This window comes from Coffea arabica, chromosome 9e, assembly GCF_036785885.1.
Source record: "Coffea arabica cultivar ET-39 chromosome 9e, Coffea Arabica ET-39 HiFi, whole genome shotgun sequence".
NCBI lineage: Eukaryota > Viridiplantae > Streptophyta > Magnoliopsida > Gentianales > Rubiaceae > Coffea > Coffea arabica.
Window position 1 is genome coordinate 16,580,889 of NC_092327.1, and position 72,089 is coordinate 16,652,977.

General features: G+C 38.7%; 3 protein-coding genes across 3 annotated transcripts; 1 reads left to right on the top strand and 2 right to left on the bottom strand.

Annotated features, from left to right (window-relative positions):
- Positions 1-13,495: 13,495 nt before the first annotated feature.
- LOC113709981 (uncharacterized) lies at positions 13,496-21,802 on the bottom strand. The gene is made up of 3 exons (XM_072065684.1): positions 21,466-21,802; positions 19,933-21,103; positions 13,496-14,141 (listed from the first exon to the last, which is right to left on the bottom strand). The coding sequence occupies exons 1-3, from the start codon at positions 21,800-21,802 to the stop codon at positions 13,496-13,498; spliced, it is 2,154 nt and encodes a 717-aa protein (XP_071921785.1).
- Positions 21,803-21,826: 24 nt separating this feature from the next.
- On the bottom strand, positions 21,827-24,153 carry LOC140014617 (uncharacterized). Its single transcript, XM_072065685.1, has 3 exons — positions 23,125-24,153; positions 22,622-22,851; positions 21,827-22,565 (listed from the first exon to the last, which is right to left on the bottom strand). Exons 1-3 carry the CDS (start codon positions 24,151-24,153, stop codon positions 21,827-21,829), a joined length of 1,998 nt encoding a protein of 665 aa, XP_071921786.1.
- A 35,404-nt stretch (positions 24,154-59,557) lies between these two features.
- On the top strand, positions 59,558-60,226 carry LOC113710585 (large ribosomal subunit protein uL23-like). Its single transcript, XM_027233680.2, has one exon. It carries the CDS (start codon positions 59,765-59,767, stop codon positions 60,224-60,226), a length of 462 nt encoding a protein of 153 aa, XP_027089481.1. The 5' UTR covers positions 59,558-59,764.
- The last annotated feature ends 11,863 nt before the right edge of the window (positions 60,227-72,089 follow it).

A 72,089-nucleotide genomic window follows, 5' to 3' on the forward strand; every position in this document is an offset into this window, starting at 1 on the left:
AAATTTCTCCATTTTGCTCTTCATTGTAGCCGGCTCTCTCTCTCCAAAAGAAAGAAAGAAACTCTTCAAGGTTTGCTTCCATTTAGCTCAAATCCATCCAACCAACCATTGAAACTTGCAATTTCTCCATAAAACCTCTTCAATTAGTGTTAGTGAGTTGATTTGTGGAGTTATTTGGAAAGCTAAGAGGACCTATTGCTCCCTCTCTCTTGTTTCTAAGGTGAGTTGTGAATAACCACCCTCCTCCCTTAATTGATGCTTAAATCATGATTAGTGGTAGTATGAGATGCAAGTTTATGGATTATTTCTTGATTTGTGGTTGAAATGATGAAGTTTTATTATTTTTGGGGATTTTTCTGTTTTACTATGAACATGATTGTGTGGCTATCTATGATGATTGGAAATGGTATATAATGACTCTAGGAGGTGGAAAAAGTGATTCATTGCAACCAATTTCTGGTTTGGAAGAAATTTCAGAAAATTAGGGTTTTAGTGGGAACATTCTGCCCGAATTTATAGCTCCTAGTTAGAGGCCGAATTGGCCTTGGATTAAAACATGAAAGTTGTAGTTAATGACATTTTAGAGGTTCCTAAAAAATTTCAGGTCAATCGGAGTAGTGTAGAATGAGAAAATCGAAATTACTATTGCTGTTCTGGTTTTACCCGAATGTAAGAATTGCGCCTGTAATTGGTTGTTTTGGCTGGAATTACTTCAGAATTGGTTGTTGAGGTATTCTGATGAAATGTAACCCTGTTCCTTAGCTTTCGGATGGCTTTGGAATTTCTGGATTTCGACTTAGGTAGCCTGTTTTATGATGTTTGCACCAGAATACGATTTGTGAATGTGTTTTTCCGGTTCTGGTGTAGTATTTTACATTTTTGACCTGGTTGCACCCGAAACTGGACAGAGTTGCCTTCTAGAACATTGTAGCCCTATTTCTTAGCTTCGAAACACTGGATTTTACACCTTCATCCGACAATCGTAGTGCCTTTGGTGCCATTACCGCAAAATGAGGTCAAAAACTGTTTTTTTCAGGGGTAAAGCTAAATCTTTCCCGGATTTTTCTGGTTTCCTATAATGCTTATGTATGCTTATGGAATCCTATTTCGGTAGTATTTGACATTGGTTTATGACTTGTATTCGAGTCTTATTGTGTTTATTGGAATCTAGTCATTTTCCGAGCTAAATCCCGTACTTGAATGACTTTAAGCCTAGTGAACGGCTTTTAGAAATGAGCTTATTTTGTGTGAGATGTTGGGACTGATTTGAGGAAATAATGAAGCCATTAATGGCTGAAAAATAGGCAATCACAAGGGATTTGCTGCCGAAATTTTACTTGAAGGCTAGTTTTGGTCCAAGTGCTTTTTGCCGCAAAATTTTATAACCCTTTTTGTTTAGTTTTGCGTTTGGTTTATGAAACCCTAGATATTTCCGTCCATCAGTCCAAATGCCCCGTTTCGCTTTAAAGTCATTTTTATGCGTTTTACTCATTCTTTATTGGGTTTCTTCGATTTCAGCTAATTGATTGTGCTATATTCTTTCTCGTTGAATCTTAGGTTTTCTCGGTGATTAAGGATACTATCCAGAAGGATATTTTGTACGTTATTTTGCATAGTTAGGTGAGTGTTCCTTGTTTGTTGTATTTTCTTGACTTCATGACTTGTATTATTGGTTGATAACGTGTTAAGTGCTTTCAATGATTAGCCAAAACGAGTTTGCTAGGCGAGTGTGTACTTTATCGCACTCTGCCTAAATGATTGTGAAATTTCAATGATTGAACGATTGAAATGTTACTTGTGCATGATGTAAGCCTTTTGGCTGAACTGGCCACTGCCCCTTGTTACCGATCGACTCGAGCCAGAAGCGGACTCGGTCGGGCGATATGGTGACCTGGGTGAACGTTTTGGTATACTCGAGTATTACCTTTGTAGGTTGGTGGAGGTTGGTGGAGCCTGGACAATGTCCAGGAGAGGGTGAATGAAATGAACGAATGAACGAACGAACGAGGGTTTATTCCCAAAATGAAATTTTCAAATGATTGGAGGAATAAGGGGAAATGTCAGGAGAACGAATGAATGATCGAATGAATTGCTCCCTGTGAGCCGTATCCTTTTCATGAATGTTTTATCGCTTTCCATTGTAAATGTTTCGTGAAGTAGTGATATGCCATGTTAGTGTATTGGATTGATTGTTTTATTATGTGTTTGGAACCTCACTGAGCTTTTAGCTCATCCCTTTAGTTTTGTTTTCCTTAACAGGGGAAGGCACGCAAGGACGAGAGATCTGTATAGACTAGCTGTTCTAGCTTTTGATTTTTTTTTCTTGTAATGGTTCTCGCCCTAGTGCTTGGCACGGGCTGGTTGTATGGTGGATTTGGAACCTTTGTATATTCGACGGTTGTACTTCTTTTGAGATGGTAATGTATATAAGTCGTTTAAGTTTTTGGATCATTGCCATATTTTCGTACGGGCTGGATCTGGTTTTTGCTCGAGGATGGAAGTGATCGACTGAGTCCCGGCGAGAGCTGGGCAAGCGGTCCGCCGAACCCTTTGGTTCGCCTTAGGGAGAGGTGGGGCTGTCACAAAAAATAAATAACCTTTGCCACACATCGATGAGTTGTTTGACCAGCTAGAAGGAGCAGTGGTTATCTCTAAGTTGGACTTGAGGCAAGGCTATTACAGCTACGAATTAGGCAGGAGGATATACCTAAGACTGCTTTTAAATCCAGATATGGACATTTTGAGTTCGCCATGATGTCTTTTGGTTTAACAAATGCTCCTGCCGCATTTATGGATTTGATGCATCGAGTCTTTAAACCCTACTTGGATCAATTTGTTGCAGTGTTTATCGATGATATTTTGGTGTATTCTAAGACTCGAGAGGATCACGAACGACATTTGAGGATAGTTTTGCAGACTTTAAGAGAACATCAGTTTTATGCCAAGTTTAGCAAGTGTGAGTTTTGGTTGGAGAAAATTTCTTTTCTGGGGCACAAAATATCTAAAAATGGCATTTCTGTGGTTCCAGTAAAAGTAGAGGCCGTATCTGAGTGGAAACGACCGGAGACCCCAACTAAAGTCCGTAGTTTCCTAGGTTTAGCTGGTTATTACCGTCGGTTCATCAAAGATTTCTCCAAGTTAGCCGGTCCTTTAACCGACCTGACCAAGAAGCATGGTCAATTTGTCTAGAATTCCAAGTGTGAAATTAGTTTTCGGAAATTAAAGAAACGGTTAACGTCGACACCTGTTTTAGCTTTACCAAATGGGAGAGATAGTTTCACTGTATATACGGATGCTTCAAAGAAAGGTTGGGATGTGTTTTAATGCAAAATGGGAGTGTAATTGCCTATGCCTCTAGGAAATCAAAACCTCATGAGCGAAATTACCCCACTCACGACTTAGAATTGGCCGCTGTGGTTTTTGCACTAAAGAAATGGAGGCATTACTTGTATGGAGTGACTTTTGAGGTGTATACCGACCATAAGAGCTTGAAATACCTATTCTCTCAAAAGGAGTTAAACTTGAGACAGCGTCGGTGGGTGGAATTTCTTGAGGATTATGACTGTACAATTAACTACTACCCGAGCAAGGCCAATGTTGTAGCGGATGCTTTAAGTCGAAAAGTGCAAGTAGCTGGATTAATGGTTAGGGAATGGAATTTGTTAGAAGAGGTGAGTGAATGGAACCCGCGATTAGACTGACAGAGGGTGATTTTCTGCAATATTACAGTAAGATCTGATTTGTTGGACCGAATTAAAGAGGCTCAAAAGAATGACCAGATGGTGCAAAAGTGGACAGAAAAAGTATAAAAAGGGGAGATACAAGACTTTAATGTGAGTTCCGAGGGTACCTTGAAATTTCGTGATCGGATAGTGGTACCGCACGATGAAGTGATAAAAAGGGATATTTTGGAAGAGGCACAAACATCGATCCAAGTATACAGTACATCTTGGAAGTAGTAAAATGTACCAAGATTTGAGAAGGTTGTATTGGTGGGATAAAATGAAGAAAGAAATTGCTCAATTTGTCCAAAAATGTTTAGTGTGCCAACAAGTGAAAGCTGAACATCAGAAACCCTCAGGTCTTCTACAACCTCTAGAAATCCCTGAGTGGAAATGAGAACATATTACTATGGATTTCATATCAGGGTTACCCCGTACCCAAAAAGGTCATGATGCCGTTTGGGTAATAGTGGACAGGTTGACCAAGTCTGCTCATTTCTTACCTATAAATATGAGACACTCTTTGGAGAAATTAGCCAACTGTACATGGACGAGATAGTGAGATTGCATGGGATCCCCGTAAGTATTGTTTCTGATAGAGACTCGCGGTTTGTGTCCCATTTTTTGCAACAATTGTAGGGAGTCTTGGGGACCAAGTTGAACTTTAGTACTACTTATCATCCCCAAACTGATGGACAATCGGAGAGAACCATTCAGACACTTGAAGACATGTTGAGGAACTGTATTCTGAATTTTGGTGGAAGTTGGGGATAATACATGGCTTTAGTTGAATTTGCATATAATAATAACTACCATTCTTCCATACAAATGGCACCATATGAAGCTCTCTATGGAAGAAAATGCCGATCACCAATATTTTGGGATGAAATAGGAGAAAGAAGGCTTTTAGACCCAATTGCAGTACCATGGATCGAGGATGCATATGAGAAGGTGAAAGTGATATGTCAGAGGCTTCAGACAGCTCAAAGTCGACAGAAGAGTTATGCTGATAATCGACGAAAGGACTGGGAGTTTGAGGTTGGGGACAAGGTATTCTTGAAGGTTACGCCACTTCGAAGTCTCACGGCAGGAAAAGGAAAGAAGCTTCAACCGAGATACGTGGGACCATTCAAAATTCTCCAACGAGTTGGAAATGTAACATATCGATTGGAGTTACTGACAAGTCTATCCAGGGTTCATGATGTATTTCACGTTTCCATGTTGAAGAAGTATCATCCAAACTCCACTCATGTGTTGAAGCCTGACAGGTTGTCAGCCTGTGCAATAATAAAAACCTGCTCAACTAAAATTAATTTCTGTAGATTGTGGTAAGCAGGGTCGAATCCATAGGGACTGGGTGTAATTGTTTCTTTTCAAATTCACAGTAACAAAGAGGGTGTTTTTGTATCAGGGGTGACAATTTAAGCAATTCAACTAAAAGTAAAACAATAAAAATAAAATAGCCAACTAGAAATTAAATAACAATTTACTAAAATCAAATGAGTGATAATTAAGGATCTAGCCAAGAAATAACTTCAGCAATGATTCACCTAATTGATCATCGATGCAAAGCCAATTCCAATTATTTACCAATAAATAGGTTATAACTGCCAAACAAGCGATGGCAGTCAACCCCTCCTTACTGTGCCGGTGATTAAGGTACGCCCATTAATCACTACTCTAATTGAGAAATAATCTTAGGTACGCCCGTAAGATTTAATTCCCCAATTGCCTTACGCATTAGAGGAGCCCTATTCTAACCAAATAACACACTACCAGGGTTATTTTAGGTTAGCCCGCGTATTCCCCTGACACAAACCCAATCGTGCCAGTTATCACTTTTTTGAGACAATTAAACAATTATAGATTTAACGTCCCAATTGACAATAGGTTACTAAATTAACTAATTATCCGGATCCAAGACAATCAATTAATTGAATAACCATAAACACTGTAATCAGAGAATGTGCAAATATCAATAAATAAAAGAAAAAGATAAAATTAAATCGATCTCACAATTTTTAGGCGAATCAAAGCATCTGTTGTTCCTTGACTAGAGAAGGGGATTTAGTTCATCTCAGACATGAAAAACCCATACAAAATTGTAGCAACAATTGTGGCCATCGTCTCCGAAATTGAGAAAATTCAATTCGGTTCGGCAATGAAGGAAAAGTCAAGATTACAAAGAATGCCCAATTGCTTTTCTTTGCCTTCAAATCTGATGGAAGCAAAAGCACAATAAGACGAAAAGAGGAAAAGTCAAAAGAAAAGCTAAGCTAAAGAAGAAAAAGAAGTACCCTGCTCCTAATTCTAATTCCTATCTCCCCCTAACTCTATTGTGCGGCGCCCCTTTTATTGCTATCCTTTGCGCCGGCTCTCCCCTTCCAGGAAGAGTTCGGCCAAAATGACTAAAAAGGCCTCGCGTCTCTTTTGTTCCAAAAATGTCCTTGAGTGCCTTCTTTTTGAATTCTTTCCCGATGACTGTCAAATTGGCATTGGTTGTGGCATTTTCATTCTACTCCCTGAAATAAATGTAAATTGCGAAAAGTGACTAGAATCTAATAATTAATTCACATCGGATTAGGTAATAGAGGAAATTAATAATAAAATAAATGATAAAATTGCAACCTATCAATTTCCCCCTATCAATTTCCCCCACACCTAAACCATGCTTGTACTCAAGCATAAGAATAGTAAACAGACACCAAAATTTGACAATGGCCATTGCTCTATCTACCAAATTGCCAATACACCAAGAAAATCATAAATCAAGCATCTGTGATAAAACTCCGAGAAACATCACCCCGGTTAGCTTATAACCACAAACTCTTTCAATTCTGCGTTGACTAATCTAAGAAAAAGTAATGGCACACAACATTTATCAGCAAATGGTCCAAATATTCACAAAAGTCTCCATACTAAGTCCATAAACCGGCAAGCTGACCTCTAACACACACTAACATAACCTGCACTTTTTCACGTTTTCTAATATTTATTCTTTCTTTTTTTCCTTTTGTTTTTTTTTTAGAGCACAAAAGACTTGGTTTCTAGCCATGGGAGCCTTTTGACGCGAACTCCAACATTTTTCAGATGAAGGGGCCCGGTTACTCAGCTCCTATCGCTATACGACCACGTACTCATAGAAATTACTACTTTTTGACGCGAGGATCGACACTTTTAGGTGAAAATCCCCGGTTACTCAATAGTAATTAATAGTGGAGTACAGTCAAGTTTATTCACAACCAAATAACACAATAACGCAAAATAACACCACTAAAAACAAAATAGGAGCAGCAGCTCGCCTCCTTATTGCCAAACATGGAGAACTAGAGTCAATATTGGACCAATTCACATTAAAATGCCAACAGTCACTGATATTCACCAACGAGATGTTTTGGAGTCAACCACATTAACTCGATACACTTTAATTGTAAAAACTTGGCAAAAGTAGAATTAGAGTCAATAACCCAACATCAAATCCTGGTATTCACATGAGAGCTAAGCACAAAAAAGAATGAAAGAAAAAGAATGAAAGATAGACAAATAACGAACTAGAAATAAAACTAAAAACTAAAAACATTGGCACCCCTTTAGATCCCCCCCCCACACCTATAGGACACATTATCCTCAATGTGACAAATAAACATCAAAAGTGGGAGAAAGGGCAGCAAAACTTCCCTGAAGTCGGGTCAAAGTGGTGGGCGAGGTGGAAATGGAGGAGGGAAACTCGTATGATGCAAAAATTGCGCCAAATTCGGCGCTATGCCGGCTACATTGAGGTCGATGTTGAGCATCTGAGCTTCCAAATTCTGAACCTGCTCTCGGAGTTGTTGCTATTCGGTAGCCCTAGGTGGTGGAGAGGGCGCAAAGGAGGAGGGCCCAGTAGCGTCCTCGGCCGACCCAGGAAATGAAGAGAGACCCGCCTGTGTCGAAGGGTGCGTACCCGGAGCTCGAACTGGTCCCGGAGGGGTAAATTGGTAGAAACCATTGGGTAGGCGCTCGACGACTCCCATCTTCTCTAAGCAGTCCACGTCCAGGAACTCCATCTCGAAAGCCAAATGTAGGTTGTGGTCCTCCAAATTAAGAACTCCCAACTGCGTCGTCAAGTGGGTGATGTAGGACCCGAGGATCAGGGGTTTGTTCTTTTTTGGCCAAAACAGTCTTGAACTGTGCAGCCAACCAACACCCTATGTTCACTTTGATATTATTTTTCATACTCCAGATGAAGAAAAACTCGGGTTGAGAGAGAATGCCGGAGCTGTCCTTGCGACCTGAGTAGCTGTAGGCTAAGAATCGTTGAATGTATCGGGCACTAGGGTCCTTAAGAAAAGAACTCCTAGACCTAGAAGGGTCGTAGCGGTGTCGATTGACGGACATGTCCACCCACACATCGTGGTAGCGGGAGAGAAACGGCTCCACGTAATCACAGGCACACTCGGCATACTCCCTAGTCTCAGCATACTCTTGAGTGATGAATCCAAATGCCAGATTAAACTGGGTAATGGAGAAATTGAACTTCCGACCCATCAGACGGAAATGAATGACATTTGGTGTCTCAACAGTGTACCTCATAGGCAGCTCGAACTCAAAGGTGGAGTAAAACTCCCGAATCAGCTCGACAAAGGCGGGGCAGGAGATATCAAGATACGGGCGCCACCCAATGGCGGTAAATATCTGATCGACCTCCTCTAGTTTATCTAGGGCAGTCATAGTGATTTTTTGACACGATTTGCAGGTATAATACGCCGCTCACATACCTTGGCGTATCTCTGCTGATCAACAGATCTAGTGAAATTCAAATGCCCCCCAAAGTGAGCGGGAGCATTAACATGGGCACCCCTACCCCTACCTAAGCGAGTTCGAACACTAGAAGAGGAGGGTAGGTTGGTAGGTGTATTCACAGGAATGGAGGCTTGGGGTGGGGGATGAGATTGAGAGGCTCGATGTGACAGCCCCACCTTCCCCTAAGGCGAACCAAAGGGGTTAGCGGACTGCCTGCCCAGCTCTCGCCAGGACTAACGGTTCAGTTTAGAGCGATCTAATACGTTTCGGAACATACAAACGCGCGTAAACAAGTCAAAATGTCAAAATAAAAAAAAATGAAACCGGAGTCGGCCATGAATAGTAACCGACACGTCAAAACCCAACCAAAAATCAAGCAAATATTTACATGTTGAAATTAAGCATATACAATCCAAAGTGGCATACAAAACGTTATTCAAAAGTGGATACATGTACGGTTTGCCAAATCAAAAGAGAAACGGACCCAAAAGTACATTTAGGGTTTCAATCAAGGAGCTATACAAAAGATATGTCCATCTAGCTCAATTCGGCAACCAACTATCAAATCCAGTCCAAAAGTATTTATTTTCCTGTAAGGAAAACAAAAGAGAATAGAGTGAGCTTACGCCCAGTGAGATAATACCACTCAAGCAGCAAAGTTCACATAAGCACAAAACTTTTCATTCCAATTCATCAAAAGTAAGCAAAGGCACACATCAATAGTGGTGATAAAAGGATACGGGCGGCTCTCAAGAGCCCTTTTCCTCGTTTGCATTCTTGATCGAACCTCATTGACCCTCCGTCAATGTTTAAGAGTAACCAACCGTAGGCTCCACTTTACTTCCATTCCTTCCACCCAACATACCCCTACTGGGCCCGAACTCCAAACAGTAGAAATTTGGTAATACTCGAGTATACCGGAATCAAGAGTCTCACTACTACAAGATTCCATATAACAGTCCCCATGGCTCGTCAATTTTCACGACCAAGCCCTCGCCAGCTCGATCCAATCGACTACCAATGGGGTTGAGCTCAGTCGTATCAGTAATGGTCGTTGGATACTCGTCCAAGCGACACCAAATTCATGAACCAATTCAGTATTTCATGTATCATTCAATCATTACAGTAAAACAGTAGACAGTCATATGAGATACCAAATGGGTGAGGGCGATCAAGTACACCCTCACTCAATTAATTTCAACGGAGCAAATAAGCCTTCTAGGCATCAAGTTCACATATACCAAAGCCACATTGTAAACAACAAGTGAGTGGTACACTCACCAAGCAAGCAAGTGGAATTTCGTAAACTTCAGCCCAAAGAGCGTCTTTACTCAACGTCACGCCCTAAAATATTCAAATAAGCACAATAAGACTCGATTACAAGTCATAAACCAATTCCAAATACCACCAAAATAAGGTTCCACTAGAATGTATAAGCACTAGAGTAAACCAGGAAAATCCGGAAATGGCATTAAGTTCTAACCCAAAAAAATAGTTTTTGACATCAGTTTAAGGTTTTGGCACCATTGGCACTACGATTATCGGATGGAGGTACAAGATACACCGTTTCGAAGCTAAGAAATAGGGATACAATGTTTAAGAAGGCTACTCTGTCCAGTTTCGAGTGTAACCAGGTCAAAAATGCAATATACTACACCAGAACCGTAAAAATAGGTTCACAAACTGCATTCTGGTTCAAAAATCATAAGTCAGGCTACCTAAGTCCAAATCAAGTAATTCCAAAGCCATCCGAAAGCTAAGATACACGGCTAAAATTCATCAGAGGACCTCAACAATCAATTCTGAAGTATTCCCAACCAAAATAACCAATTATAGACGCAATTATCAAATTCGGGTGAAACCAGGGCAGCAGGGGTAATTCAGTCTTTTCATAGGCTACGTTGCTGCGATTGATCTGAAATTTTGTAGGAATCTCTAAAATATCATTCCCTACAACTTTCATGTTTTAACCCAAGGCCAATTCGGCCTCTAACTATGAGGTACTGTGCCGGGCAGAATGTAAGAATATGAAACCCTAACTTTCCAACTTTCTTCCAAAACAGAAATTTCCTGCAATTACCCACTTTTTCCACCTTCTAGCTTCCTTAAGTATCATTTCCAATCATCATACATGATCACATAATAATAATCATATGAAAACAGAAAAATCACCAATAATTATAAAACTTCACCAATTCAACCAAAATCAAGATATAATCCATAAAATTACATCTTAAACTACCACAAATCATGAATTAAACATCATTAGATGGAGGAGAGGGGTTCCTTCACTACTCACCTTAGCAACACAAGAGAGGGAGCAACTAATCACCTTAGCCTTCCAAACAACTCCACTAAACACCTCACAATCACTAAGTGAAGGGGTTTTATGGAACAAATGCAAGATCAAATGGTTGATTTGTTGAATTTGAGCAAGATAGAAGCAAGTATTTCAAGAGCTTTTCCCTTTCTTTTTGCTTGAGGTGGCCGGCCAAGAAGAAGAAGAAAATGGTAAATTTTTGGTAATTTTTTTGATTTATTTGGTCAAATGGTAAAAGGTGAATAGTAGTCATAAAGTACAACCAATCTCTAAGTGACACTTGTCACTTCATTAAATGCATAGCTATCACTTTGTTCCCTCTCACACCAATCCACTTGGGTAACCTCTAATTATCTCTTAGCACCCGATAATTTAAACCTAGTGTCCAAAACTTAACCTAGTTGGCCGAATTTTTCTGAACTTTTCGCCCTAGTGGGTCCCACGTCCGGTATGCGCTCTTAATTTCTTAAAAACTAACCAATACTAGAAAACTCACCTAAAAACTATATTTACTCATAAAAATTATCTAGAAACTTTCTGAATAAAGAAAATGCAGAAAACATGCCAATAACCCGAATAAAACCTAGAAAATGGAAAAAAATTACGGGTTCTCACACTCTAGACCTAGAGGATGATTTTGGTCTCACCATGATGTCCGAATATCACTCCAGGCAACCAGAGACAAGAAAAACCAGCAAATACGGAATCAGCAAAAGCAATCGAACACACAGGGGCAACCCAAGTCAAGTCGCCAGCCTGTCAGCTGTGTCCCTCTAAAATCTCAACAAATACACTTTAAACTTTCAACAAACGCCTCCAACAGTCAAATCGTAACAAATACCCCAATAATAAGGCAATACCAATAATAGCAATGCAGATATTGAAAAATGACAACCCAGTCACAGACCCTCAGCAGACAACCAGGTATCCAATTGAACGGGGTTAACAACTTCAACAAAAAATACTCCAACCAGTACCACTGGTGAAAAATTGAATGCACAACTCAATCAACCAAAAATCGTAGCGAAGGGTCCAAAAAGCCAGCAATTCAATCAATAACAATTCAGATTCTGACGATTGACAAAGGAATTCGAAGCTTTCAGCTTCCAATCAATCAATCAGCCAATAAGAGAGAAAAGATCAATTGTAGTCAAGATACCCACACTAATTGAACAACGGCTTCCAAATTGAACAGTCAAAAGCAAACAAGGTTCAACATACCCAACTTGACAGTTAATCGCACACTTTCAACCAACCCAAGTGATAGCAATCAATACCAAGAGTCGGGGATCGAGTGTCAAATACCTACAATTGTCACTCAATGAAGAACTGGAGTTGGAATGGCGAAGAAAAAGGGGCGCAACAGCGGAACCAATTACTGTGATTTCATTCAATTCTCCAATTAGAGGGAGGCGAGCGAGGGAGAGGGGCGAGGAAGGTGGCCGCGAGTAGGTGCGGCGGGCAGTCGGCGCTGGTGGAGGTGCGCGGTTGTGGAGATCGAGCTGGAGCTGGAAGTGGAGTGCTGGTGAAGCTGGGTCACGGTGGAAGAAATAGCCGCGGTGTGCGGCGTCCGCGAGGAGAGAGAGACGCGAGAAGGGAACTACCGCGAGGGACGGCGCGCAGAGCAGTGGGCGGCGATCCTGGGAACTTCAGCAGCGACGGCGACTCAAATGGGGGGCAGGCGCAGCTAGGTTGCGCGTGAGGTGAGAGGCGAGCCGCGCCGCAGTGGGGATGTGGAGCGAAGCTGATGGCGGACGAGCTGGAACTGGGAGACGCACGCGAGCGGGGGTGGAGAGGGGTGGAGATGGCGGTGGCTCAGCTACGAGGAGCTGGGCTGCTACGGCTGGCGTGTGAGTGGCGTCAGTAGAAAAAGAGTAGGCGGCGGCGTGTGGTTCCTATTTGCGGCGGACTGCGCGAGTGGCGGACGGCGCGCGGCCTGAGAGAGGGAGGAGTCGGCGGACAGCAGTGGCGGTGCGCGCTGCTGTACTGGTGGCACGATCTTGAGTGCGGCGATGGAGTGCTGCTGCTGGATGGAGTTGTGGGAGAGCTTGGCGCAGTGGAAGATGAGATTGAGAGGGAGAAAGAGTGATTGGGGCGTGGTGGTAGGGAGAGTGGCGTACGGCAATGTGGGGCGGCGGCGCAAGCTGGGTTCAATCGAACGAGAGGAAGAAACAGCGGAGAAGAAAGAAAAAGAAAGAAAAGAAAGAATTTTTTTTTTCTTTGTAAATTAACATCTGTAATTGAAAGCCCAAGCCGCTGCTCAAAACGGAAAAAGAAAAAAAACATTTTTTTTATTATTATTTTTATATTTTTATTTATTAAATTTTTTTTAAATAAAAACAAATTTTTTTTATATATGAATAAAATTTATTTTCTACATTCAAAATTAGAGGTTAATAAAAAAAAATCGATAACCGCTCTTGAGTTTTTTTGAATACTTACTTTTCCCACGAACGTGACGCGGGCGCGTCAAAAGAGCAAGTACCCTTCTGACCGTGAAAAATACCTACGCATCATCAAAAACGAACATTGAAGCCAGAAATCAGTCAAACTCAGGGAAAAACATATTTAAACTATCAAAACAAAATCGAACAAAAAATCAAAAGAAATTTGGTTGCCTCCCAATGAGCGCCTTTCTTTAATATCTTTGGCTAGACATGGCTAAGGAGTGCTATTTGGAACACTGTGGCTCATCCAAACGTATCACCTCCACCTCTCCATCTACAAAGCCCTCATAATAGTGTTTGAGGCGATGTCCATTCACCACAAAATGCTTATCTGTCTTAGTACTCTGAATTTTTACTGCACCATAAGGAAAAACGTGAGTCACAACGAAAGGGCCAATCCAACGGGAGCGTAGTTTACCTGGAAATAATTTGAGCCTGGACTGGTATAGGAGAACCTTTTGACCAAGTTCAAAGGTTTTCCTAGAAATTTGTTGATCATGAAAAGCCCGGCTTCTTTCCTTGTAAATTAATGCATTCTCATACGCTTCATTCCGAATCTCCTCTAATTCTTGCAGATCCAACTTCCGTTGAGCACCGGCATCTTCTAAATTCATGTTACACTGTTTTATTGCCCAAAAAGCCTTGTGCTCGAACTCCACTGGAAGGTGACACGGCTTCCCAAATACCAACCTGTAAGGTGACACGCCAATAGGAGTCTTGTATGCCTTCCGATAGGCCCAGAGTGCATCTTCTAACCGTTGACTCCAATCTTTCCTATTGGGGCGCACCATTTTCTCCAAAATGGACTTAATCTCCCGATTCGATACCTCCGCTTGACCATTAGTCTGCTGGTGGTATGACGTCGAGACCCTGTGGAGTACACCATACATTTGAAACAACGCAGCTATGGTCTTTGTGAGAACCCATAAAAACCCTAATCTTTTCCGAGGGTTTTATTTCCTTTAATGGCATGTTTTCTGCGTTTTCTGGCTTAGGAAATTTTCCTGATGAATTTTTATGAGTAATTATAGTTTTCAGATGATTTTTCTAGCATTGGGTAGTTTTTGAAAAATTAAGAATATATATTGGACGTGGGACCCGCTAGTGCAAAAAGTTCGGAAAAATTCGGCCAATTAGGTTAAATTCCGGATACTGTGTAAAATTTATCGGGTGTTAAGAGATAAGTAGAGTGTGTGAAATGATTGATGTGAGAGAGAAAAGAAAGGATAGGAATGCATTAATGAGGTGCCAAGTGTCATGGTATTATTGGTTAGGACTTAAGAGTTACTATTCTTTTTTTGACTATTTTGACTAAGTGGTTAATATCTTCAAAAAATCACTAAAATTCACCATTTTTCACCTCTTGTTGGCCGGCCCTATCAAGCTCAAAGAAGGAAGAAACTTCATCAAATTTCAAGCTTCCATTTGGTTCAATCTTCCAAAAACAAATACCGAAACTAGATTTCACTCCATAAAATTCCTCCCTTGGGTGCTAGTAAGTAGTTTAGTGAAGTTTGTTTGAAGATTTAAGTTGTCCAACATCTTCCTCTCTCTTGATTACTTGGTAAGTGGTATATGAACACCCTCCTATATTTAATGATGTTGAATTTATGCCTAATGGTGGCTTAAGTGAGGGATTATGTGTTTTATTTCTTGATTTGAAGTGAATTGGTTGAGTTTTTTATTTTTTGAGGAATTTTCTGGTTTCATATGTTCTTGATGGTGTGGTTGTTTTTGATGGTTGGTAATAAGGGGCTTTGACTCTAGTAGGTGTGAATTGTTGATAAATGCAATCAATTTTGGATTTGGATTGAATTGAGAAATGTTAGGGTTTCAAAACCCCTAATTCTGTCCGATTTTAGATCATAGGGTTAGAGGCCGAATTGGACTTTGCTCAAAACATGAAAGTTGTAGTTATTGATGAGTTTGAAGTGCCTGAAAAATTTCAGGGAATTTGGAGTAGTGTAGAGTGAGTTATGTCGTTTTTACTGTTGCTGTTCTGGGTGATCAGAATGTGCGAACTGCGATTGTAATCGTCTGTTTTGACTGGAATTGGTTTGGATTTTGTTGTTGGTGTCTTCTGATGAAATGTATCTTGATGTCTTAGCTAAAATATGCCTTTGGAATCAATGCATTTGGACCTGTATAGACTGAGATAGATGAATTACAGTTTTGTGTGATTTGGGAACCTGCAATTACGGTTCTGGCTTGGTTTTCTGCATTTTTGACCTAGTTGTGCTAGGATTTGGACTGAGTGGCCTTCTACATTGTTGTAGCCCTGTCTTTTAGCTTCGAGATGGTGGGTCTTACGTCCTCATCCGATAAGTGTAGCACATTTTGTGCCATTGCCGCATTAGGAGGCGAAAACTGTTTTTGTTGTTGGATCAAATGAGTTCCATTTGCTGAAATTTCTGGTTTGCTATTATGCTTGTTTATGCATATGAAACCCTATTGTGTCACGACCCCACCTCCCCCTAAGGCGAACCAGAGGGTTCGGCGGGCCGCCTGCCCGGCTCTCGCCGGGACTCAGTCGTTCACTACAAACCTCAATTAAATACAAGATACGATACGATCTCAAATAAAATCAAATATCCCAAAACTTTACATATCAAAAGCGAAGCGTCCACGCTTCCACTGCGCCACTCTGATCCTTGGTCACAATGATTATACAGGAGAAAGTCCAAAACTTGACTATTACACATCCAATCAATTCTAAACGTTCAATACAATCCCAATATGAAGGATTACACAAAAGGAAAACCAAATTCAATCCATACATGAAATAATCCAGGATTAAACACTACAAGCCACTCCTTCGCCTTGAGCCCTGTGGAGGGGAATAAAACATTTTGGGGTGAGCTAGAAGCTCAGCGAGTAACCAAGAAATTCAGTTATCAAATCAGTTTCACAATCGTTCATTTCAATAATGTCATGCTTCAACAATCAATGCACTTTCACTTCTCTCATGAGCCAGTGAAATCATGGTACTTAGACGTCCAACGCTCCAAACAATCATTTAACATGGAACATTAACATTGAACATTGAACATTGAGCCCATTGGTGCTCTACAGGAACATTAAACGGTGGAGGAAACGTCGGAGTCTAGCACACGAATTCCAAGTACTCATTTGAGCCAAAACATGTCAAGAACTTATATGCCGGCACACAGGATATGCAATCAAAGAAACGATGCAAGAAACATTTTAAAGTAACGTTGCAAGTAGTTTAAGGTCACTCACCTCCACGGCTTCCATCATTCAAGTCCAAGCCTTTCACATGAAACTTAAGGTAACCAACGCTATTAAAAATCGGACAGCATTTCCCCATAAATTCATCCTTTCCATCCTACAATCAAACCCAAGCACAAAGCAATTAACCACAATTGCTCAAAACCAGAAAACAGTTTTGACGTCCTTTTGCGGTAATGGCACCAAAGGTATTACGAGTATCGGATGGAGGTCCAAGACCCACCGTTTCGAAGCTAAGAACCAGGGCTACAACAATGTAGAAGGCCACTCAGTCCAAATCCTAGCACCACTGGGTCAAAAATGCAGAAAACCAACCCAGAACCGTAATTGAAGGTTCCCAAATCACACAATGCTGTAATTCGTCCAACTCAGTCTACACAGGTCCAAATGCATTGATTCCAAAGGAAAATGGTAGCTAGTACATCAAGATACATTTCATCAGAAGACCTCAACAACAAAATCCAAAGCAATTCCAGTCAAAACAGATGATTACAATCACAGTTCGCACATTCTGATCACCCAGAACAGCAACAGTAAAAATGACATATCTCACTCTACACTAATCCAAAAGACCTGAAATTTTGCAGGCACTTCAAACTCATCAATACCTACAACTTTCATGTTTTGAGAAAAGTCCAATTCGGCCTCTAACCCTATGATCCAAAATCGGACAGAATTAGGGGTTTTGAAACCCTAACATTTCTCAATTCAATCCAAACCCAAAATTGGTTGCAATTTCCTATCATATGCACCTACTAAAGCCATAGCCCCTTATTAACAACCATCAAAAACAACCACACCATCAAGAACATATGAAACCAGAAAATTCCTCAAAAAATAAAAAACTCAACCAATTCACTTCAAATCAAGAAATAAAACACATAATCCCTCACTTAAGCCACCATTAGGCATAAATTCAACATCATTAAATATAGGAGGGTGTTCATATACCACTTACCAAGTAATCAAGAGAGAGGAAGATGTTGGACACCTTAAGTCTTCAAACAAACTTCACTAAACTACTTACTAGCACCCAAGGGAGAAATTTTATGGAGTAGAATCTAAGTTATGTGGTTGGTTTTGGAAGATTGAGTGAAATGGAAACTAGAAAGTTGAAGAATTTCTTTCTTCTTTGCTCAAGGAAGAATCGGCCATGAAGGAGAAGAAAATGGTGATTTTTGAGCAATTTTTCAAGATATTTACTCAATTTGGTCAAAAGTCAAAAGTGTGAATAGTTGCCAACAAAGTCCAACCAATGGTTGTGTGACACATGTCACTCCATTAATGCAACTCTATCCTTTTGTCTCTCCAATAAAAATATCTTAACACTTTGTAAAATAATATCACTTAATATCTTGAAAATACAAAATTCCAACAAGTGGTTAAAAATATAATGCATTTACCGCACTAGCGGGTCCCACGTCCAAAATACGCTTTTAATTTCTCAAAAACTAACCGATACTAGAAAAATCATTTGAAAACTATATTTGCTCATAAACTTGATCTGGGGAATTTTTCTAATTAAGAAAATGTAGATAAGGCGGGCAATTAAAAAAAATATACCCTAGAAAATTAGAAAATTTCCGGGTTCTCAAACTCATTTTTTTTCGGGGCGTCACATATTGGGTCATAATTGGCTTGGCTTTGTGACTCGTTATCGAGTCTCATTGCATTTGTTTACGTGTTCTAGGGCGTGACGGTGGTTCACGACATTCTCCTGACGGAAGTGCATGAAATAGCACTGAATTGATTGGTGAGTATACTACTCACTTAAATGTTACAATGTGGCTTTGGTATATGGGAATTTGATGCCTTGACGGCTAATATGGCTAATGAAAATGATTGAGGTGAGGGTGTACTTGACCGCCCTCACCCCCTTGTGATGCCATTCAGGACTGTTTACCGTTTTACTGAATTACTGCACTTGCTATATGAGATATTGAATTCCATTCATGGAATACTGATTTGGTGTCGTTTGGACGAATGTCCAACGGCCTTACTGTATTACTGAGCTCAACCCCGTAGGTAGTCAATTGGATCGAGCCGGCGAGGGCTTGGTCGTGAATATTGACGTGCCACGGGGACTGTACTGGGGAATCTTGTAGTAATGAGACTCTTGATTCCGGTATACTCGAGTATTACCAAAATGACTGATTAGAGTGCGGGCCCGGTTGGGGTATGTTTGGTGGAAGGAATGGAGTGAAGTGAGGTCTACGGTCGGGTATTCTTAAACATTGACGGAGGGTCAATGAGATTGGATCAAGAATGTAAGCGTGGAAATGGGCTCTTGAGAGCCATCCGTATCCTTTTACCGACTTGTTTTAATTCTTAATTGTGTACTCGAAATGAAAGATTATGCTTATATGATCCTTGTGCTTATGTGGTAGTAACTCACTGGGCTTAAGCTCATTCCGTTCCATTTGTTTTCCTTACAGGAAAATGACCACTTTTGGAAAGGTTATACTTGTTGGTTGTCAAGTTGAGCTCAAGTAAATGCATCTTTTGGATAGCTCTTCGAATGAAACCCTAATGTGTATTGGGTTCACTTTCTTTTGATTGGCAAACCGAACATGTATATTCGTAGTGAATGATTTTTGATATGCCGTTTTGGATTGAAAATGTTACATTTCAATGTGTGTATGTTTGGTTGATATTTGGTTGAATTTTGGATCAACTCGTATTTCAAACGGCGAAAGAAAAATTTTGGCTACTCTCGGCCTAGTATCTGGATTCTGACGTGTCCAGCACTATTCATCTTCGGCTTCGAATTTCGTTTTTATTTATTTTGTGATTTTGACATATTTGCCCACGGTGGTATGTTCCGGAACGTAATAGATCGACGTAAACTGATCCGTTAGTCCTGGCGAGAGTTGGGCAGGCAGTCCGCTAATCCCTTTGGTTCGCCTTAGGGGAAAGTGGGGCTGTTACAGTCTTATTGCAGAAATGCGTCCCCCTGTCACTAACAATGGCCCTTAGCATCCCAAAACGCACAAAAATATTAGATCTGACAAAATCCGCAACCACTTTTGAATCATTAGTCCGGTTGGCCTTAGCCTCCACCCATTTAGACACGTAATCGACTGCCAACAAAATATATACAAAACCAAATGAGGTAAGAAAAGGCCCCATGAAATCTATACCCCACACATCAAAAATTTCAACAAAAATTAATGGGACTTGGGGTATATGATCTCTACGGGCTATATTACCTACCCTTTGACAGCGATCACACGACTTACAAAACACATATGCATCCTTAAACAATGAAGGCCAATAAAATCCACTTTCTAATACCTTGTGAGCAGTTCTTTTGGGTCCAAAATGACCTCCACAAGCAAAGGTATGACAATAGGTTAAAATCGACTGAAATTCAACTTCACTTAAACATCTCCTCATCATTTGATCAGCACACCTCTTCCACAGGTACGGGTCATCCCAGATGTAGTACTTGGCATCGCTCTTCAATTTATCCCTCTTCGATTTTGGGCAACCTGCAGGAAAATTTTCCGTTACTAAATAATTGACTAAATCGGCATACCAAGGCAATTGAGAATTTAAAGAAAACAGGTGCTCCTCAGGGAAAGTATCCCTCAATGGCTCTTTCTTCTCCCCCACTGGTATGCGGCTCAAGTGGTCGGCTACCAAGTTCTCCGAGCCTCTCTTATTCCTTATCTCTAGGTCAAATTCCTGTAGGAGCAATATCCACCTTATGAGCCTCGGCTTTGCATCTTTCTTGGTCATTAGGTACCTTAACGCTGCATGATCAGAAAACACAATAACTTTAGCACCTAACAAATATGACATAAATTTTTCTATAGCAAAAATAATCGCAAGAAGCTCCTTCTCAGTGGTGGAATAATTCAATTGACCTCCATTCAAGGTTCGGGACGCATAGTAGATGACATGAGCTGCCTTTCCCACTCTTTGCCCCAACACAGCCCCTACAGCATGATCACTGGCATCGCACGTGCTCTCAAATGGTAAACTCCAGTCAGGGGGTTGGATGATTGGGGCTGAGGTCAATAACTCCTTCAACTTGTCGAAGGCTCTCTCACACTCGTCATAAAAGTTGAAGACCACATCTTTTTGTAAAAGCTGGAACAACGGGGCTCCAACCTTCGAGAAGTCCTTGATAAACCTTCTGTAAAATCCTGCATGTCCAAGAAAAGAGCGCACTTCCCGCACACTCGCGGGGTAAGGCAAAGCAGATATAATATCTATTTTCGCCCTGCCAACTTCAATACCCTTAGACGACACAACATGACCTAAGACTATCCCGTGGTCAACCATAAAATGACATTTTTCCCAGTTAAGCACAAGATTAGTCTCTATACACCTTATCATGATCAATTTCAGGTTATCTAGACATGTATCAAAACTATCACCATACACACTGAAATCATCCATGAAAACTTCAATTATTTTCTCAACATATTCAGAAAAGATGCTTACCATATATCTCTGGAAAGTGGTAGGTGCATTGCACAAACCGAAAAGCATCCGTCTATAAGCAAAGGTCCCGAATGGGCACGTGAAAGTTGTCTTCTCCTGATCCTCTGGTGCAATCGCTATCTGGAAATACCCTGAAAATCCATCCAGAAAACAGTAATAAGCCCTTCAAGCCAAGCGTTCAACCATTTGATCAACGAAAGGGAGAGGAAAATGGTCCTTTTTGGTAACGGCGTTCAGCCTGCGGTAGTCTATACACTGTCTCCAACCAGTGGGTTTACGCACTGGCACTAGCTCACCCGTTTGGTTGGCCTCTGCCGTCACTCCTGCCTTTTTTGAAACTACCTGGACCAGCCTTACCCATGGGCTATCAGATATAGCAAATATAATCCCCACATCGAGTAGCTTCAATATTTCTTTTTTCACCACATCCTTCATGAGAGGGTTGAGCCTCTTTTGAGCTTGGCACACAGGTTGAGCCTTATTCGATGCATACAGATGGAGGGACTGATTCCCTTAATGTCGGCAATGGTCCACCCTATCGCCTCTTTATGCTCTCTAAGGACCCGAATCAGCTTTTCCTTCTGAGTTTCTGATAGTGCCGATGAGATAATCACCGGGAGTGTCTCGTTGTCGCCCAGATACACATACTTCAAGTGCTCTGGTAGGGGCTTCAACTCTAATACAGGTGCCTGCACCACAGATGGCAATACACTCTGGTGAGGTTTGGGAATAAAAATAGGTGAGACTTCATACCTTTTTTTGGTAGTCGGCAATGAGTGTAATGTGCCTATTGTGCCTTTTAGATCTTCGCTCCACTCCACCTCAGGCATTGTCCCCAACTCGTGGTGCTTGGTCTAAGCCACCTCCAACTCATCCCTGCCAACAGTTTCAAACACTTCCTGCAACGCAGGGTCAATAGTACTCACAGAGAAAACAGAGCTAAAGTTGGAGTTTGAGGGGTATTTCATAGTATCAAAAATATTAAAATGCACAATTTTCCCATCAAACTCCATGGACAAGGTACCCTTATTTACATCAATTTTCGTTTGTGCTGTGCTAAAAAAGGGTCTACCTAATAACAAAGGTGAGAGATTGGGGGAGTGATCATCATCCATATCAAGTACATAAAAGTCAGCTGGAAACACCAAATCATTAATCTTTGCCAACACATCTTCAACTAACCCATCAGGATATGCATTAGTTCGGTCAGCTAATTGAATGATTATTCCAGTTTCTTTTAATGGACCAAAGTTCAGAGAAGCATAGATAGATTTTGGCATTACATTAATAGATGCCCCTAGGTCCAACATGGCCTTTCTAATCAAGGTGTTGCCTATCCTACAGGGGATAGTGAACATACCTGGGTCCCCACACTTTGGTCGGAGCTTTCTCTGCAGGACTGCGGACACATTTTCCCCAACAATGACTCTTTCATCTCCTCTCAGCCACCTTCGATTGACGCACAGGTCTCTCAAAAACTTTGTGTATTTCGGCACCTGTTTAATTGCATCTAACAGGGGAATATTAATCTCGACTTTGCGGAACACCTCCAGGGTCTCCTTCTCCTTATCCTGCTTTTTCGATTTTTCCAACCTGTTAGGAAAGGGAGGCGGGTTAGTTTTAACTGTAATGACTGGATCTGGAAGTACCTGTGGATTTGTGCCATTGCTGTCTCCTTCTCGGGCTCGTTCTCAATCTTTTCTTCATCATTGTCTTTTGGAATCATGAGTTCTGGTCCCTGAATTTCTTTCCCGCTTCTTAAAGTCATCGCACTTACGTTCTTCGGGTTCACTTCAGGTTGGGATGGTAATTTACCTTGGGCTTGGGATTCTAGGCGGTTAATTGCTATCGCCATTTGTCCCATTTGATTCCTCATGCTCTGCATGTCAGAGTCCGTCTTTTATTGATTAGTAATCAATTGCTTCATCATTTCTTCCAAAGACGGACTTGAGTTTGAAGAGGATGGTGGCGGGCGAGGCTGATACTACTGGTGAGGCTGCTGGTGATGCCCCTGCTGCTTATTCGGTGCAAAATTGGGCTGCCTATTTTTCCCATAGCTGAAATTAGGGTGATCTCTCCAGCCCGGATTGTATGTGTTCAAGTACGGGTCATAGGCCTTTCTTGGCGCGGGCGCGTGACTAGCCATGCTCACCTGCTCTGCAGTTTCTTCCTGAACCAGTGGGCACACCTCTATAGAATGACCCACGGCAGCACATACCCCACACACCTTGACTTGTGAGGCACTTCCTACAGCTAATTGTCGCACGAAGAATGTCAATTCAGAAATTTGCTGCTGGATGGAGGATGTGTCTACCTCATTCACCCTACGCGTTGGGACATCCTCCCTCGTACCAAACTGTTGCGAATTCTCCGCCATTCCTTCAATTAGCTCCCATGCTGCCCGAGGAGTCTTGTTCACTAACTCCCCTCCACTTGCAGCATCGATTATACTTCGGTCCCTGAAAAGTAGGCCCTCATAGAAGTATTGAATGAGCAACTGCTCACTTATCTGATGCTGGGGGCACTTGATGCATAGCTTCTTGAATCTCTCCCAATACTCATAGAGGGACTCGCCTGGGTGTTGCTTCATACCGCAGATCTCCTTCCTTAAACTTCCAGCTCGAGACGCCGGAAAATATTTGTCCAAGAATTTTTTCTTCAGCTGGTCCCACGTGGTGATACTATCTGGTGGTAGGTAGTACAACCAGTCTTTTGCAGAGTCCTTCAAGGAGAAGGGGAATGCCCTCATTTTTATCTGCTCTTCTGTAATACCTGGGGGCTTCATGCTGTTGCAAACTACATCAAACTCCTGCAGGTGTTTATACGGCTCCTCACCTGGTAAACCATGGAATGATGGCAAAAGATGAATTAGACCTGATTTTAATTCAAAGGGAGTGTTATCATTTAAACTTGGGAAAGTAATGCATAGAGGTTGCTGATTTAAATTGGGAGCAGCCAACTCCCATAGTGTTTGTGCATTCGCCATGGTGACTTCCTCCTGGTCTGAGTCACTTGAGTTACCACCACGCAAATCCGTTGACTCAACCTCTGGATCAAGTCCTTGAGATGCAACACTAGACTGCTCTTCTCTGAGCTGTCTAGTTTCCTTTCTTGTCCTACGCGCAGTCTTCTCTACCTCAGGGTCAAAAATTAATTCACCTGTACGAGAAGAACGAGGCATGCACTAGAAGAATACCAGAAAATTAGAGCAAAAATGGACTCAAGAAGAAACAAATAATAACACCAGTCCCCGGCAACGGCGCCAAAAATTGACAGGTTGTCAGCCTGTGCAATAATAAAAACCTGCTCAACTAAAGTTAATTTCTGTAGATAGTGGTAAGCAGGGTCGAATCCACAGGGACTGGGTGTAATTGTTTCTTTTCAAATTCACAGTAACAAAGAGGGTGTTTTTGCATCAGGGGTGACAATTTAAGCAATTCAACTAAAAGTAAAACAATAAAAATAAAATAGCCAACTAGAAATTAAATAACAATTTACTAAAATCAAATGAGTGATAATTAAGGATCTAGCCAAGAAATAACTTCAGCAATGGTTCACCTAATTGATCATCGATGCAAAGCCAATTCCAATTATTTACCAATAAATAGGTTATAACTGCCAAACAAGCGATGACAGTCAACCCCTCCTTACTGTGCCGGTGATTAAGGTGCGCCCGTTAATCACTACTCTAATTGAGAAATAATCTTAGGTACGCCCGTAAGATTTAATTCCCCAATTGCCTTACTGTGAGAACCCAAAAATTTTCTGAATTGCTAGGCCTTATTTTCTTTCTTTGCACCCGTTTTCTATATTTTTGTTATTATGTTAACTTTAGCGATATTTTTATAAGAAAATATAGTTTTTTAATTATTTTTCTAGTATAAGTTAGTTCATGAGATATTAGAAGTGTATATTGGACGTGGGACCCGCTAGTGGCGTTAAGTGCGATAAATTCGACCAATTAGGTTACGTTTTGTATACTGGAATTAATTTACTAGGGGTTAAGAGATAATTAGAGATTACTTAGATGGTTTAATCTTGGAGAGACAAAAGGATAAGCTTGAACCATTAAGATGCCATGTGTCGCGACCCGATTGGATGGTTGACTTTGTGACGCCCAGAAAAGAATGAGTGTGAGAACCCGGAAATTTTCTAATTTTCTAGGGTTATTTTATTTAATCGCCCGCCTTTTCTACATTTTCTTGATTAGAAAAATTCCCCAGATAAAGTTATGAGCAAAGATAGTTTTAAAATGATTTTTCTAGTATCCGTTAGTTTTTGAGAAATTAAAAGCGTATTTTGGACGTGGGACCCGCAAGTGCGGTAAATGCATTATATTTTTGACAACTTGTTGGAATTTTGTATTAAGTGATATTATTTTACAATGTGTTAAGATATTTTTATTGGAGAGACAAAAAGATAAGATTAAAACCCTAAAGGACCATTTGTCACAAAACCATTGGACCTTGACTTTTGACCAAGACTTTTCTAACTTTACTAAAACCAATTTGGACCCAATTTCTCTCCATTTTGGCTTGTCTTGGACGAAATTTTGAGAGAAAAAGAGAGAGAAAATCCATCATCTTGCACTTCAATTTCTTGTCCAAATCTTGAGTTCCAACCGATTAAATTGCAAATCACTCCATAAAACTTGCTAGCTAAGGAAGATTGAAGCTCTTGGTGGAGTTGTTTTGGAAGAAAAATCCCTAAGTCATCACCTTTCTTGATATTTGAAGGTATCATGTCTAGCCATCCTTTGTTTGTTCTTGATTATGCTAAATTAGAGACTTGTGATGGCTAAAGAGATGGTTTGATGGATTATATTTTGAGTTGTGGTTGGATGGATGAACTTTTATTATTTTTGGGGATTTTTCTGTTTTAATATGAGTATGATTATGTGGTTATGTATGATGATTGGAAATGATGTTTAATGATTCTAGAAGGTGGAAAAAGTGGAAGATTGCAAGTAAATTCTGTTTTGGAAGAAATCTGGAAAATTAGGGTTCTTGGTTCTTCATTCTGTCCGAAATTTTAGATCCTAGATAGAGGCCGAATTGGCCTTTTCTTAAAACATTAAAGTTGTAGGAAATGACATTTTAAAGGTTCCTACAAAATTTCAGGTCAATCGGAGTAGCGTAGAGTGAGAAAAGTCGAAATTACTATTGCTATTCTGGTTTACCCGAAATTGGGATTTGCGACTGTAATTGGTTATTTTGGCTGGAATTGCTTCCGAATTGGTTGTTGAGCCCTTCTGATGAAATTTAAACCTGTTTCTTATCTTTCAGCTGGTTTTGGAATTTCTAGATTTGGACTTGTAGAACCTGAGTTATGATGTTTCCGCTAGAATGCATTTTGGTGAATCTGTTTTACGTTGTTGATGTAGTATCTTGCATTTTTGACCTGTTTGTACTCAAAACTGGGTTGAGTGACCTTCTGTGATGTTGTATCCCTGTCTCTTAGCTTCGAAACGGTGGGTCTTGCACCTTCATCCGACAATCGTAGCGCCTTTGGTACCATTACCGCAAAATGACGTCAAAACTGTTTTTCTGGTTTTGAACTTAACTTTCATTTCCGAACTTTTCCCTAGTTTGACTTGTACTAGTACTACTTGGAGCTTGCTGAACGGCTATTGGATGAACTTGTTGTTGTGTGTGTACCTTTGGGACTGGCTGAGGAAATAATGAAGCCATGATGGCTGGAAAAGTAAGCAAATTCAGGGGAAATGCTGTCCGAACTTTTAAAGGACTTGTTTGCATTGAGTTTGTGATCTAAGACTTGGATTTGAGTAAGGCAATGTTATATGATGGATGATTTCTGAGCCATTGAGGTGAGTGACCTCAAACTATTTTGAAAGTTATTTATGAACCGTTCCTGCATTATTTACTTTTGAACTGTTTTCTTGCATTATTTACTTCTAAACTGTTTCCAAAGTTACTTTTGAACTGTTTTCTTGCGTTATTTACTTTTGAACCGTTTTCTTGCATATCATGCGTGCTTGTATGAGAGTGTTCCTTGTTTGTTATATTTCTTTGACTTATTGGCTTGTTATTATTGATTGATAATGTGTTAAGTGCTTTCACTGATTGTTAAAACGAGTTTTCTAGGCGAGGGTGTACTTTATCGCACTCGACCTAAATAAATGTGAAATTTCAATGATTAAGGATTAAATGTTACTTGTGCATGAATGTAAGCCTTTTTGGCTGAACTGGCCACTGCCCTTCGTTACCGATCGACTCGAGCCAGAAGCGGACTCGGTCGGGCGATATGGTGACCCTGGGTGAATTTGGTATACTCGAGTATTACCTTGTAGTCCGGCTACGTCCGGATGGGTGGAGACCGGCCAACGTCCGGAAAAAAAAAAAAGATGAACGAGGGATTATTTATAAAAAATGAACGTATCCTTTTCATGAATGTTACTATCGCTTTCCATTGTACATGTTTCTTGAATTATTGATACTCCATATTTAATGTTTTGTAAATGTTGTAATCGTTTCTGGACTTATCATGTGATTTATGACATCATTGAAAAGAAATATTGTTAAACCGATTGGATTACTGATTTTCTGGTTACTCGCTGAGCTTCTAGCTCACCCCAAAAATATTTTATTCCCCTCCACAGGGCTCGTGGCGAAGGAAGGCTTGTTGTGATTTTATTGTTGTGGAACTCCTATTGTATAATAATAATGGGGATCATGGATCAGAATGGCGCAGTGGAAGCGTGGACGCTTCGCTTTTGACATGTAATTTTTGGAGAATTTGATGTAATATTTGAGTTTTATCTTGTAATCTGTTTGAGGAATGTAGTGAACGACTGAGTCCCGGCGAGAGCTGGGCAGGCGGCCCGCCGAACCCTCTGGTTCGCCTTAGGAGGAGGTGGGGCTGTCACAGTTGGTATCAGAGCTTAGGCTTCAGATCTCTGTAGTGTATCCTAGGTTTGAAGTTTAGGATGCCGGACTGTGGGTTTGGTTTGCAATATTAGTGATTCTTGCGGGATGTCTCGACTTGATTGGTACAAGATAGAATGTCGAGGACGACATTCTTTTAAGGAGGGGAGATTGTGACGCCCCGAAAAGAATGAGTGTGAGAACCCGGAAATTTTCTAATTTTCTAGGGTTATTTTATTTAATCGCCCGCCTTTTCTACATTTTCTTGATTAGAAAAATTCCCCAGATAAAGTTATGAGCAAAGATAGTTTTAAAATGATTTTTCTAGTATCGGTTAGTTTTTGAGAAATTAAAAGCGTATTTTGGACGTGGGACCCGCAAGTGCGGTAAATGCATTATATTTTTGATAACTTGTTGGAATTTTGTATTAAGTGATATTATTTTACAATGTGTTAAGATATTTGTATTGGAGAGACAAAAAGATAAGATTAAAACCCTAAAGGACCATTTGTCACAAAACCATTGGACCTTGACTTTTGACCAAGACTTTTCTAACTTTACTAAAACCAATTTGGACCCAATTTCTCTCCATTTTAGCTTGTCTTGGACGAAATTTTGAGAGAAAAAGAGAGAGAAAATCCATCATCTTGCACTTCAATTTCTTGTCCAAATCTTGAGTTCCAACCGATTAAATTGCAAATCACTCCATAAAACTTGCTAGCTAAGGAAGATTGAAACTCTTGGTGGAGTTGTTTTGGAAGAAAAATCCCTAAGTCATCACCTTTCTTGATATTTGAAGGTATCATGTCTAGCCATCCTTTCTTTGTTCTTGATTATGCTAAATTAGAGACTTGTGATGGCTAAAGAGATGGTTTGATGGATTATATTTTGAGTTGTGGTTGGATGGATGAACTTTTATTATTTTTGGGAATTTTTCTGTTTTAATATGAGTATGATTATGTGGTTATGTATGATGATTGGAAATGATGTTTAATGATTCTAGAAGGTGGAAAAAGTGGAAGATTGCAAGTAAATTCTGTTTTGGAAGAAATCTGGAAAATTAGGGTTCTTGGTTCTTCATTCTGGACGAAATTTTAGGTCCTAGATAGAGGCCGAATTGGCCTTTTCTTAAAACATGAAAGTTGTAGGGAATGACATTTTAAAGGTGCCTACAAACTTTCAGGTCAATTGGACTACCGTAGAGTGAGAAAAGTCGAAATTACTATTGCTGTTCTGGTTTACCCGAAATTGGGATTTGCGACTGTAATTGGTTGTTTTGGCTGGAATTGCTTCCGAATTGGTTGTTGAGGCCTTCTGATGAAATTTAACCCTGTTTCTTAGCTTTCAGCTGGTTTTGAATTTCTGGATTTGGACTTGTAGAGCCTGAGTTATGATGTTTCCGCTAGAATGCATTTTGGTGAATCTGTTTTACGTTGTTGATGTAGTATCTTGCATTTTTGACCTGTTTGTACTCAAAAATGGGTTCAGTGACCTTCTGTGATGTTGTATCCCTGTCTCTTAGCTTCGAAATGGTGGGTCTTGCACCTTCATCCGACAATCATAGCGCCTTTGGTACCATTACCGCAAAATGACGTCAAAACTGTTTTTCTGGTTTTGAGCTTAACTTTCATTTCTGAACTTTTCCCTAGTTTAACTTGTACTAGTACTACTTGGAGCTTGCTGAATGGCTATTGGATGAACTTGTTGTTGTGTGTGTACCTTTGGGACTGGCTGAGGAAATAATGAAGCCATGATGGCTGGAAAAGTAAGCAAATTCAGGGGAAATGCTGTCCGAACTTTTAAAAGACTTGTTTGCATTGAGTTTGTGATCTAAGACTTGGATTTGAGCAAGGCAATGTTATATGATGGATGATTTCTGAGCCATTGAGGTGAGTGACCTCAAACTATTTCGAAAGTTATTTATGAACCGTTCCTGCATTATTTACTTTTGAACTGTTTTCTTGCATTATTTACTTCTAAACTGTTTCCAAAGTTACTTTTGAACTGTTTTCTTACGTTATTTACTTTTGAACCGTTTTCTTGCATATCATGCGTGGTTGTATGAGAGTGTTCCTTGTTTGTTATAATTCTTTGACTTATTGGCTTGTTATTATTGATTGATAATGTATTAAGTGCTTTCACTGATTGTTAAAACGAGTTTTCTAGGTGAAGGTGTACTTTATCGCACTCGACCTAAATAAATGTGAAATTTCAATGATTAATGATTAAATGTTACTTGTGCATGAATGTAAGCCTTTTTGGCTGAACTGGCCACTGCCCTTCGTTACCGATCGACTCGAGCCAGAAGCGGACTCGGTCGGGCGATATGGTGACCCTGGGTGAATTTGGTATACTCGAGTATTACCTTGTAGTTCGGCTACGTCCGGATGGGTGGAGTCCGGCTACGTCCGGATGGGTGGAGACCGGCCAACGTCCGGAAAAAAAAAAAAGATGAACGAATAAAAAGATGAACGAGGGATTATTTATAAAAAATGAACGTATCCTTTTCATGAATGTTACTATCGCTTTCCATTGTACATGTTTCTTGAATTATTGATACTCCATATTTAATGTTTTGTAAATGCTGTAATCGTTTCTGGACTTATCATGTGATTTATGACATCATTGAAAAGAAATATTGTTAAACCGATTGGATTACTGATTTTCTGGTTACTCGCTGAGCTTCTAGCTCACCCCAAAAATATTTTATTCCCCTCCACAGGGCTCGTGGCGAAGGAAGGCTTGTTGTGATTTTATTGTTGTGGAACTCCACTTGTATAATAATAATGGGGATCATGGATCAGAGTGGCGCAGTGGAAGCGTGGACGCTTCGCTTTTGACATGTAATTTTTGGAGAATTTGATGTAATATTTGAATTTTATCTTGTAATCTGTTTGAGGAATGTAGTGAACGACTAAGTCCCGGCGAGAGCTGGGCAGGCGGCCCGCCGAACCCTCTGGTTCGCCTTAGGGGGAGGTGGGGCTGTCACAGACTTGGTTAACTTTCTTACCTTTACTAAAAGAACAATTTTGACCCAAAATCATCTCCAATTTTAGCCCTCTTGGCCGAACCTCTCTTAAGAGAAAAGAAAAGAAAGCTTCAACCTTTCATCTTCTATTCTTGCTTAAATCTCGAAATCCAACTGATTAAACCTTATATTAGTCCACAAAAAAGACTTGCTAAGGGAGTTTAAAGGTCTTGGTGGAGTTGTTTTGGAAAGAAAAACCCTAAGTTATCATCTTTCTTGAGGTGTCAAGGTACTTTGCTTACAAACTTCCTTTTTACTTCAATTAGTTGATAAGTAGTGGCTTATAGTTGTTATAGATACTACATTGTGGAAGATTTCATGGATTAAAGTGGAGTTAGCTAAATTTCTGATTTTTTTGGGGATTTTTCTGTTTTCATATGATGATTATGGTTGGCCTTGGATTGATGGCTCTAAGTTGTGTTAAATGGATCCCTTGTGCGTTAATTGCTGTTATTTACGAAAAATTTCAGCTTGTGCGGAACATTTCAGCTTTAGGGTTCCAATCTGCCCTGTTCTGGCTGGCTTTATTAGTGCATGTTAGAGGCCGAATCAGGCTTAGATTAAAACACTAAAGTTGTATAAAATGATGTTAACTAGCTGCCTACAAAATTTCAGCTCAATCGGAGCACTGTAGCCTATGAAATGACCAAAATACCCTTGACTGCCCATGAACCCTGTTTCGCTGACAGATTTTTGTTTTCGTGGAGATTTCCATTTTGACCATGAAAATGCATGATTTGGCTTTGGAGGTCTTCGTAAGAAATGTAGGTTTATGTTTTGGCTTCGAAACGCCATAAGATTCGTTTCAATCCGAAAAGTGTAGCTTCAGTTGTACTTATTGTGCCGAAAGGTGTATTCTATAGTCTATAATGTGTATATGGTTGATTTGAGATTAATTGGTGTTGCGTGCAGGATGGAAAAATAAGGAAATGTAGGGGACATGCTGTCCAAATTTTGGGAATGTTGGATTCCTCCGAGTTTGTTTTGGTTTGGGATATATATAAGATGGGCTTTTGGGGTTGTTCGAGCCCTAGATTTTCATATTACCCTTTTGTTCCCGAAATCATGTTTTGCACACTTGCATGAGTAATTAGTTGGCGAGATCTACAACTTGTAGTCGAGCCTCTTTTGTGCATTTTATTTACTAGAATTGTGGCTATGGGAACCATAATTGTTTACCTTGGCTATTCTAGGGTTTCTTGGTGATTAGAGCCCTACCTTGGTTGAAACTCTGCTTTAACTGGTGAGTGTACCACTCCCCTGAATTGTTGTTTAATTGGTTCATCTATACTTGAAATGTGTGACATGGATAACTATGAACTCTGTTTTTCTGAATGAGACGAGGGTGTTCTTTATCACACTCGTTCTCTTGCCTGTACTGAATGAACTGGAATCTATTACTTGTACTTGTTATGAACTTGAACTTGTTACTTGCGCTTGTTATGAGATCGTTTGGAAGTGTGTCCAACGATCTTACTGTTAACTTGAGCTCAACCTCATGGGGAGTTAATTAAGTCGAGCCAGCAAGGGTTTGGTCGAGGTAATTGACAATCCATGGGTGCCTGTTCTTGGGGAATCTTTGGGTATTGAGACTCTTGATTCCGGTATACTCGAGTAATACCGTTACTATTCCTGTTCGGCGTTCGGGTCTGGTAAGGGTATGTTTGGTGAACGGAATTTTGGCATAAGAGGGGTCTATGGACATGAGTGTATCATTAAACGTTGACGGAGAGTCAACAAGGCTGGATCAAGTATTGGAACGGGGATTTGGCTCCTAAGGGCCACCTGTATCCTTTAAATTGTGGTGTTCGTTCATTTCTCTTACTTGATGTGTATATGTGCCCTAAAAGTGTTTTCTCATGATTTCTACTATTATACTTTTGGTACATCATTGAGCTTCTAGCTCACCCCGTTCCGTTATCCTTATTTTCCTTCCAGGAAACCACTTTTTGGAACTGTAATTTTGAAGCATGAGTTGAGCAAGTTTAGATATTTTGTATAGCTCCTCAATGGCTGGAAACCCTAATTGTACTTGGATTGAAATATTCCCTTTTGATTTGTAAAAATATGAATGTGGTTTATAAAAGCATGTACTCATGTTCATGTGTTATATTTGGTTTGTATATGTCCATTTCAAGGATTATATGAAGTTACTTGTATTCGATTGGGTCTCGGTCGGATTGTGACGTGGCAGGCACTATTCACTTTCCGTTTTGATTTTTGTTTTTCTGTTTTATGATTTTTGCTTTGTTTAAGCGCTCTACTGTATTCCGGCACGTTTTGAGTTGTGTATAACCGTCTTAGTAGTCCTGGCGAGAGTTGGGCAGACGGTCCGCCAAACCCTTTGGTTCGTCTTAGGGTGAGGTGGGGCTGTCACACTTACGCATTAGAGGAGCCCTATTCTAATCAAATAATACACTACCAGGGTTATTTTAGGTTAGCCCGCGTGTTCCCCTGATACAAACCCAATCATGCCAATTATCACTATTTTGAGACAATTAAACAATTACGGATTTAACGTCCCAATTGACAATAGGTTACTAAATTAACTAATTATTCAGATCCAAGACAATCAATTAATTGAATAACCATAAACACTGTAATCAGAGAATGTGCGAATATCAATAAATAAAAGAAAAAGATAAAATTAAATCAATCTCACAATTTTTAGGCGAATCAAAGCATCCGTTGTTCCTTGACTAGAGAAGGGGATTTAGTTCATCCCGGACACGAAAAACCCATACAAAATTGTAGCAACAATTGTGGCCGTCGTCTCCGAAATTGAGAATGTAAGTCCCAAAGACAACCTAAGAGGGGGGGTGAATTAGGTTGATTAAAATCTTAATCAAATTTATGCAATTTTTTGCTTAATAAAAATTTACCTTCTTTTCTAGTAATGATCAATCAAGTAGATTAGAAGAAGAGAGCAATATTGATTCGAAAAACAAGTATAGATAAGCAATGAGAATTTTATTAAACAAAAAAGAATAAGATAGAATATCAAACCGATTGTCTACCAAGCTTTTCTCAAACTTGAAGACCAATCACTAGGTTGAGCAACTTCTCTTTGATGAAAGATGATCAACTAGATGTACAATGGAGGGAGCACTTCCTCCTTGCCCTAAGCCTCACTCAGACAAGCTAAGAAGTTTTACAATCACTCAGATAACCCTCAACAAAGCTACACTAAAGAAACTTTCAATCACAAAAGAAATGCTCACAAGAAATTCACACCACTTGGAGAACAAATCTAGCTTTGGAGACTATTTTCAAGCTAAAATATATCTTGAGATCTTGTAGACAAAGTGTGCAAAAGTTCTCATCTGATTCAGAATCGTTTGTATTTAAAGGGAACCAAAAATGGGATTCATTAATACTTCCAACGGATAGAAGGCAGATGAAGAGTCAGCTAGCCGTTGGGGCTGTCGGACGTCCGACGGCTTAGTCATCGTCCGATCCCATCGTCCGAAAATCAGTCAAGTTGTTGTTCGGACGTCTGATGGGATTTTGTCGTCCGAGCTTCTGTGTCCGAACGTCGTCCAGAGAGTTATCAAATTTTCGTGGAATTTTTAGGACGTCCGATGAGATTGATGTGCGTCCGAAGCATGCGTCCGATCATTTAGGACGTCCGATGCTTCCTTACGAGCGTCCGACAGAGTCTTGGCAGAGAGTCATCAACACTTTGTGAAATTTTTAGGACGTCCAACACGTTCGATGTGCGTCCGAGGAGTACGTCCGATCCATCCGGACGTCCGATGCTTCCTCACGAGCGTCCGACAGAATCTTCTTCTTAATGATCTTCATCCTTTCGGACGTCCGACAGATTCCTTCGGACGTCCGACATGAGTGTCCTATTTTTGCTTCTTCTTTTGGTTGATTTTCATTTCTTGACATATTCGTACCTGATTCTTTGATAGGCAAAAAACACTTGTATTTGAAGAGAGTTAGATAAACATTTCAAAGTACTTTGTGATCATCAAAACCAAGAATAACATTCTCCCCCTTTTTGATGATGACAAAACAATGGTTTGAAATGAGATTTGATGATTGCAATATAAGCTCCCCCTTTCTCAATTGACAAAAACTCCCCCTTACTTAGTGGATCATAGAGCAAAAATTTGAAAAACTCCCCCTCACTTGGCTACCTTACCGAATTAATCAATTATCCAAAAACATAACAGTTAAGCAGCCAACATGATACCATCCAACATTTTACCAACATTTTACCAATTCAATCCAACAATCCATCAAGCCAATTCAATTAAATCATCAATCCAATCCAGTCCTCTCCCCCTTTTTGTCATCACAAAAGGCCAATCAATCACATATATCACAGAGAACCAATAACAAAAACATTCATCACATCCACACATTCATCATTTAAAATACTTAAACATCCATCCAGATATCCATAACCATTACAGCCATAATCATCCATTAAAAAGTACTAAACGAACACAACATTAACAAAAGCATTACATCTACATATTCATTGTTGAACACCACAAACACTAGAAACATATGAAATAGCCAAACAAAATGCAAATGACCCTATGTGATCCTAAATGGTGAACTAGGTGGATCCAGGTGTCCTTCGAGAAAGCTGATATTGGGAGAGGTCTTCCTCTTCAGTTTCTTCATCATCTGCAGCAGCTTTTTCAACAGGTGCCTTGCCTTTATCTAATGTGGAAGGGTCATGAGGAGTCACTGGAGTTGATGAGCTCGGGTCTGGAATTGATGAACTTGGATCAGTAGGGCGTGGCTCTTTGCCATGTGAAACTTCCTCAACCACAGGTGGGGGAAAAAGAAGGTTCTTTTTGTCTAGGTAGGCTGTTTGATGTTCAGAAGACATGGTGAGCATTAGACCATGTTCTAGAAGAAGAACATGCTGTTTGAGTTCACGAAGGAGCTCAATCACTTCATCATTGGAGGAGGAAGATGCCTTAGTGGCAGACTTCCTGAGATGAATGGGAGTGAGTGCAATAGATGAAGGATCATGTGCAGCCTTAGACCTATGTTCACTAGATGATGCCCCCTTATAAGCCCATAGATTATCCTTAAAGACAAGATTTTTCCTTTTAAAATATCCTTTGGTAAACGCATAAGAAGATGCTTCTTTGGGACAAACACCTAGAATTGATACTTTGTAAAACTCAAAAGTCTTTTGAAGAAATTTTCCATAAGATAATTTTCTGCGAGAATCAGTGGCATAGCGAAGTAAGAACTTGCACATGACAAAACCAAAATCAATGCGAATCTTTTCTCGAAAACAGTAAAAGAGATACAACTCCATTTTGTTTGCATCTGTTCTATGGCCATCAGTAGGCACAAGCAGGTTTGAAATGATTGAAAAGGCAATTAGATTCACAGGGGCAAGATCATTCAGTTTAGCATCAGCAGGGGAAGAAAAACTTCTTTTAAAATAAGTCAGCATCTTAGCCCCATCAAAATGATTATCAGCAGTAGGGTGCTCTTCATAGGAAAAGAAATTTGCAATTTTAATCTTGCATCCACGTTCAATAGTGGTATTTAAGATGGCATTCACAGTTTCAGGATCAAGAACTAAGTCTACCCCATTTACCCTGGACATGATTTCAGTGTGATCAGTGTCTTTCCTAAGATTTGCAAAGAATTGATACAGCAATTCAGGGTAATAAACATTGGGCATAGAAATGAGATGTGACTATTTCTGGAAAGAAAACAGACTCAGAATGGATTCTAAACCTATTTGGCGAAATTCAGAAGAATTGACAGTGCGTTGAGGGATGACACCTTTCTGGGATATCCAGGAGTGTTTGTCTTTTGCAGCATCATCAAAGAATGTAGGGACTGTGGTTGATTTTGGAGGCGGTTGAGATGAGGTTCCCTGTCCAGATTCAGGCTGAGGAGTGGGTTGTGGTGTAGGCTGTGACATTTGACCCTTTATAGCTCCCCTCTTGAAGCGTTTGGATGATCATTTGACCGTAGGAAGATCATCATCCTCATCCCTGAGTGGATGCTTGCGTCCGGCAGCGACCTTCCCTCCTCTTAGATTCACCATTCTGCGAAATATGTGGAATGAAAGATGAAATGATGTACGCAGTAGTATGGAAGTGAATCACACAGAAATTTTGGGACAAAAAGGCTTTGAAGAAGATTTGACAGAGCGGTTATGAGAAAGTAGGGTTTTGAGGGAAATTTGGGAATTTGCGAAATGTTATGTTATTCGGTGAAATGATCAGGAGAAACGAGTCGCAATCGATCAGGAAAAGTTTTGGTTGAGTCAATTTGGGAATGAGAGCTTCAGAATGGTATGAATTTGAGAGTGAGAGACGAGAGAGTTTTCGTCCGAGAGGAAATAGAAGAAGAAGAGTTTGAAGCAAATGAGGAAGAAAGTTACTTTAAAAATTGTACCGTTGCACTGTCGGACGGCCGAACGAAGTCGTGCGTCCGACATCTTCGTCCGAACAGGTGTTTTCTGGAAAAAATAGCTGAAGAACATTATCGGACGTCCGTTCATCTTCTTTCGGACGTCCGAAGGCTTTGAAAAATTTTAAGATGATTTTTTGATTATCCCTAATTTTGATCTTAGATGAATGAACTGATCTAATGGCAAAGCTTTTGTAAAAATATCAGCAAATTGATCTTTAGAACAAACATAATTTACACATACTTCACCTTTTTGAACAAGATCGCGAATAAAGTGATGCTTTATATCTATATGCTTTGTCCTAGAATGTTGAATTGGATTTTTGGTCAAATTGATAGCACTAGTATTATCACAGAATATAGGCATGCAGTCATATGATAATCCAAAATCATTCAAGGTATGCTTCATCCATAAAAGTTGAGCACAACATGCACTAGCGGCAATATATTCCGCTTCGGTTGTAGACAAAGAGATTGCATTTTGTTTCTTGCTAAACCAAGAGACTAAGCAATTACCAAGAAAGTGACAAGTTCCACTAGTACTCTTTCTATTCACACGACAACCTCCAAAATCAGCATCCGAATATCCATATAGTGCAAACTCACTAGATCTAGCATACCAAAGACCATAGTCTAATGTACCTTTCAAATACCTAAAAATCCTTTTAACAGCATTCAAATGTGATTCTTTTGGACAAGATTGAAATCTAGCACACAAGCAAACAGCAAACATAATATCGGGTCTACTTGAGGTTAAATAAAGTAAGCTTCCAATCATACCTCTATAGTGCTTTTCATCCACATGTTTACCTTTTTCATCTTTGTCAAGTTTTGTTGAAGTGCACATTGGAGTTCCAACTTGCTTTGAATCCTCCATGCCAAATCTTTTCAGCAATTCCTTAGTGTATTTTGCTTGATTTATGAAACTGCCCTCTATGGCTTGATGTATTTGAAGTCCAAGGAAGAAATTTAATTCTCCCATCATACTCATTTCAAATTCACTTTGCATAATGGTGGAAAAATCCTTGCATAGATACTCATTAGTAGCACCAAAAATAATATCATCTACATATATTTGCACAATGAGGAGTTCATTTAGCACTTGCTTAGTAAACAGTGTGGTGTCCACAACTCCTCTTTTGAAATTATTTTCAATCAAGAAACCACTCAATCTTTCATACCAAGCTTTTGGAGCTTGTTTTAGCCCATGCAATGCTTTTGAGAGTTTAAACACATGATTTGGAAATTTTGAATTTTCAAAACCGGGGGGGTTGATCCACATATACTTCTTGATCAATAAAACCGTTTAAGAAGGCACTTTTAACATCCATTTGAAACAGTTTAAAACCTTTGAAGCAAGCAAAAGCAAGAAGCATTCTAATTGATTCTAATCTAGCTACGGGAGCAAATGTTTCATCAAAATCAATTCCTTCTTCTTGAGCATACCCTTTTGCGACTAATCTAGCTTTATTTCTTACAACTACACCTTTATCATCCAGCTTATTTCTAAATACCCACTTAGTGCCAATGATAGCGTGATTTTGAGGTCTATCAACTAGTGTCCAAACCTCATTTCTTTCAAATTGATTGAGTTCCTCTTGCATTGCCAAAATCCAGTTTTCATCTTTTAAGGCATCATTGATATTTTTAGGTTCAAAAAGAGAAACTAAAGCAAAATTGTCTATCAATTTCTTAGATGAGAAACGAGTGTTTACCTTCTCGGATGGATCACCAATTATAAGTTCTTTTGGATGATTTTGGCTAAATTTCCAAGCCTTGGGAAGATCTTTGAATGAATCATCATTTTTGTCCTCATCTTCCCTTTCTTGATCTTCATGAGCTTCATTCTCCATTTCCTTTGCTTCCGGTTCAGAATTTCCTCCATCTCCAATTTTTAGCTTTTCCATTCCTTCACGAACACCTACATCATCATCCTCACACGAACTTTTGGAATTATCAGCATTAGTTTCATCAAATGTTATGTGTATGGCTTCTTCTATCACAAGAGTCCTTCTATTAAAGACTCTATATCCTCTTTTGTTCTCACAATATCCCAAAAATATTCCTTCATCAGATTTTTTCTCAAACTTACCAAGATGTTCCTTTAAATTTAAAATAAAACATTTACAACCAAAGACTTTGAAATATCCAACCGTAGGTTTCTTATCAAAAATCAGTTCATAAGATGTTTTATTCAAAATGGGTCTCAAAAGGATTATGTTCATCACATAACATGCAGTGTTTACCGCTTCAGCCCAAAGGTATTTTGGCAAACTACATTCACTTAACATAGTTCTAGCAGCCTCTTGTAGTGTCCTATTTTTCCTTTCTACAACACCATTTTGTTGTGGAGTTCTTGCAATTGAAAACTCATGTGTTATGCCATTATGATCACAGAAATCTGGAAAACCACAATACTTGAATTCCGTTCCATTATCACTTCTAATCCTAACAATTTTTAAGCCAAGCAGATTTTGCACTTTAGCAAACAATGAAGTGAAATTCTTGAAGGCATCATCCTTATGAGCAAGAAATATCACCCAAGTATATCTAGAATAATCATCCACAATCACAAAGCAGTATTTCTTACCTCCCAAGCTAGTGATTTGAGTAGGACCAAATAAGTCAAGATGCAAGAGTTCTAAAGGTTTAGAAGTTGAAACACACTTCTTTGGTTTAAAAAAACTTTTGTTTGCTTTCCAAATTGACATGCATCACAAATTTTATCCTTTTCAAAACAGATTTTTGGCAAGCCTCTAACCAGCTCCTTTTTCAAAATTTCCTTTAGTAAATCCATGTTAAAATGACAAAGTCTCCTATGCCACAACCAAGGATCTTCATTTGAAGCTTTAAGACATTTGAAGCTAGAAGAATCAATTTTATCAAGAACCAATGAGATCTTGTAGACAAAGTGTGCAAAAGTTCTCATCTGATTCAGAATCGTTTGTATTTAAAGGGAACCAAAAATGGGCTTCATTAATACTTCCAACGGATAGAAGGCAGATGAAGAGTCAGCTAGCCGTTGGGGCTGTCGGACGTCCGACGGCTTAGTCATCGTCCGATCCCATCGTCTGAAAATCAGTCAAGTTGTTGTTCGGACGTCTGATGGGATTTTATCGTTCGAGCTTTTGTGTCCGAACGTCGTCCAGAGAGTTATCAAATCTTCATGGAATTTTTAGGACGTCCGATGAGATTGATGTGCGTCCGAAGCATGCGTCCGATCCTTCAGGACGTCCGATGCTTCCTTACGAGCGTCCGACAGAGTCTTGGCAGAGAGTCATCAACACTTTGTGGAATTTTTAGGACGTCCGACACGTTCGATGTGCGTCCGAGGAGTACGTCCGATCCATCCGGACGTCCGATGCTTCCTCACGAGCGTCCGACAGAATCTTCTTCTTAATGATCTTCATCCTTTCAGACGTCCGACTGATTCTTTCGGACGTCCGACATGAGTGTCCTGTTTTTGCTTCTTCTTTTGGTTGATTTTCATTTCTTGACATATTCGTACCTGATTCTTTGATAGGCAAAAAACACTTGTATTTGAAGAGAGTTTGTGAGAACCCGTAAAACCCTAATATTTTTCTAGGGTTTATTTCCCCTTCATTGCATGTTTTCTGCATTTTCTGGCTTAGGAATATTTTTCCTGGTGAATTTTATGAGTAATTATAGTTTTAAGATGATTTTTCTAGTATTGGTGAATTTTTAGCAAATTAAGAATATATATTGGACGTGGGACCCACTAGTGCGATAAGTTCGGAAAAATTCGGCCAATAAGGTTAAGTTTCGGATACTGTGTAAAATTTATCGGGTGTTAAGAGATAAGTAGAGAGTGAGATTTGATTGATGTGAGAGAGAAAAGAAAGGATAGGAATGCATTAATGAGAGTGACAAGTGTCACTTTCTCATTGGGTGAATTTTAAGATTTACTATTCCAATTTTTGACTTTTTTTGACCTAAGGATTAAATATCCAAAAATTGCCCAAAAATCACCATTTTTCACTCTTGGATGGCCGGCCCTCTTAGCTCAAGAAAGAAGAAAGCTTCTTCAATTTTCAAGCTCCCAATTAGCTCAAATCAACCAAAACAAAAGCCTAAACTAGATTTCACTCCATAAAATCTTTCCTTCTAGAGCTAGTAAGTTGTTTGGTGAACTTTGTTTGAAGGATTAAGGTGCCCAACATCTTCCTCTCTCTTGGTTCTTGGTAAGTGAAGCTTGAAACACCCTACTACACCTAATGATGGTTATATTATGCTTAGAAGTGGCTTGAGTGTTGGAAAATGTGATTTATTTCTTGATTTGAAGAGTTTTGGTGAAGTTTTCCATTTTATGATGAATTTTCTGGTTTCATATGATTTTGATGTTTTGGACTAGTATGATGGTTGGTAATAAGGGGCTTTGGCTCTAGTAGGTGTGGATTGTGGTTAAATGCAACCAATTTTGGATTTGGAATGAAATGTGAAAAGTTAGGGTTCTTGAACCCCTATTCTGTCCGAAATTTTAGGTCATAGCTAGAGGCCGAATTGGACTTTTCTCAAAACATGAAAGTTGTAGGTATTGATGAGTTTAGTGTGCCTGCAAAATTTCAGGGCAATTGGACTAGTGTAGAGTGAGTTATGCCGTTTTTACTGTTGCTGTTTTTGGTGCACAGAATGTCCGAACTGCGATAGTAATTGCCTGTTTTGACTGGAATTGGTTTGGATTTTGAAGTTGGTGTCTTTTGAGGAAATGTAGCTGGATGGCTTAGCTAACATATGCCTTTGGAATTTCGGAATTTGGACTTGTATAGACTAAGTTATAGTAATTACAGTTTTGTGTGATTTGCAAACCTGTTTTGGTAATTCTGGTATAGTATTTGGCATTTTCGACCTAGTTAAGCTAGGAACTGGATTGAGTGACCTTCTACATTGTTGTAGCCCTGTTTCATAGCTTTGAAACGGTGGGTCTTACACCCCCATCCGATAACCGTAGATAATTTTACACCATTACCGCATAATAAGGGCAAAACAGTTTTCTATTTGGGGCCAAGACTAAGGCCATTTTCTAATTTCTGGTTTGCTATTATGCTCATTTATGCATATGAAACCCTATTGGGGTTGTGTTTAGCATTGCTATATGACTCGTTATCGAGTCTCATTGCATTTGTTGCGTGATTTTAGGGCGTGACGGTGGTGCACAACGTTCTTTTGACTAAAGTGTTTGAAACCGCATTGTGCTAGCTTGGTGAGTGTACTACTCACTTATGTGCTATTACATGGCTTTGATCTTAGTACTCGAGATGTTGAATGTTGATTGATCCAAGTGAGAGTGTACTTTATCACTTTCATTTATTGTTTCGCACGTTATTGGAAAGTTATATGAAATGTTATATGAAATGAAATACATGACTTCAAATATTATCCATGAGCTCAACCCCATTGGTTATTGATTGAATCGAGCCGGCGAGGGCTTGGTCGTGCCAATTAATGTGCCTTGGGGCAACATCATAGGGAATCTTGTAGTATGAGAGACTCTTGATTCCGGTTTACTCGAGTAATACCACAATGCAAGTGTTTGGATTTCGGGCCCGGTTGAGGAATGTTAGGAGGAAGGGAATGGAAGTTAAGAGGAGTCTACGGTTGGTTACCTTTCAGACATTGACGGAGAGTCAATGAGACCTGATCAAGAATTCAAACGAGGAAAAGGGCTCTTGAGAGCCACCCGTATCCTTTTATCCTCATTATTAATGTGTGGCTTTATTTATTTTGGTAAATTGGACTGTTAAACTTGATGTATCCATGAATTTGGTTGCTTGAGTTGTATTCTCATTGGGCAATTAGCTCACCCCGTTCCTTTTGTTTTCCTTACAGGAATATGACACTTTTGGAATGAATTTTGATAAATGGTTGCCGAATGAACTAGATGAATGACTCTTTTGTATTGTATATAAAATGGGACCCTAAATGTATCATTAGGGCCGTTTTCACTTTTGTTTTGGCAAACCATATATGTAGCGACTTTTGTATCACTTTTAAATGTCATTTTTGGTTTGTAAAGGCTAAATGTTATGTGGTTTATGTAATTCGATGTTTGGTTGGGTTCGGACGAGTCGGTTACTATTCATGGCCGACTCCGGATTTTGTTTCTTTTATTTTGGGTTATTTTGCCCTTTTGCCTTATTTGCGCGCGTTATAAGTTCCGGAACGTGAAAGATCGCTCTATACTGCACCGTTAGTCCTGGCGAGAGCTGGGCAGGCAGTCCGCTAACCTCTTTGGTTCGCCTTAGGGGAAGGTGGGGCTGTCACAGAGTTAGATAAACATTTCAAAGTACTTTGTGATCATCAAAACCAAGAATAACAGAGAAAATTCAATTCGGTTCGGCAATGAAGGAAAAGTGCTTTTCTTTGCCTTCACATCCAATGGAAGCAAAAGCACAATAAGATGAAAAGAGAAAAAGTCAAAAGAAAAGCTATGCTAAAGAAGAATAAGAAGTCCCCTGCTCCTAATTCTAATTCCTATCTCCCTCTAACTGTACTGTGCGGCGCCCTTTTTATTGCTATCCTTTGCGGCGGCTCTCCCCTTCCAGGAAGACTTCGGCCAAAATGACTAAAAAGGCCTCGCGTCTCTTTTGTTCAAAAAATGTCCCTTGTAGACACCAAATTTTTAAATAATTGTTATCCTAATTTTTTATTTTTAGTTTTAGTAATAATTCTTATCTATTTTTATTTTTCTTTAATTTCATGATTTTTAGTTTTGGACTTTTAGTATTTTTAGATTATTATTGTCCTTTATTTTATTTTAGTTTTATTTTTGTATTCGCTTTCACCCTTTAGCTATTTATTTTTTATTATAGGACTTTTTTAGCATAAAATTTGTCAAAAAGAGAAAATTTTTTATAAAAATATGTTTTATTTCCTTTTACTGTTTATTAATCGAAAAAAAAAGAGGAAAAGAGAGGAAAAATCTTAGCTTTTCATTTTATCTTTTGTTAATTAGTTTTGTACATTTATTTAAGATTTTGTTTAAACTATTTTTGTATTATTGTTATTTAATTAAGCGATTAAAAAAAAAAAAAAGCCACGCACGCGTGCTAGACACGCGCGCTGCATTCCGTTCCAGTTTCGTACGAGGCAGCAAAAATAGCGCAGCCCTGGTTTGTTTTTCTTCCATTTTTTCTCCATTTTTTGGGCTCCGTTAGATCATCATAGTACTGTTACACTTGGCTTTCATCTACAAGCCCAGAGCAATCTAGAAATGGAAGCTAATCCGATGGCTGAGAGGGGAACGGAGACTTGAAGCTGCTTCTGAACCATTGAGATGAGGTTTAAGGGGTTTGGATGGGATATAAAAGCAAAACTAAGGGTTCAGAAATAGGGGGGTTTTTTGGGATGACGGCTGAATGAGAGTAAGGGAGAATGAAAATGACGGCTAAAAAATCTGAGGGAAGGTAGAGGAGCGTAGAAAAGGAGAAGCTTTCGACCAGGAGATAAAAAAAACAGAGAGAGAGAGGGCAGCGGGGAGAGTGAAAGGAGGCAAAAAGAATTGGCGGATGCAAAGGAAAACAGAGGGGAAGCTTCGTGGAGGTTTGAAAAGAAAAAAGAAGAAAAAACAGAGGAAAAGAAAAGAGCAAGGGGAGGATTCCAGTGGCGGCAGAGGGAGGAAGAAAGGAGCTTTGGGGTTGCAAGGACGGTGCTGCGTTATCATCACTGTTCTCCTATTGACATCCTTCGAAGGCCTGGCAGAATCATCCGAATCCTTTCTTGGTCATTCCCCGACTCATTCTGTGATTAAGGTAATATCCTTGATCTCTTAGAATTAGAGACTGTTTTCTTTAATTGCTGGTTTGCACCCTTTCGCTATCTGCTGGTTCGGTTGTCCCTTGTAGTCTCTCATTTTCATTTTCGTAGTTCTGGCTTAAGTTTGGATTTGGGTTTATGATTCACAGTGGGACTGTTATGCTTGCTTGACTTGAGTGATGTTTGCCGAGGTTGAAAACATAGCAAAGCTTCGCAGTTTTACCTCTTGTTGCTGCTTACTGGTTTTGTTTAGCGTTGGTTTGTATGATTGCACGACTTTGTTAGACTGGAGATGGGTTTGTGCGGTTTGTCAATCTAATAGAGTAGACATAGAAGAGTTGCAAAATTTTACAGACTTCGCATGACCTCTTAGTCTGTCTTTTTGTTTCTTTACTTGAACTCTCGGTTTGATGGCCATTAGAATGTTTAGTAATCCTTCTTGCTGGGGTTTAGATTTTCTTGGGCAGAGCTTTGTATATAATGTTTGCTGCAGTAAGCTTGAAGTTGTCGGTTTTGTTGCCGCAATTTTTCTTTTCATTTTTGGGTCCAATGTGTGATAATGAGTAAGTTTGCAGTGTTTGGAGGGTGATTTTTCTTTGTAAAAGGTTTCGGTCAACCAGAAGCTAGGAAAGAACTTATAGCTTTGGCGCTCCCTGTTTTATTCCTCCTGCATTTTTGCTGTGCTTGAACCAAACTGAAGATGCATGCCTTTGGTTTGTGTTTAGATTCAGTCTTCAACCTCATTAGAATGATTGGATTAGGCGCTTAAATTACTTGGCTTCCAACAAAATGGATAACGCTGATTTTTCTGTGTTTGATCAAGAAACCGAGAATTGCATAAATCTCATTTTCAGTTTTGCACGCTTTCTCTTCCTGAATTCTGTGTTTCAAATCCAAAAGTTTTATGTCGAAAAATAGGAGCAATGTTTGATAATCCTGTTGCCTGGATTCAGTTTGCATTGCGCTTAAATTTGCGCATACAAACCTGCTGGAATAAGCCACGCTTGAAGCTCTTGGTCTTGTTGTAGCAGCGTGCGCAACCCCTTTTTCTTTTCCTTAGAGTGCCGCAAGTTTCACCTTCTCTTTCGCTGCATTTCATGCCCTCCTGTTTCAATCAGCTTATGGGGGTTAGATGATTATGCTTGCAGATGTTAAATGACAATAAGTTGAAGCTGTAAAATTTGCAGCAGAACAGAAAAAAAAGAAGAAAGCTCTCGCATTCTCTTTGCTGTTTTCTTACCTGCACTTGCTCACCAAAGTTTCGGCCATCCAGTTTGCTTGGTTGACCTTATGTTGGAAAGAGGAATTAGATAAGGGGTGTTGGGTTTGCATTTTTGGTGGCTGGAATTTTGCAGAATGCATGAGCTTCTTTGTGTCTTTTTGCATGAGTTTCCTTCTATGTTTTGCTTGTTTAGATGTTAAAGTTCTATACTCGGTTGTTTAGTTTAGAGTTTTGATGTTTGGCGGGTAAAGTTTAGATCAAAATTGTGCATGTGGATTGAAATTTGCGTTTGAAAGTTGAAAATTGCAGCAAGCATTCCTTTCTGTTGCCTTCCTCGTAGCATTTGCATGGCATTTGCATGGAAATCTTTCAATAATTTCACTTTGACCCCTTGGCTTCCAACTAATGCTGCTATGACCCAATCAATTGAATAATCTCCTCAATTTGGTCCTTGGTAGTTTTAATTTTACAACTCCATTGCTTGTTTGCTTCAATTAACTACTATGCTTTGTTTCAATTGCACTTAAGTCATGACTTTAGGGGCTTCATGATCAAGTGAGCTTTGTATTTGCACATTTCTTTTAATTTTTCTTAATTAAAGTGGTACCTTGACCCTTTTATTGTTTTGAAGCCATTTTTTCCTTCCTTTGATTACCATTGCGAGGGAGGTACACTCTATCCTTCATTTCTTGACTTTATTTGACCCTACGTGCATATATGTGTCTTATGTGTGCAATTGCATGACTTTAAGTGTTTATTTCATTTTTACCTTATTTATTTCTTTAGTTGCTTAGTTTTGCTTTAATTTTAGTTCAATTTCGTCATTTGGGAGGCACTCGAATGCCAAAATTGTAATAGTTAGGGATTTAATTGTTTTATTCCTTCTATTTCCCCTTTTAGATTGTAGTAGGCCTTCCCCCAAAAAATGTAATAGTTAGGGCCTTAATTGCCTTGTGTGTTTTGCATGTCTATGTGCTATGTGTTTAATCGCTTTCTTAGGTTTTTGGCATCTAGATATGCATGCTTATGTGTTATGTGAATTACGTGCTCACATGTCTACTTGCTTTAATTATGCACATTACTTATATATGTGTATGATGGATGCAAATGCACGTAATCGTGGCTAGTCCAATGCTAGTCATGATTGTCCCCTCGAGCTCTTGCAAGTCCAATGCTTGTGAGAGAGCGTTAGTGAAGGACTAGTCCAACGTTAGACCATTAGAAGCCCTTTGCGCGTTAGATCATGATTGCATGATAAAAACACTTCATTTCATGCATATTTGCACTTTTTAGGGCCTTTTATCATTTTGTATGATATTCCCCTTATACGTATAACCCTTATCCCTAATTTCCCTATATATATACCCCTATGTATGATACATGACATTAGAATTGCATTTCATTCTAGAAATAGGATTAGGGTAGTGCATTTGCTTGATTAGATTAGGGAATAACCCCTTGGATATGGGATATGGACGAGTTTGGCTTTTCTAACCTTAGCACGCTCGTATTCCCTCTATTAAAAGGGAAAATTGAGTCACGAACATTAGTCCCCCGTACCCGACATGATGCATTCCTTTAAGACATGTATATTTCTATAATTATTTTATTCTTTTCCTCTTCTTAGAGTCTCATATTTTTGCATCATTCGTGACCTCTCCAAAGAGTCATTATTGGGCATCACAACTAATGTGATTGGCACCACTCAAGCTTTGAAGAGAAATTTTGCCCCCCGATGTCCCCCTAGGTCTAGGTCTTGCATTCATATAGTGCATCCAAATGTGATAAATGCTTTGGTTAAAACAAGAAAATCTTTGACTAAATCGCGCAACTAACCTTGGCTAGGTCGAAGGGGTGCCTTGGATTTTTATCCTTGCCTTCCCCTTCGTCAAATGTGACTCCCGAACCTTTTTCGTTGGTTTACGTAGACTAGGAGTCGTTTAAAAGGGGTTTCTTTCTACCTTTTTCCTTTAAAAAATTCATTTTAGGTGACTTGGTACACCTTAACTCTATACCAAGTGGCGACTCCGATTTTTATTTCAAAAACCCTTTTTAAACTATATTTTGGGTCAAATCGTCGCATTTTCAAGTCCCATTTAGACCCACTTTCTTTGTAAATCAAAAATCATTTTTCAAATCAAAAATTCACTTTTTAAACCATTTATTTATTTTTCTTGTAAAAAATGGGGCGCGACATCCCTGAGTGCCTTCTTTTTGAATTCTTTCCCGATGACTGTCAAATTGGCATTGGTTGTGGCATTTTCATTCTACTCCCTGAAATAAATGTAAATTATGAAAAGTGAGTAGAATCTAATAATTAATTCACATTGGATTAGGTAATAGAGGAAATTAATAATAAAATAAATGATAAAAATTGACAGGTTGTCAGCCTGTGCAACAATAAAAATAAGCCTAATTGCCAATTAAAATAGCCAAAACCCGATTCCAAGTACTGGAGCAGGGACTCTAGGTGTGCAATGGGTTACTTGATTCACCCTGTTCCCGAAGAGTTTGCTTAATCCGATATACCCGAATGGGATGACTTTTTCCATAAATAAGTATTAGTTTGTAAACAGGGCAAGTAGGGTCGTATCCACAGGGACTGGGTGTAATTGTTTATTTTCAAATTCATAGTAACAAAGGGGGTGTTTTTGTATTAGGGCTGACAATTTAAGCAATTCAACTAAAAGTAAAACAATAAAAATAAAATAGCCAACTAGAAATTAAATAACAATTTACTAAAATCAAATGAGTGATAATTAAGGATCTAACCAAGAAATAACTTCAGCAATGGTTGACCTAATTGATCATCGATGCAAAGCCAATTCCAATTATTTACCAATAAATAGGTTATAACTGCCAAACAAGCGATGACAGTCAACCCCTTCTTACTGTGCCGGTGATTAAGGTACGCCCGTTAATCACTACTCTAATTGAGAAATAATCTTAGGTATGCCCGTAAGATTTAATTCCCCAATTGCCTTACGCATTAGAGGAGCCCTATTCTAACCAAATAACGCACTACCAGGGTTATTTTAGGTTAGCCCGCGTATTCCCCTGACACAAACCCAATCGTGCCAGTTATCATTATTTTGAGACAATTAAACAATTACGGATTTAACATCCCAATTGACAATAGGTTACTAAATTAACTAATTATCCGGATCCGAGACGATCAATTAATTGAATAACCATAAACACTGTAATTAGAGAATGTGCGAATATCAATAAATAAAAGAAAAAGATAAAATTAAATCGATCTCACAGTTTTTAGGCGAATAAAAGCATCCGTTGTTCCTTGACTAGAGAAAGGGATTTAGTTCATCCCGGACACGAAAAACCCATACAAAATTGTAGCAACAATTGTGGCCATCGTCTTTGAAATTGAGAAAATTCAATTCGGTTCGGCAATGAAGGAAAAGTCAAGATTACAAAGAATGCCCAATTGCTTTTCTTTGCCTTCACATCCGATGGAAGCAAAAGCACAATAAGACGAAAAGAGGAAAAGTCATAAGAAAAGCTAAGCTAAAGAAGAAAAAGAAGTCCCCTGCTCCTAATTCTAATTCCTATCTCCCCCTAACTCTACTGTGCGGCGCCCCTTTTATTGCTATCATTTGCGGCGGCTCTCCCCTTCCAGGAAGACTTCGGCCAAAATGACTAAAAAGGCCTCGCGTCTCTTTTGTTCCAAAAATGTCCCTGAGTGCCTTCTTTTTGAATTCTTTCCCGATGACTGTCAAATTGGCATTGGTTGTGGCATTTTCATTCTACTCCCTGAAATAAATGTAAATTACGAAAAGTGAGTAGAATCTAATAATTAATTCACATCGGATTAGGTAATAGAGGAAATTAATAATAAAATAAATGATAAAATTGCAACCTATCAATTTCCCCCACACCTAAACCATGCTTGTCCTCAAGCATAAGAACAGTAGACAGACACCAAAATTTGATAATGGCTATTGTTCTATCTACTATATTGCCACGATACCAGGAGAAATATATATCAAGCATCAGTGATCAAAATCGAAGAAACATCACCCCGGTTAGCTTCTAAACTACAAACTCCTTCAATTCCAAGTTAACTAATCTAAGAAGAAGGAATGATCGCTCAACATTTATCAGCAAATGGTCCAACTATTAACCAAAATCTCAACATTAAATCCATAAATCGGCGAGCTAACTTTTATTACACACTAACACAGCCTTCACTTTCTTTTTCACGTTTTTCTATTTTTCTTTTTTTTTTCTTTTTTTTTAATAGTAACACAAGACTTAGTCTCTGGCCATTGGAGCTTTTTGACGCGAACTCTGACATTTGTCAGATGAAAGAGCCCGGTTACTCAGCTTCTATCGCCACGTGACCACGTACTCATAGCAATTACTACTTTTTAACGCGAGAATCGACACTTTTGGTGAAGATCCCCGGTTACTAGATAGTAAAGACTAGCGGAGTACAGTCAACTCTTATTCACAGCTAAATAACACAAAAAAAAATCAATATAACACAAAAATCAAAAGAAAATTTGCATCAGCTAGCCTTATTTTCAAACATGGAGAACTAAGGTTAATAACCGGATCAATTCACATGAAAATGCAAACAATCATTCCCTATGCCTAGGAAAGTTAACCAAAAATTATAAGAGTAAAACAATCGCCGATATTCACCAAAGAGATATTCTTGGACTCAACCACATTAACTTGATACACTTTTATTATTAAAACTTGGCAATAACAGAATTAGAGACAACAATCCAACGTCAAACTTTAGTATTCATTAAAAAAAAGTAAACGAAAACTAGACAAATAACAAATTAGAAATAAAAGAAGGACATCTAAAAACTAAAAACTGGCATAGCTGTCCCTCCCCCCACACCTAGATCCTACATTGTCCTTAATGGAGGAAATGAAATAATTAAAGCGAACAGGCGAAGGAATTGAGAACTAAACAGATACCCTTAGTTAAAGTTTTGTGGAGGAATCATGAGATGGAGGAAGCTACTTGGGAAGTGGAAGAGGACATTCGCGCCAAGTACCCTGAACTATTCAATGATCAAGGTGAGAATTTCGAGGACGAAATTCTTTAAGGGGGAGAGAGTGTGAGAACCCTCACTTTAAAAAACAATTTCCCCAAATTACTTGCCTTACCCTATGATTTAAATCACTTATTATATGCCCTTGCATTATATTCCCTATGTGTTACAACATTTCCCGAGCATTACATTTCATTTCCTTTTACTTGAAGTAAGATATTTTCTTGAGTTGGTTTTAAATAATTCACCACTTATATTTTGCCAAGTGGTATTTATTTGTGGTAGGGACTTTGTATGAGAGATTAGAGGTGTTAAATAGGCATTGGTTCATTTGGAAGGGTTGAAACATCATTAGTCAAAGAATTAAGAGAAGTTTTGGATAAGAAGTGGGCTATGTGGCAAAACCCTATCCAAGTATTTTGTTTGACCAAAGGTTAGAAGACAATTTAAACTAGACTTGGCTATTTTTTTTTTACAGTGGCTGAACTCTTTGAGGCTTGTCAAGGAAGAAAGAGAACTCCTTATTCTTGCTTTCTAACCCTAGTTGATCAAGAGCAAAAACCAAAAGAGAAAGATCTTGAGTTACTGAGAAACTTTTCTCCAACCCTAGTGCTTGATTCAAGCTTGAAGCTTTCATTTTGGTGGATTGATTTGGTAGTTCAAGATTCCTACAAGAGAGGTAAATATTCTTTAAATGATAGTTTTATGGTGTTTTATCATGTACTTTAAGTTTTAATGGCAAACTACAAGTTGTTTTGTTGAGATTTGGGGTTAATCTCTTGAATTAAATAAGTAGTAGTTGAGTTAGTTAGTATGCCTACCAAGTGTTTGATGAAATGTTTGAACCTTGTTCATGGTTGTTTATGAAGTATTTACATGTTTTAAACCTCTTTTGATTTAGATTTAACACTTGATATGTGGTTTAAGTGAAAATCATTAGAGGATGAAGGTTGGATGAATAGCGAAAATTGTGGACTGTTTTCATCTCCTTGGCTGACCGGTAGGAGAAGAAAGGGTTTCTTCTTGATTTTTGTGGTTTATTTACACCTTAATCATGCCTAAGAAACTTGGCTAGAGATTGGTTAAGCTCATGTGTGAATTGGAATGAAATTTGAGCAAGTAAAGTGGTGGTTTGGTCTATAGTGGACTGGTTTGGTTTTCTTGATGGCTAGACTGCTATGGATATTCTTAATTATGTTTATGTGTTACATTTTGACATCCAATGGTCCTAGGTTATGTGACTCCCTATATATGAACATTTGAGGACTGATTTGGGTGAATTTGAACACAAACAAATGAAGATAGCACCAAGAACTCATGTAGTTTTGCTTGAGGTTAGGGCTGATCCAGGGTTGGAAAATCAGCCAATTGTCCAAGCTACTAGTACTGCTAGGAGACGAACTAGAGTGTGAAATTGGTACCGTTGGAAAGCCCTTCGAGTCTAGTTTCCAACGCCACTGATGACACCTGATTCTGACCTTTCTACAGTGAGGATATAGCCGTTTTACCGAGACTGTGCGGGCGCGACTGTTTTACCCGCTAAGAACATTTTGAGCTTGAATGAAACTTTTATTTTGCCCAACTTTCTTGCACTTGTCAAAGTTGTTTTCTCATGAACTTTTACTGCATTTTGGGCCAAATTTGCATGATGAATTGAATGGTTTTGACCACTCACTTGGTCTCTTAACGAGCCTACGTTTGAGTGGAAAATACACCTAGAATGTTAACGATTTTACTCGTTGCCCTAGGAGTGGGAAACGAAGGTGATCGTAACCGAGATACTTGACGTTTGACTGCTGCATTGCTTGACAGTTGAGTGTTCCACTACCTGCTACTTGTTATGTGAAATATCTAAATACTTGAAATACATGATTTGCGACTGTTTGAACCAAACACTGTTTTAAATAAAATGGAGGCGAGCGTGTACTTTATCGCACTCGACCTCCCTTGCTTCCACTGAGGCTCGATATACTGTTACTATGGGATGTGATATCTCTATATATGACTGTGTTTGAGTTGCTTGGGTGATATCCCATCCACTACTGCTACTGTTTGGGTACCCAACCTCATAGGTGAGTCGGTCGTATAGAGCCAGCAAGGGCTTGGTCGAGAAGGCCGATAAACCTTGGGGACTGTTTACTGAACACTAGAAATCGGTATGCTCGAGTATTACCAAACTACTGTTTATGGTGTGTGGGCCCGGTAGGGGGTTGACTGGTGGACGGAGATCGGTGAAAGTAGTGTTCTACGGACTTTATATTCTGTGTATAAAAGTGTTGACGGAGAGTCAACGGAGGCATTTATGATCAAGTTGAAGTGGATCTTTGGCTTTTGAAAGTCACTAGTATCCTTGAATTGAACTGTGTTTAAACTGTCATTCTCTTGTACGATGTTTATTTGATCATTTTATGCCCTTATTTGGCTATGTGATTACTTTCTTTGCTTGGAACCTCACTGGGCTTTAGCTCACCCCACTCCCTTTGTTTTCCTTAACAGATCGGGGATGGACTAACGGTCAAGAGCTTTCTTAGCTTTATTTTGCCTGAACTTGTAACCTTTTGTTAGGACAACTTTCCTTTTGACTCTTATAAGTTTGAATTCATAAGTTCGACTTATGTTATGTAATTGTAGTATGGAGTGGTAAGTGTGACTTTTAGCTTGCCATTTTAAGTTTGGAAAGTTGGCTTGACGTTTATATGCCATTAGGGTTTGTACGCTTTGATTTGAAGTTATTTCACCAGTTAGTTTGAGTTGCTAGTTCTTTGATCGACCGAGCCCCGGCGAGAGTTGGGCAGACAGTCCGCTGATACCCTAGGGAGAGGTGGTGCTGTCACAGTGGACCAAATCTAGTGGAGGAGGAAGGCGGTGTGGGAGAGAGTGGGTTATGGGCAAGGTACGAGAAAGAAAGGAGAAGTGGTAGGAGTGGAGACGAGAGGGAGAAAGGGGAGGTAGTAGGGAGAGGGAGGAGTGAGTGGATGGAAAGAAGAAGTGAGGGGGTAGCGAGATATTGCCGGTGGTGGTGGCAGGAGGTGGGAAGCAGTGGATGAGGAAGAAAGGAAGTGTGGGATTGTTTCACAAATCTAGTCAATAGGATTGTGAAGGAGAAGGAGGAAACCAGAGGGTGGTAGGGAAAAAATAGAAGGAGGGGAGGAAAAGAAGAAAGAGAGAGAGCAAGCGGGAGTGGGGAAGAGAGGGAGGCTGTGTTAGGGAAAGGGAGAAGAGAAGGGGAAAAGAAAGAGGGAAAAGAAAGAGGGAGGAGGGAGGGCTAGTAATTGAGACCATATAAAATAAATGATAATGTGCTAAAATGGTCAAAAAAGCTAAGAGATCATAGTTGGAATAAAATAGTACGTTGCCAATGATTCATCTTGTTAATTTTGTGAACGTAATCATTGATTGAACTTAAATGGAATAAACTTGAGAGTTTAGGGTACAAAATATCCAAAATTAAGAGTTTAGAGTGTAAAATGTCCAAAATTGAAGTTTAAGGTGCATAGTGAGAAAATGATATAATTTCAGGGGTGTGAAGTGGAGTCAAAAGCTAAAACAAGAGATTGGCTAGTCAGATTATTTTGGTCACTTCTCATCTTACAAACATCCAAATGAAATGATTCTTGATGCATTGAAAAGGTAACTCAAAGGGTTACAATTTTCATGTTTCATGTAAGAGCTATTTCTACTTTCATGATCAAGAAATTTGTAGTTGAATTTAAAGCAACCTAGAATAATATTGAAGATTGAGCAAAAAGTGGGAACCCTGCGAACTATAGGAATCGTGAAGCGGATCCACAAGGCAAGGCTCACAGTTCTAGGGTCACAAATCCCAGATTTCAACCTACAACTTGGATTTTGTTCATACAACTTTTTTGACTCATTTTCCTAATCAAATTTCGGCTGTAGTTGTATAAAATATATTTAGAAAAATGAAGAACAACTTTATGTCAACATTATGAGTACATTTCTACTCAAAAAATATCTATAACTACCCCATTGTATCTTATTGATTTGAGTATATTGTAGCATAGAGAAGTAGAGGTAGAAATTAGTTTTAACTCTAGTTTCATACTGTGAGTTTCTTTGTTAGTTTAAGACTTTTGAGAGGAAAGTGAGAGCACTCTTGTACTAAGCACATTTGAGAGATCAACTTGTGAAGGAATTCAAGAATTTAACCTTTAAGACGTGGAATAAGAATTCTTCTTCCTAAATTTTGTCTCTTGTTCATACTTGTCATGATTTATTATAAGTTTGTTTCATACTTATATTTTCTTAATATGATGTCTAGCTAAGTTTTTTCACCTCCTCGGGTGAAGATGAACTTATTGTAGTTTTGATATAAAGTAGTTAGGGAATAATTATACTTTTTCATGATTTGTTATTTTGAAAACTTGTGCTTATGCTTTATAGTTGTTTGGGCATCAACTATGAATGATTTGATAATTGTTGAGTACTGAAAGTTGCTTTCAAATAGATTCAAGTTTTTAAACACTAGATTTATTCTCACGTAAATAGTGAATAAAAGTAGTTTGGATTCATGTGATAATTTCATTCAGTTTATTTAGCGTATTTCTTATCTTTTCTCCATGAAAATAGGCGAAGAATGATTCAATAAATTAAAGAAATTAGCGAAACCAATTTCTAGAGGAATGAGTCAAGGTGGTTTCTCTTAAAATTGTTCATTGGTGAAAGTATGAGGACCCGAATTTTTTTTGTTTATTTATTATTATTTTATTTTATTTTACTGGCTTATGTAATTATTTATTTATGCATTTGCTCCAATTAATTTATTTCATTCATTTCAATTCCATCTGCATGGTACATTGTCTCATTTTATATTTTAACAAATTTGCCCTTAAACTTAATTTTTCTGTCGCTCGATTAGTAAAAATTAGAGAAACACATTTTTCGAGGCAATATTTGGTCCGAGAGTGTAGTGATCTTGGAGAATTAAGGATGATCAATTGCAGACTAAGAAAAGTTAATTGAGGTATTAGAGGTGATTGAGTTGAATTAAGTTCAATTAGGAGCACTAATGAGCCACTATTCAAATGTTGACTTTTGCACCAAAGGATTAGGTTTATGTCCCATCTTTCCTTCATGCTCTCACATCACCAAAAATCACACAAACCTCTCTCTTCTTCCCTCCCTTGGCCGAAACTTCCTCCTCCATTTAGCCAAGAAAATTTCAGTTTTTCCTCTTCATTTTTGCTCACTAAACTTGCTCCAACTTTGCTCACACTCTTGGATCATCCTCAAACTTGGTAGAAAACTTGGTGGAAGGAAGATTCTTGAAGTCTAGTGCTTGGTTTCTTGAGGTTTTTCTTACTACCATTGGAGGAAGGTAACCTCTCAAAGCTTCCATTTTTCATTCATCTTTTAGTTAGTTTTAGCTAGATAAACTTGGGTTTGTTGATGGGTTCTATGAATCTTGACATTAGGTAGATGTCTTGAGGAAGATTATTAGGTAGTGGCCTTGAGAATTTTTGTTTTTTTGCTTGTTGTTTTAGTAATTTCTAGCTTGGTTTTGGGTGTGAGAGTTGGAGAGAAAAATTTGAAGAGAAAGAAGAAGCAAGGTTGTCCGATTTTTGCTGGTTTGTTTTTCTTGTTTTAATTTCGAAATTTGTGGTTATATTGATGCAAAAATGCTTGCTATATGTTGGATTATGTGTGTGTAAATTATCTTGCAAAAATCACTTCATTTGAATGAGTTAAACTTAAGTTAAAGGGAAGAAATCAAACCTAGAAATTTCTGATCAGTGCAGCCGACCAGTGTCTACTTAACAACACATAATTTTTTGTACAGGAGTCAAAATCAAGTACCGTTTGTGGCATGCGAAACTAGACTCCGAGGGCTTTCTAACGGTTAAAATGCACATGCTAGTGCATTTTCTATGAGTCGCAGTGAATTGGAAAATTTGGCTGCTTTCAGTCACTATTTTAACCGCGAGACTAGCACAACTACAGTTTGTAACTCATTTTCACTCTCCTTGCAAAATGAATTTGAAGAAAGTTTCTTCTAATGATTTTTAGTAATTTAAATCCAGTTTTCAACGCCATAAACCATGCTAATTTTGGACCTATGTAGCCTTAGTTATGACCTGATTTAGAAACTGTGTCGAGTGTTCTAAAGCTGGAATTTTGTGTATCAGGTTCAAAAAATCAGCTTTCGAAAAACTGTTGTATCTTGGTGTAGTAAAATCCAAATTGAGTTTCGTTTGTTGCGTTTGAAACTGGATTTCGAGTTCTTTCAGCGGTATAAATTTCAAGGGCTAGTTTGATTCCTATGAAGTTTGACAAATTTTAAAAATTCACTGAAATTCAAGACTGTTTTGCCCTGTTTTTACTGAATCGGCAATTTGGAGCTAAGATTTGGCTGATTTCGGATTTGTTTCTGGAAAAAGTGTCTTCTAGAGAGTTTTAGTTCATTGAGTCTATTTTCCAAAGGCATTGCAAATTTTGGACTTATGGAACTCAAGTTATGATTTTTCAAAGAACGTTGCCAAAACTGGAATTTTTCTTATAAAGTGACAAAACTCCAAAGTGGTTTGGAAACATTTTCCAGGTTTCAAACCTAACCTTCTTGATTATGCATCTCATTTCATACTTGAGAAATGGATTTCACCTCCTAGTCTTATGCCCTTGGTTTCCATTAAAATGAACCATAAATTGGAGCATTTAACTAGAGTAATTCTTGAGGAATTTCACTAGTCTCATATTTAAAACTTGGAATTTTTAGCCCCAATATTTACTACGAAAATAAATAACGTGTTGATGGATTTTGACTTCATAAGTTTAAAAAATATCAACGCTCATTTATATTCTAAAACGTGGGCATATGATTAGAAGTTTTAAGATAGGAAAATAATTTTTCCTTTTCTCGATTTTCATGCCAAAAATTAAGTATGGTACTTCGCTTTTGAAATCGAAATTTCTTGCCACGATTTGGATCGAAATTGACTTTTGAGTCCTCCTTGAGTATTATTTCAGTGATTAAGCAAGAAAGTCTCTTTTAATTCGACTTGAACTTGTGGCTTTGAGTGTGGGTAGCAAGAGGATATTTTTCTTATTAGCCTTGGTCGAATACCTAGGTAATCATGATTGTGCATGTCTCAGGTGATCACGTGGACACCAAGGAGCTCGTTTGATCTCTTGTTTTTGCTCTCGCTTTGCTTTTGACTTTTGGTGAGTGTCAAGTGCATGTTTGATGTTACTATAATTGAAATGATATTTGTGCAAGTGCTATGTGATTCGTGAACTTGTCGAGGAGAGGGTCTACTTTATCGCCTTCGTCCTCTCCTTTTAAATACTTACTACTTGTTATATGAATTTGCATGACTTACACTTGTACTTGAACATGCTTTTAACTCGTGAGCATTGAGCAGCAGCATGCACCACACCCTATTCAGGTGGGAGGTGCCTCTAATCCGGACTCAGTGCTATGATCGATTCTAAGTCGATTGGAGCGTTGTTTCATCGACCAATTGTACTTGTGGAGATACCCCAACCCATTGGCTAACCTCATAACTCAAGTCGGCAAGGGCTTGGTCGAGAAGCTTGGTGAACCTTAGAAAATTTTATAGTTTGATCTTTTGAGATCTCGCTTGGCGTACTCGAATAAGTATTGCCACTTCGTGCTTGTTTGGTTTCGGATCCAAGAGGATGAAATGTTGGATGGAGGAAGTAAGTGGAGCTCTACGGACATGTTGTTACTTGAGTTGACAGAGGGTCACTACTAGAAATTTGGTCTTCAGTGACAAGCCATTTTTGTCACAAAAAAATAAAAAGTCGTCACTGATAACTTTTATTGACAACTTTCTAGTTGTCACAGAGTCGTCACTGAAGGCCCGTCGGTAAAAGTATATAGTGACGACAATAAAAGTCGTCAGTGAATGGAACTGTTTTGTGACAACTGATGTCATCAATAATTATTGTAATTTTAGTGATGACATAGTATCTTGTCAATGATGTACAAATAAATGCCGTCACTAAAAGTGATATGTAATTGTCATTGGTATAGACTAATTACTGACGACTTTTGTTTTCGCTAAACACTTTTTAATTCTATGACCACAGATTGTTATTAATGGAAAATTCTGATTCAATGATAACTCTTTATCACCATGAAAATTGAAAATTTTCCTACAACAATTATATCTATAAATGGAAAAAAATGACAATGATTTATAATTAGCAAATGAATGCATCCATTGCATTACGAAATGTCAAAATATCATATAAGCATTCAAATATCATAATGAAGTTCAACAACACCCTATAGATAGTTTGATAAGTGGTATTTGGCCTAAATTTCACATATAACTCGAGGTAGCTTTACAAAACAAATCCAAGTCCCAAATTTCAACACAGAGCCGCTTCAGCAACACTCAGCTCCTCCCCTCAACACTCGGCTCCTCCCCTCAGGTAAAAGATTTGTAAGGCAGTTTCCAGCAATGGCTCCTAAAGCTGACACCACAAAAAAGCTTGATACAAAGGCTCAGGCAGCCAAGGTTGCCAAATTTGTCAAATCTGGGACAACTTTTAAGAAGAAAGCCAAGAAGATCCGGACCAAAGTTACCTTCCATCGTCCTAAGACATTGAAAAAGGACGGGAACCCGAAGTACCCACACATCAGTGCTCCTCCTCGGAATAAGTTGGACCATTATCAGATTCTCAAATATCCTTTGACTACTGAATCTGCCATGAAAAAGATTGAAGATAACAATACCATGGTATTCATAGTTGACATCCGTGTTGATAAGAAGAAAATCAAAGATGCAGTGAAGAAGATGTACGACATACAGACCAAGAAAGTGAACACTTTGATCAGGCCTGATGGAACAAAGAAAGCATATGTTCGGTTGACTCCAGACTACGATGCTTTGGATGTGGCAAGCAAGATTGGAATAATATAAACGAATTTAGTCATTGTTTTGTTCCAATCAAAGATACTGTCTTTTAAGTGTGACAATTTGCTAGGCTGTTTTGTCGTGAAAAAAAAATACCAAATTTCAACACAAGGGGGAATTTTTAACATCAGACAAAATTTCACTAAACCTTGCCATTTCCCAATTTCACTATATCTCTTGTAGTTCGGTTGCTTAGCTAAAATTTGCAATCCAATAAGAACCTCATTAATTAAAGCTGGACATTCAAAATCAGCCCCAAAGAAAATCAAAATCAGCCCCAAACTAATGCACCAAATTAGCTCAAGAAATAAGTACTGCTATTAAACTTCAGCCTCAAAGGAATAATATAACAAGTTGATAAGGCAACAAGCACTACTATAACAAGTACTGATATAAGTACTGCTATGAACAATATAACCAGTTGATAAGACGATAAGCACAACGCTAAAGGAAAAGCAACTTCAGTTCACTTGCTTAGCTAAAACATTCAAATAAACTAAACTAAACTAAACCAAAATAATCCAAACTAATGCACCACAGAGGATACAAGGTGTCAAGTATGATAACCAAAGTAATGTTGATCATGATATAAGGTGTCAAGTAGGAGCAATGTGTACCAACATAACTAGAATGTTTCTTTGCCATTTAAAAGCAAATAACAACTTTCTTGTTCTAGATCTCTGAAATTACTTTTACTGTTTGTCATGGTGTATTAATTCCATAGAAAACCAGCACCCCTTAATATTGTATTCCAATCAAACTAGTGAGTTAGGCAAGTGGCAGGACATTGCAAAACATTCACAGTGAAATTTACTTCAAGAATGGCACCAAAAATGGTAACCATTCATGTGAAAAGAAAAGGTATTACCTCAAGGAATGCCTTCAAAACCCACATAAAAGTTAGTATTATTACTCCGTTAACAGAAAATCCAACCTACATCCAGCAAAAAGTTTGTGATTATACAATATAAAATAATGCTATATGGAGAACAAACTACCATGTAAGACATGAAACTATCAATAATTAGCAATTAACTGTGGCAAGATGTACACTTCTCAATTTAGCATTATTCCAAGTAGAAGAGGCAAAGCCATATTAATTTGAAAAGGGACATATAGATAGCTGGGGGAGATGGAAAGCAGGTTTTATAGTGAATATTGGGGTAATAGATAATATGATAGCACTTAGCAGAGCTGTGGGGAGTACTCAAAAGGATAAAAATGGCTTGGAACTCTGGAGAAAGAAGAGTGATTCTGGACACGAATTGCAAGGCAGCTTTGGAACTAATACAAGGAGCAGGACAGGACTCACCACTATACAATCTAATATGTCAGATCAGGAATGTTTTAAGCAGGGATCGGGAATCCTGGCTACAACATGTTTGGAGAAAGAAGTAAGTGTGCAGACTAGCTAGCTAAAAGTAGTGTCAACAAAGAATCTGGGATGCAGATTATAGCAGAACTGCCACAGGAACTTAGTGAATTGCGTGGTGCAAATATTTTAAGGGCTGTGGCCCTATGTTTTGTTTCTGTTTAAGAGGTTTGACCTCTCCCTTGTAAACTTAACAAAAGGAACATACTAGGCAGAGAAGTAAATGCGGTCAACACATTTGCAGGACACATCCATAGCTAATATGCAGCTTTTAAGGCAAAGTACAAATGCAATGATTTGGAGCAACTTGTCCAGGTTTCTAAAAAAATAAATAAATGGAAACAAAGGAAATGAGAGTCGATTTGTGAGTGTCCACATTTACACAAAGATAGAGCACTTCCAACAGGAAAACATTAGGAAAGAGCTTGAAGTCTTGACAGACATATTTCAATCACCTCAATTCAAGAAACATTCAAGGCTGCTTTTGAACCAGACTAAGTGCATGGATCTAAACGAGTTGAATTTTGAAGTAAAAAAAATGTTGCTTTTGAAAAGCATTCAAATCTGTAGGATTTACTCTTACTACCTTAATTGTAATGCATTTAGCTCTACAAACAACACCACAATACTACCTTAATTGTAATGCATTTAGCTCTACAAACAACACCACAATGATGATTTGTAGACGCTTTAAGTAAAACTGAAAAGGGGACGCTTTGAACACATACCAGGAATTGCTGAAAAAGGGACGCTTTGCAGTTTAATGTGAAATTAAAACCAAAAAATAAAATAAACCAAGCGCTTGAAAATAGAATAACCAAGAATTTGATAAAATCTTAAAGAAACATACAATCTAAATTTTTTTAGAAAGCAAAATCCAACGGTTTCAGAGAATAATATATCAAACCCAATAAAGAACAAAATCTTCAAAATAAGAACATGCTGCTAATGTTCAATTAGACTAGTAACAATAAAGTTTATAAAAAGGGGGGGGAGAATTTCCCTCAGTCACCGCCGGATTGGTGCAGGTGTTCTTCTTGCGCTTCTTGGCGCCACCGTCGAGGTGGAGAACGAGGTGGAGGGCTGACTCCTTCTGGATATTGTAGTCGACTAGGGTGCGGCTGTCCTCGAGCTGCTTGCCAGTGAAGATGAGGTGCTGCTGGTCCGGGGGATGCCCTCCTTGTCCCGGGCAGAAATTTTTTTAAAAAACAAATTTGGGGAGAAATTGAAACAATTGATCATCTAAGTAGGGTAGAAAAGGTGATTGCTAATTAGGGTAAGAAACTTTGGGGAAACTAGACAAATGATAGAGAAGAAGAGAATTTACCCAAAACTTGAATGTTGGGAACACAAAATCGGGTCAATAAAAATTGGGGGAAATTGATTACTAAGCAAGAAGACAGAAACTTGCCTTTTTACAGCACATGCTCTGAGGAAATATATCAAAATCAGTAGCCCAATAAGGAGGAATGCTCGAGCATTAGTGAGAAAGAAATTGAGAGGGGTCGAAGTGAGAGAGAGACCGAGAGAGACAGTGAGAAGGCCAGCGAGTGAAAATGTGAGAATTAGAAGTGTATCAGACTTAGCCCAAAAGTGGTAGACTTGTACTCTTTCATTTTGAAATTTGCTTTTTAAAGAATGCCTCCATCAATTTTCAATTCCCGCTGTTTCTTTTTCATTTTGAACGAAAAATTTGATCCAATTTTTAGTTTTATCTTTTTATTTAGATTCTCAAAGAAAGGTTATTTTCTTTGTATTAAATTAAACATTTTAATTAGGGTTAATACCACTTTGTCCCCCCAAACTTTGGACGATTACCCACTTCAATCCCTAAACTTCAAAATGGGACACTTAAGTTCCTAAACTTATTAATACCTCCCATTTGAGGAAAATTGTTAACAAATCCTGAATGCCGTTGGTGGTCGAAGTGTCCCATTTTATAAGGGTTTAGGGATTTAAGTGTCCCATTTTATAAGTTTAGGGACTTAAGTGGGAGGTATTAATAAGTTTAGGGACTTAAGTGTCCCATTTTGAAGTTTAGGGACTGAAGTGGCTAATCGTCCAAAGTTTGGGGGGACAAAGTGGAATTAACCCTTTTAATTAAGTATACTAGATCAGGAATCTACTTTCATATTATTTTAAAAATAATTCATTATTTTTAAACATGAAAAAAGAAAAATCTTAATTATGTGTTAAGAACTTTCTATATCAGTTTCTAGAAAATTTTGTTAGTTTTGTCTAATAGTACTATATTTTTTTAGATGTTTTATATTGAAGAATCATGAATGTAAACTTGCACGAAACTATAGTATACGTATTGATTTGTAAGAAAAATATGTATTCGTTTTGACTTTTAGCAAATCAACATTAAATTTGAAGGAATTGCAGTAATTAGTAGTCCTGATTTCATTAATTAACTTATATAACACAACTAATTCCGCTTTTCATCAAAATAAATTTGTACTTAATGAGTTTCAACATTCAACCAATTGGATGTCAAGGAGGCATCGACAGTACCCAAAATTAAGGTATTTGAATTTAGAGGCCTTGAGTTCTAATTGTAATAGTTTATATAGTTGTTCTAACTAAAAACTTTCATTAATTTTTTTCAGTTAAAAACTTATTGAGTAACTATGACTAGTTTAATAAATTATCAAATTTTTAAAAAATTAAATTAATATTTAAGTAACTATGACTAGTTTAATAAATCATCAAATTTTAAAAAAAAATTAAATTAATATTGAGGCTGACAATTAAATAAAGTCATAGTTAATAAATCATCAAAATTTTTAAAAAATTAAATTAATATTGAGGCTCACAATTAAATAAATGCATTAGAGATGTTCAAGTCAGTGATGATACTTATGTTGTCACTAACTACACTATAGTTTTACTGACATAAATTGGTCGTCAATAAACATAAACAGTGACAACAATGAAAAGTTGTCAAAGAAAGTGGTAGAATTACTGACAACTTTTAGCAAGTCGTCACTATCGCAAAACTCGCGCCTTCCAAGTCCCATGGCGCGAAGTAGTTTTGTGACGACAATTAAAGGTTGTCACTGAAAACTCAGTTGCTTTGAGTCAATTGTGACAACCTTCAAAGTCGTGACTAAACAACCTTATTTTGTGACGACTTTTTGTCGTCACAAAGAAATGTTGTCACTAATGACCTTTTTTCTTGTAGTGGGTCAACCACAGGTGGCTTGAACTGGTTGAGACGTGGAAATAACTCCTGTGAGCTCCTGTATCATTTCTACTTGTGTTTTACTTCCTATTTGTGCATTAAATAAAATTTCATGTTAAGTCACTTTTAAGTGTGACAATTGATTTAATTTGTGTTACTTGCTTGCTTGTTTGATTTTCTTGGCCTCACTGAGCGTTAGCTTACCCTAAGTTGTTTTCCTTAACAGATTGTAAGTGGAAGTTGGGGACTCTAGACTAGCGATTTTTGGTTGAAGCTAGTAAATATTTTGTAGGATATTGGAGACTTTTGAAGTGTAAACTTTGTTATATTTGGGGTTATGGATTTTAATTGTAAATGGTAGCCTTAGAAGAATTTGACTTGTATATTCGAAATATTTCTTAATTCTAAGTCTATGGTTGACTTGTAATTCTCTATTAAGTTAGAATGAGTGCGTGAGTCCTGAAGAGTTGGGCAGTTGCCCCGCTGATACCCTAGGGAGGTGGGGGCGTCATAGTTGGTATCAGAGTCTAGGTTTGAAATACTTGGAATAGTGTTAGGAGTTTTAAGTTGTGAACTTTTGGTCATAGAAATCCGTGATAAACCTTAAGTTAAACCTTTGAATGGCACCAGTGATTTTAAGGACCTAACTTTTCATTTTGTGGTTTGTTTGTAGGAAATGGACAGTGGCAGTGACAATGATAGGATCGAGGGATCTCCCCCAATGATTCGATTTCACATGATCGGAGGCGGACCCCTCCTTCGGTGGTCAGCCGCCGGGCAAGTTAGGACCTGCCCGTGCCGAGAGAGGTTCTCCTACCCTAACCACGTGGTGTTAGGGATAGTTGAGGAGAGGAGACAATTGACCCATGACCTCAGGATAGCTAGAGCAAAGAGAGAGGAGATGAGGGCCACTATGGAGGCCCAACCTGCTAGGATTCAGGAGCTAGAGGCTTGGGTTCTCGAGGAGCGTCAAAGGGCTAACGCCTCCCACGCTCAGTTTCAGGCGACCGATGGGCGCTTTATTTGGATTGTGGAGGAGGTGAGAGATCGTGTGAATGGCATTATGGCGGAGTGTGTGACCATGGCCGATCACGTAGATGAGGCCATGGGTGGAGATGGACCTGGGGATGTTGCCCCTAGTGATGAGGTGGAGATGGAGCTTTTAGGGCAGAGCCCGAGGAGGATCCATCTGAGGATGTATGGTCTACTAGTTCGGTCCACTGATACTAGTGATCTTCTGATTTTTTGACTTTTGCTAAGGATTTAGAAGGGGTGATCCTCGCCTTGAGACCTTTTGTATTTTGTTGCATGTACTCCTATATTTTGAGGCATTTGGATGCCTATGTCTTGTACTTGACATTATTGACTTGTTTTATGCACTCTTGACTTGTAACATGACTTTTAGTTTACGTAAAGAATTATGTTTTAATTTTAAAGTGTTCTATGCTTATTTTCTCTCTTTTAATTATGCGTTTAGACTCTTGTTAAATGGATCTGCGAGAACGTGGACGTGGTTGTGGGCGGGGGTTTTGGCAACCCCGCACTCCCGAGAGAGATGAGGGATCAGCGGCTGGTACGAACCAAAGCACTAGAAATGAAGGGGATGACCAAGTGGCCACGGCCCTTAACCGCATAACTGATGTCCTTGAGCGTCTAGCTGAGCGCCAAGGCCCTGAGCCGGTTGACCCACTTAGAAACCAAGAGAGGGGTGAGGATAGAGCCCTAGAGTGTTTCCTGAAGTTTATCCCACCCAAATGTCACGGAGGATCTGACTCCGAAGCGGAAAAAAATTGGTTTGAAAGGATAGTGGAGATCTTTGCCGTTCTAGATTATGCCGAGGAGAGGCAGGTGAATTTCGCCATTTTCCAGTTCGAGGGAGCGGCGCTTATGGTAGAATGTTGTGAGGATGAAGTGGGAGAGAGAACAAGGAAAGAGGATGACTTTATTAAGTTGATACAAGGAATGCTAAGTGTAGCCGAGTATGAGGAACGGTTCACCAAACTTTTCAAATTTGTCCCTGGGTTAGTGGTCACAAAGCGCAAAAGGATAAGGAGATTCATTCAGGAGTAAAATGTAGAAATCCAAGAGTCCCAAACAGCAGCCCAAATCACAACTCTTTACAGATGTCTTGGATAAGGCACAGAGGGTAGAGAATACTAAATTCCAATCCAAAGCCTTTCATGCTAGAAAGAGGGGTAATCCAAGCAACACTCTTGGATTGTCCGAGAAGTCCACCCAACCCTTTAAGATGAGTAGAGCGGCTGGAGGAGTGAAGATGTCCGGAAAATCAGGAGAAATTCCATCAAGGGGAGCCCTGCCTAAAGGAAATCAAAGTGGGTGAGGGTCAACAAAAAAAGAATTCTTAAGCTGGTCAGGCCGTGACGCCTCGTGTGACTTGTGGATATTGTGGCAAGCCTAACCACACCGAATCCGAGTGCTGGAGAAAGTAAGGAAAGTGTCTGCTTTGTGGTAGAGCCGAGCATCAGATCTCGAGTTGCCCTAATGTTTCTAAGGAAGAAGAAAATACTCAGCAGCCTGCTAGGTCCGCTTCAAAGCAGTCGAGTATCGGAGGGAGCTGACCAAAAGTGCCCATTAGGGTTTATGCCTTAGACAACCAGCAAATCCCTAACCCGATCGAAGTGGTGAAAGGTATGATCCCCGTTTTTCATCACTTAGCTAGGGTTTTAATTGATTCCGGAGCAACTCATTCATTTGTAGATCCTAACTTTATGAATGGTATAGATGTAAAGTGTGATTTCTTACCTTTTTATTTGGAAGTTAAGACTCCTACAGGGAACCAGTGCTTAATTGCTAATAAGGTTTATAGAAATTGTGATATTTGGGTTGGTGACAGGAAATTGTTGGCAGATTTAATGAGCCTAACAATTAAGGGAAATGATGTGATACTTGGGATGGATTGGTTAGCTCGATACCTTGCTCAATTGGATTGTAAGATAAAATTAGTAGAATTGCGCATCCCGGGGGAAGCAAATTTGAAGTTAGATGTGAGGGGTAAACTAGCATCGTCTGCTCTAATTTTGGAGAATTGAGACATTACCTCTGGAGAGGTAAATATTGTTTAAAATTGATGTAGTTCCAGGGACGACACCTATCTCTAATACGCCTTACAGGATGGATCCAGTTGAATTAAAAGAATTGAAGTTGTAGTTTAAAAAATTTATTAGAAAGAGGTTTTATTAGAGAAAGTAATTCACCGTGGGGAGCTCCAGTGCTCTTTGTTAAGAAGAAAGATGGAAGTTTAAGACTATGTATAGACTACCGAGGTTTGAATGATATGGCCATTAAGAATAAATACCCTTTGCCTCACATAGATGAGTTGTTTGATCAACTGCAAGGGGCCGTGGTATTTTTCAAGTTGGATTTGAGGCAGGGCTATTACCAGTCGAGGATCCTAGAAGCGGATGTGCCTAAGACCGCTTTCAATTCAAGATATGGGCACTTTGAATTTGCAGTTATGCCTTTTGGGTTAACTAATGCGCCAGCAGCATTTATGGACTTGATGTATCGGGTCTTTAAGCCGTATTTGGATCAATTTGTGGTGGTATTCATTGATGAAATATTGGTGCACTCTAAGTCTCGAGAAGATCATGAATGACACCTAAGGATAGTCTTGCAAACCCTGAGAGAGCACCAACTTTTTGTTAAGTTCAATAAGTGCAAGTTTTGGTTGGAAGAAATAGCCTTTCTAGGTCATATAATCTCTAAGGAAGAGATTATTGTGGATCCAGCTAAGGTAGAAGCCATTTCTAACTGGAAACGACCAGAAAATCCTACCGAAATTCGGAGTTTCTTAGGGTTAGTGGGGTATTATCACCGGTTTATCAAGGACTTTTCTAAGATCACGAAACCCCTAACCGAGTTGACTAAAAACTATGGCAAGTTCATATGGGATTCTAAATGCGAGAAAGGGTTCCAGGAGTTTGAACTTGGAGATAAGATGTTCATTAAAATTACACCTTTGAAAGCAAGCCTAATGGCGGGAAAAGGAAAGAAATTACAACTAAGATTTGTAGGGCCCTATAAGGTCATCCAGCGCGTAGGGAACGTGACTTATAAGTTGGAATTACCTTTGAACTTATCCAGAATTCATGATGTCTTCCATGTCTGCATGTTTAAGAAATATCATCCCGACCCATCCCTTGTGTTACGACCGGACGAAGTAGAAATTGATGAGAATTTGTCATATGAGGAAAGGCTGGTAAAACTCTTAAATCGAAAAGTGGAGTTAAGACACAAGCAAATCCCTCTAGCGAAGGTCTTATGGAGGAATCATGGAATCGGGGAAGCAACTTAGGAAGTTAAAGAGGAGGTCCGAAAAAAGTATCCAGAGTTATTTGTAAATCAAATTATGAATTTCGAGAATGAAATTCTTTTAAAGGGGAAAGGATGTGAGGACCCGAATTTTTATTTATTTATTTATTATTATTTTATTTTATTTTACTGGCTTATCTAATTATTTATTTATTCATTTGTTCCAATTAATTTATTTCATTCATTTCAATTACATCTGTATGGTACATTGTCTCATTTTATATTTTAACACATTTGCCCTTAAACTTAATTTTTCTGTTGCTCGATTAGTAAAATTTAGAGAAACATGTTTTTCAAGGCAATATTTGATTCGACAGTGCAGTGGTCTTGGAGAATTAAGGATGATCAATTGTAAACTAAGAAAAGTTAATTGAGAGATTAGAGGTGAGTGAGTTGAATTAAGTTCAATTAGGAACACTAATGAGCCACTATTCAAACCACGAGACTAGCACAACTACAGTTTGTAACTCATTTCACTCTCCTTGCAAAATGAATTTGAAGAAAGTTTCTTCTAATGATTTTTATGCCATAAATCACTCATTTTCACTTTCATTTTTGGTTGAAACTAGTAAATCTTTTGTAGGATAGTGGAAACTTTTGAAGTGTAAACTTTGTTATATTTGGGGTTATGGATTGTAATTGTAAATGGTAGCCTTAGAAGAATTTGACTTGTATATTCGAAATATTTGTTAATCCTAAGTCTATGGTTGACTTGTGATTCTCTATTAAGCTAGAATGAGTGCGTGAGTCCAAACAAGAGTTGGGCAGTCGTCCTGCTGATACCCTAGGGAGAGCTGGGAATGTCACAGAAAGCAATGATATACATTTGAAAGTTATTCCTTGACAATCATAGAAGTATAAGTATAATCACTTTAATAGCTTCTAATCTTGACACAACAAGGGTTTTTAAACCCTATGACCCTCGCACTTAATCTTAAAGTAATCATAATCTAAATTGTTCTTTACTTTTATTTCTAGTCTTGCAGCCTATTGCCTGCATGGTTAGTTCTATTATCTAATGGCTGATTTTATATTTATTACTTATGTTATATAGCATATTATACCACCTAAACTAACTTCCTCCATGGCTTGTTTTACTGCTTAACTGACGTCTAACTTATATGGATTGTTGTACCTGTGAGAACCCGTAATTTTTCCCATTTTCTAGGTTTTATTCGGGTTACTGGCATGTTTTCTGCATTTTCTTTATTCAAAAAGTTTCTAGATAATTTTTATGAGTAAATATAGTTTTTAGATGATTTTTCTAGTATCGGTTAGGTTTTGAGAAATTAAGAGCGTATACCGGACGTGGGACCCGCTAGTGCGGAAAGTTCGAAAAAATTCGGCCAACTAGGTTAAGTTTTGGATACTGCGTTTAAATTATCGGGTGCTAAGAGATAATTAGAGGTTACCCAAGTGGATTGGTGTGAGAGGAAACAAAGTGATAGCTATGCATTTAATGAAGTGACAAGTGTCACTTAGAGATTGGTTGTGCTTTATGACCACTATTCACCTTTTGCCATTTGACCAAATAAATCAAAAAATTACCAAAAATTCACCATTTTTCTTCCTCTTCTTGGCCGGCCACTTCAAGCAAAAAGAAAGGGAAAAGCTCTTCAAATATTTGCTTCTATCTTGCTCAAATTCAACAAAACAACCATTTGATCTTGCATTTGTTCCATAAAACCCCTGCACTTAGTGATTGTGAGGTGTTTAGTGGAGTTGTTTGGAAGGCTAAGGTGATTAGTTGCTCTCTCTCTTGTATTACTAAGGTGAGTAGTGAAGGACCCCTCTCCTCCAACTAATGATGTTTAATTCATGATTTGTGGTAGTTTAAGACGTAATTTTATGGATTATATCTTGATTTTGGTTGAATTGGTGAAGTTTTATAATTATTGGTGATTTTTCTGTTTTCATATGATTATTATTATGGGGTCATGTATGATGATTGGAAATGATATTTAAGGAAGCTAGAAGGTGGAAAAAGTAGTTAATTGCAGGAAATTTCTGTTTTGGAAGAAATTTGGAAAGTTAGGGTTTCATGTTCTTACATTCTGCCTGGCACTGTGGCTCATAGTTAGAGGCCGAATTGGCCTTGGGTTAAAACATGAAAGTTGTAGGGAATGATATTTTAGAGATTCCTTCAAAATTTCAGGCCAATCGGAGAAGCATAGCTTGTGAAAAGACCGAAATACCCCTGCTGCCCTGGTTTCACCCGAACTTGAGAATTGCTTCTGTAATTGGTTAATTTGGTTGGGAATACTTCTGATTTGGTTGTTGAGGTCTTCTGAATAAATGTATCCTGATGTCTTAGCTTTTGGATGGCTTTGGAATCACTTGATTTGGACTTAGGTATCCTGACTTATGATGTTTGAACCAGAATGCGGTTTGTGAACCTATTTTTGCGGTTCTGGTGTAGTATATTGCATTTTTGACCTGGTTACACTCGAAACTGGACAGAGTAACCTTCTTCAACATTGTAGTCCTAGATCTTAGCTTCGAAACGGTGTATCGTGCACCTCCATCTGAAAATCGTAGTGCCAATGCTACCAAAACCGTAAACGGATGTCAAAAACTATTTTTTTTTGGGTTAGAACTTAATGCCATTTCCGAATTTTCCTGGTTTACTCTAGTGCTTGGTATTTGGCATTGGTTATGACTTGTAATTGAGCCTTATTATGCTTATTTGAATGTTCTAGGCCGTGACGGTGGTGCAAGACGCTCTTAGGCGGAAGTGCATGAAATATCTTTTGCTTGATTGGTGAGTGTACCACTCACTTGTTGTTACAATGTGGCTTTGGTATATGTGAACTTGATGCCTTGAAGGCTTATTTGCTCCGTTGAACTTAATTAAGTGAGGGTGTACTTGATCGCCCTCACCCATTTGGTATCTCATATGACTGTCTACTGTTTTACTGTAATGATTGAATGATACATGAAATACTGAATTGGTTCATGAATTTGGTGTCGCTTGGACG

What these genes read in the sequence shown, in the direction of transcription:
- LOC113710585 (XM_027233680.2), top strand. Translation starts at nt 59,765, where the DNA reads ATGGCTCCTAAAGCTGACACCACAAAAAAGCTTGATACAAAGGCTCAG.
- LOC140014617 (XM_072065685.1), bottom strand. Translation starts at nt 24,153, where the DNA reads ATGCCTCGTTCTTCTCGTACAGGTGAATTAATTTTTGACCCTGAGGTA. An exon ending in AGGAAGAAACTGCAGAGCAG is followed by an intron (nt 22,852 to 23,124) that starts GTGAGCATGGCT and finishes TCTGACATGCAG; the next exon opens with AGCATGAGGAATCAAATGGG. An exon ending in GCAATGGCACAAATCCACAG is followed by an intron (nt 22,566 to 22,621) that starts GTACTTCCAGAT and finishes CTTTCCTAACAG; the next exon opens with GTTGGAAAAATCGAAAAAGC.
- LOC113709981 (XM_072065684.1), bottom strand. Translation starts at nt 21,802, where the DNA reads ATGCCTGAGGTGGAGTGGAGCGAAGATCTAAAAGGCACAATAGGCACA. An exon ending in GGGAATCAGTCCCTCCATCT is followed by an intron (nt 21,104 to 21,465) that starts GTATGCATCGAA and finishes ATGGATTTTCAG; the next exon opens with GGTATTTCCAGATAGCGATT. An exon ending in GACCCGTACCTGTGGAAGAG is followed by an intron (nt 14,142 to 19,932) that starts GTGTGCTGATCA and finishes TGTACTCCACAG; the next exon opens with GGTCTCGACGTCATACCACC.